Here is a 72,089-nt window from a genome sequence, read left to right on the forward strand (position 1 = left end):
TTAAATGAGATGTAAAAGTTTACCTCTTCTACATAGTTCACTTACCACAAAAGCTCAGATCCACAACAGCATGTTCAGAACTTTCTCATAATGAAAGGGAGATAAAGGATAGAAGTAGACTTTCATTTGACTCATGCCAGTCAGCCAGAATCAACATGCAGTCTCCCAAGTTCTCTTTTTAAGGTCATTTACAAGCATTTTGACTGCCAAAGGTTATCTATCATTCAGCTTCTTAGCTGAATTCAAATCCAGTGAAAGCTGGAACTGGCCCCACCGCTTTGGGAATGAAATCACAAATCTAAGTGAATGTAGCAATATTTGTTTCCACATTTGAACTTGAAAATTTATACACTAAACTGCCAGGGTCTAGTTTTCCATTACATCTCTCTAAAGTAAACTATCAGGAGCTAAACTAGAATGCTTTAAATGGAAAGCTTACAATATAAAATGCTGACAAAACATAGTGAAAGAAACACAAGCCCAAATTGATTATAGGCAGCTCACAGAAAGGGGCAGGAGCTTACAGAGTGGGGCAGGGAATACCACATGCAGGAGACCTGGCTGCATCACCTGGACCGTCTTGTAATGTCAAGGACTCAACACCTTGAAGATATTCTCTGATACAAGCAAGTTGTAACTCCTGCCAACAAACTGGATAATGGAGAAAAACAAAAAGCAAGCCATTTGTTAGCTCTTCCAGCTCCTTACATACATTGCTTTTATTAAACTAACTGCGCTTGATCCTGACTAACATGTCACTCTTCATAAACAGGACTAGTTTGTCTTCATTGCCTGTTTGGATTCATCTCAGGAAGTGTCAGTACTTTGTGGGCATCATTATGGCTTTATTGGTGCATTCAGATCATAAAAAGACAGTTCTAAAAACTATAGAATTCAATGATGCAAATGAGATACAACAGTAATGGTAACTATAAAAGTTGCACTTTTCCTATGTGTGATGAACAGACTAGATCGGAGTGAAACGTCTTCCTTGAAGATTAGGTCTTTTTTTGGAGTACAGATCTCAATCTTACAGCATTTTGCTTGAGATTTGTTGGGTATGAACATAAGAACCATGTCAGAGTGAGTGGCAACATCTGTGGGACGCAGCAGGATTTAATATCACAGCAGAAAAAAACAAAAATGATGACGACAATGGGATTTCTGCTGTAATATTAAGCAATGAGGGAAAGAAGCAGGTTTGTTCATTATCAGTTCACTGTCAGACATCACAAATATATGATCAAAACACTGAGACTGCAGTAAGAGCAAACACACCAACTGGTATTTCAGTTGTCAGTAATGCAAGATGTGAAAAAACTGTTTGAGGCTCAGTTTATGCTGTACCTTCAGTAGCTTCAAAATGGGAGTTCTTTTCTAATGTTTCCTAATTCTTATAAAACGTTCAAGCACAACGGATATGTAAAACAAAACATTTCCACTCAAGAAAATATCATAAAACCCAATCAATATTAAACACCTTTACTGTGACTGTCCTACCTCCTAATAAATATAGTTGCTATTGCAAGCTAGACTTCATCTAGCTACAATTCAACTCTTAACCATCTCTGTCACTGCAGCTATCCAGCTGCAGCATACATCATCACACTGTAGATATGCTTGCATAAACACTCAATGCACAATGTTAAAATTCTGCATCATTTTACGAGATTTTCCCCTTTTAATTACAATCCAGGGAAAATTCCGTTACAGAGAGGATAAGATCTTCGAGGAATGATTTGTGTGAGAAAATAAATAAGCAGCTCTTACCAAAGAACCTTGCTAAAACAGAAGTATTCATTTGAATAAACTCACTACTAGAAAGAAAAGGGTTCCTGTAATACAGCTGAGTCTCAGCGATGTTACAATATTCCTTCCAACTGCCACACCTATATGGACACGGATGCTTCTGGCCCCGCTGCAGGAGGACGCCACATGCTGTAATTCCTCTTGGTGTTGGAATGTAACGTTCTGAAATCCTCAGAGCCAAATTCTTTACGTGTTTTTTTGACTAAGCTAGTTCACTAAGCATATAAAAACAGAAAAAGATTAAATGTGTGCAATGCTAATTAAACTTTTAAATTAACTATATCCGCAGTAAAGAAAATCAAGAATTAATTGAGATGTGTCAAATTTGTATATATTTGTTTTAGTGAGCTAGGCATAGAAAGCCAAAGGATGCAAGCATACTTAATTCCTTCTAGATGTACAGAGTCTCATTTTTCCTGGTACATCTGGTTTCCATACAAAACACAGCTTCCCACAAGTTTTTAAAAAGTTTACTTTATTGGTTACAGTTATATAAAATGTGTCATGATAGTTCCATCTAGTTGGTCATTAAGTGCTTGCTTGCAACACCACAGAGACTCTTTGCCACATCTGCAACTTTTATGATGTGCTGCGTGCTGGAGAAATCTCCCTCTTCGGTTGCTTACCTGCACTTACAGTATCTTCAGCAAGGCTACAATGTTCAAAAGCAATGACGACCCCAATTGTATGTCAAATTGCAATTTTTAATGTTTTCATTAGAATACTCTTTATATCACTCTCCAAAAAAAAAAGAAAAAAAAAGGAAAAAAAATATAACAGCAAACTTTAATACAGGAACATGCTCCGAGATTAACAACCCAAAATGAAAACAAAATGAAATTAATGTAAAATGTAAATCACATATAGTACAATTGAAGTGTCCAAAACAATTTAAATAATTTTAAATATTTTATTTTTTAAACTTGCTACAAATGCTTTATACAATATTTCAACATAAAGTCCCCATAACAGAAATGTAACAAAATGGGAATGATAGTGAAAGTGAAAGTTAAAGTGGCACAAATTCACCAAACAAGTATTAAACTACAAATTTTAAGAGGTAGATTACTTTTTAAGTCAAGAACAAAAAATAAAAGGGGTGGCTGTATAATGAAACTAGTCACTTTCCATCAACTCAGTCATTAATCTTGAAAGCTATATAAACACGAGAAATGGCATTTCCATAAAAAGATGCTTAAGAACAACAGACCAATTTGTTGTTTTAAGTTATTAGATAGAGGTGTAAGACCTTTTAGAGTAATTATATATTTAACTTTCAAAATATACAGGTATGTAGCCCTGGTCTAGCCTTTTTATCAATAAAAAGATACACTGCATTCATTATATATAGTACTTAGAAACTGGTATCGGTATTTCATTGCTATATAAAGTTCCATCTGCAAGTATAAATAGGAATTTGGAAAACTCACAGAACATCCAAATCAGGCTTTTTTCCCATTATATGCTGGTCATTGAAAACACGCATAAAGTGGGGGGAAGGTAGGAAGAAAAGGAAATTCATCATACTAGGTTCCTCTCTACTGTTTAGAAGAAAGGTTTTAGCAGACTTTCTACATGACAGAAGTACTTAGAATGCAGCAACATTTGTTGTCCCTGAATCTCTACTGAATTACTGATAGAACAGGGAATCTCTGCTTTGCCAAGTTTACAAGTGACTGCCATTATGCCATTTGTGAAGGTACAGACAGAACAAGGATCTAAGTGTTCAAGGGATGAAGATTTGGTTTAGTTTAATCCCACTTTTTTTTCTTTTTTTTTTTTTTTTGATTTTTTTTTGGTGTGTGTGTTGTTTTTTATTATTATTATTTTTGGTTTGGTGGTGGTGGTGTTTTGGTTCCATTTTGTTTTTAATAGTACCCTTCTCTTATCTGAATCATCGTGAAGCCCAGCATGAGTGTCAGGCACAAAGTAAGTCTATGCCTGACACAGTATTAGCAAGAAGCCTGCAGGCCATTTATGATTGTGAGTCAGCTTCAGCTGGTTTCGCAAGCTTGGTGGACTTCACATCCATTGTCGTAGTGCTTATCCTAAGTTGAGCATGCAACAGCTCTACCATGTCATTAAGGGATTTTTTTGTTTTGTTTTGCTTTGTTTTACAGGAGATTCCTAGAAAATAAAAAACAAAAACTGAAGATAAATGACAACACAAATTATTTGTGAGTGGAGTATGTTTACACAGAAAAACGGAAAGGTGAAAAACAAATTTTGGAGACAATGAAGCAACAATCCTGAATGAATGCTAAGAACTGAGATTTCCTGGGGGGCAAAAAAAAACAAACAAACATGATGTCTACACAGAGTAGAATCGAAGCTTATGCTGACATTAAATAGTGTATGAAGACAAAAAAACTCTTTGTGCTTTATATAGAAAAAAAACAAAGGTGATGAGACGATCCAGATTTATGAGCATTATTTCAGAAACAAAAGCAAGAATTCTTCTAGCAAAAATATTCATTAAACCATTAAAGACTGCAAGCTGCCAAAGTAAACGAACAGTATTTGGGACAGTCAAGGAAATGTTACCCCTTGGTAAATCATTATTTACCCTGAATGCTATTAACAGTTTCCATATGCAGAGATTTCCAAGCACTTGCTTGTTTTGCTTAAAGGTCAAATGATGAGTTTGGATGGAAAGATGTGTCATTCTGGCTTCAAATTCCACTGATCTGCTCTGGCATCATGTAAGAGACAGCTTCGCGCGTAATGCTAAGGAAGCAGCTGAGTAGAATTAAGTAACATGAAGATGATTATGGCCCAAGAGAACAGGCCTGCTCAATGAACGGTTCTTGTACTTTAAGGGCATATTCAACACCGTTAGTCTCCGAATTCCAGGAGGAATCTTTTTTTCCTTCAACGTGTCCTACCCTGGATATTAACCAAGTCAAATCCCCTTCTTTGCAATAATTCTGTTATGTTGTAGATTGACTCTGTAGGAAGTATTTCCTCAAAATTATCACGTAAGGTCTTCACCATAAGAAACACAAGCTGCAAATAGTGTTTTTGACGCTTCCTGACAAATTCCACTCGTGGACACTTGTGAAAGAGGCTGCCACTTCCACCCCCCTCTCTACTATCAATTGCTTTGGTAAAAAATACTACCTTTAGCCATAAACCTGCTGTTAATCACAGCATAGAGTGCAATTAGCAAAAATAAAAGAACCCTTAATTACCACTGAGTTTTGTGGAAGTTACCCAGCAAATCAGACACCTATTTCAAGAAGAGCAGGGCAGGAGCCTGCTAATAGAAATTTGCAAAATACGCTACTGACTACTTAAAAGACTACATGAAGACTTTAAATGGGACTCAGGCACATAGATTAAGCTTTTATTTTTTTTTTTATTTAAGTATTATCCTTTCTTGTGATTAAAATACTTCTTCTGAAAATGAAATAGAGCTTTAGTAATATTTTTTTTATACTGAAACATAAGAGCATGATACTTTTAACAAAAATTTACACATTCATGTAACTTTTCTTACACATCTATTTCCCTTATATTAAGTATTTAGAGATCTGACTCAATTAGTATGCACATACAATTTTTGAAGTATGTTTTTTTAATATATGATATGCAGAGAATACTTTTTATTAAAAACCAACATTTCAAATTATTTTAGTAAGAGGGTAAAAATGCAGCCATGATTTTTAGCTTAATGAACCACCATAAACCAAATCTAGAACGATTTTGGGCCACCAAATGCTGCAGAGCAAATACGTAGTCATTGCCTCCAATAACTTTAATGAGTTTAGGTTTATTTGCACTCAGGTGGTGAGATTTTTTTTCCCAGCATTTTCAATTCCATTTATAATTGAACATTCTCTATACAAATAATGTATTATTTTATGACAATGAGACAAAATGCACCAAGTGTGTACATCATACCTCAGCATGACTGAGCTGCTAACCATGGTTTAGGAAATGCAATCTTCTTTTGTTTTAAATATGAGAAGGAAAAAAAAAAAGACCAAGAAAATCAGCAAAACAGCAAGCACCATGTTCCTGTTTTGTCTGAACGTCAAATTAAAAGCTTACCTGAAATCTTTTAATTCTTGCTTTGTACTGCTTTCATCTCTTTTGTTTTCTGCTGCCTCTGCATTTGCTGCCTGCTGTAAGCTTCGTGTAATAGGTCCTCCGATCCTCTCTCTAGATTTTACAGAGAATCTGTCTGCCTTTTTCTTACTCGCCACAGCAGACTTACTTGACAAAACAGCTTTATTATTCCTTTGTATTCTGACGTGCAATTTCCGGGTCGCTTTGCTTGAGATTCCAGAGGAACTGTTCTTAGCTACCACTTTAGTTTTTTTCCCGTCAACATGAGTCATTTTGGACACTCTTACAGGACTAGAGTTCCTCAACGATGAAGATGAATTTGGCTTTTTAGATCGCATGGAAGGTACAAATTTCGCATTTTGTTTTGATTTGAAGGATGCAGAGGGCAGCTGGATTTGAGCAGGTCCTGAGGTTCGTGCTCTTGTCTTGCCCAAGTGAGGCTGCATGCCTTGCATTTTGATCTCGGCATCTGCTGTTCGCCTACGCTGGTTGCTGCCTTTTTCGTTGCTTGCAGGTAACGAAGAACTTGCACTTTTTTTTGATGAATTTTTTTTAGAGGATGGGGAGATGGGTTTCTTGGGACAGCTATAGGACGCGTGTTTGTTCAAACTTCCAATATAAGTAAACTCTCGATTACAGTAGGGGCAGATATGGGAGTCTGACTCGGATGGATTATTTTTCAAGTCTGCCTTCTGCTGGGATTTCTTTTTTTGCAAAATAGCTTTCTGGACAAGCTGGTTTTTCTTTTTCAATGCACTTATTTTTAGTTTACTTGAGGACATTTTGCTAATCTCAACATTGAAATTAAGTCTTTTGGGCTGACCCATTCGTCTGAAAGCATTCTTTCCGGGGCCAGCTATAACAACCATGCCATTCTTAGGCTGCACTGTCTGTTTCAGCGGTACTGGATTTTTTTTGGGTGTGTATCTCTTTTTATCACTTGCAGATGCACAAGCCAGTATGTGTTTGTGTAACTCAGGCATGTTATCAACGCTTTTCCCACATTTTGTGCATCGGATGGCAGTAGTAAAAGTCTGTGGAATATTGTGGGTAGTGAAGTTTGTTGCAGTAACTCCAATGCCCATAGGATTACGATGGTGATACTGAAATGGAGGTGGTTTAAAGCTTGGGTAGTGTTGATTGAGGCCCATACGAACATCTGGATCTTTAGATTTTACCCCAGAAGCCATTATTTTTATAGTAGTATAAAGTTCTTCAGAGGAATCATTTAGATCTTCGTCATCTTCCTCTTTGGAAGGTTCTAAAGAGTCTTCTGAGAGGTTCTGCATGTGCTCTATGTTGACCTTACTGGGGTCAGTAAAATTCTGGGGTCTAAGAGTCCCACTTTCAAACTCATGATGCGTGCACTCTTTGTCTGGATGGAGATCCCGCTGATGCTGCTGCAAATTGCACAAAAAAGCAAATTCCTTTTTACAGACCGAGCAAACAAAGATATTTCCCACTCCATGAAGCAGAAAGCGATGTTCTGACAAGTCTGTTTTATCCCTAAAAAGCTGTACACAGAATTCACATTTGAAGGGCCACTCTTCAGCATGAACAGATAAATGTTTAGTTAGGTCTTTAATAGAAAGAAAAGGTGATTCACAGACATTGCACACAAAGCTTTTATTGAATGTTTCCTGCACTACTCCTGATTCACCTGAAGTATGAGGATCTTCTCTTGCTTTCTGTTCATTTTCAGTTTCTTCCTGTTTTATTATTGGAAGAGTATTTTCAAGATTATCAGCAGAGGAAACAACAGAAGAAACTACTGAAAGAGGAGGTGGAGACGGAGATGATGAAGAGGAAGAGGAGGAGAAGGAGGAGGATGATGAGGAGGAAGAAGAGGAAGAGAGAGTAGGAGGACCAGGTGAAGCAGCAGAAATAAGAGGTTCAACAGAAGGAACAGGGGATGGGGAAGGAGAAACAGTAGGTGAAAGAACAGGCAGAGGGGACTGGGTGGTAGTGTTAGAAAGTGGTGACGGACAAGAAGAAGTGTTAGTGGCACTGGCAGAGACATCTGGAATTGATAATGGCATCGTGGGAAGAAGGGGAGGAGGCGATGTAGCAACTGTTAACACAGGTGGGCAGGGTGGTGGGGAAGGAGGATTGGTGGGTGTTAACAAAGGTGGCAACTGGCACATGGAAGGTACAGCAGATGTCTGTGGCACAGGGGAAACAGAGGAACTAAGGGGCTGAGTGTCAACAGAAGACGATGCTGATAGACTAGGGTCCGTGTCAGGTTCTGGTTGAGACTCCAGAGATTTGCTTGGGCTCGGGCTTCTGTTCACACTGGGTGTGCTGTCTGTGGCTGCATCCATTCCGTTATACTCATTCAGCAGAACCTTCTGTAACATGCAAGTAGTTGGTTTCTTCTTTTTAACACCACTACAGGTCGGCTGTATGGAGTTTTCTTTATATTCCCTAATTTCAGCATCACTGCAAGGCTTCTTATGCACGCTTAAATCTAGTACAGATTCCCAAGGAACTTGATTCTTATTTTTGACATCAGACCGTTGCTTTACACCACTGGACAAATCCAGCGGCTGCTGGTTGCACACATTGCCAAAAGTTGGAGCTGCTGTCCAGTCTTTTGATAGTTTATAGTCTTCAAAGCAAAGAGGGCTCATAGTCTCTCTTTCTTCTCTTCCAGTCAAGCTCCACGCAGGTGAGTTGCTGTGGCTTTCTAACTTTGGCATTTTTGAGCTTCGAAGATTATCATTCCACACAGTTTTTCCCTCACCTGACTTGACAAAGTCTCGAAGCACTGGACTATGTTGTGGAGAACTAGGAGGAGAGCTGGTCCTTCTTTTAAATCTACTGGATACTGGAGGCAAAATAGGTGATGACGTAACAGAAGGTCCTAGTTTAGGGATTTCGCTTGACGGAGTTATCTTCTTATTGTCCTGTGTCTGAAGAAGCTGTTTTAATTTTGATGACAAATACACACTTTTTTCTTTATGAAAAGGCAAGCTCTCTGTTGAAATGCTAAGAGGAAGATTTAAAGAACTAGTAGGAGTTATAGGTTCTGGGTCTGTTTCGGTTTTTATTTTTGGTACAAGAGGAGGGCTGGCAGTTCTCCTCTTTTTGGATTCATTGCTGCCACTGCTAGAGGGCTCTTTAGGAGGTTCATTCACATGCGTTTGTGTAACCTTTATATTTGAGGAAATTTCCACCGTGACTGGACTGATTATACAGTTTAGTCCATACAAGTCTGCAGAGTTGGACTCCATCTGAATCACATCACAATTGCTAGTACTGCTGTTGGACTGAATTTTACCATCAATGTAATAATTTAAGTTTTCAGAGATATTGCTGGAAATATCCATAATATAGACGTCATCTACTTCACCTTCCTCTTCTATTTCTGTACTTGCTATATATACACTCTGGACTGCTGGGGTCTGCTCAGTTTGAAGTGGTGGCTCTTCAGAATAGAATCCTTTTCTTCTGACACCTTTGGGAATAAGGTGACGCTCATGAACCCTACGCTGATGCCTCCGCATGTTGGTGTGAGTTCCAAAAACCTTTTTGCAATATTTGCATGGATGCAATTCTTTGGGCTCCTTATTTTCCTCAGCAAAAGTGGAGTTTGACACTTCTTGGGAGGCTTTCTCAGAATCCAAGACTACAGTCTCTTGCACAAGACCGGAAACATTCAAGTCATCTTTAAGACCATCATCCACAATCACCTGGTTATCTGCAACATTATCTAAGTGTTGTGATGATGTTAGGGTTAGGAACGGTTTCCTTTTTGGCCCTGCCTCATGGCGCCGTTCGTGTCTTCGTCTGTTAATCTGAGTACCGAAGGCTTTCCCGCAATACCGACATTTGAAAGCATGGTTAACAGTAGATATATGAATGTGCATGTGGCGTTCAAGTCCTTGCTTTGTTGTAAACTTCCTCTCACAATGCTGACAGGGAAACATGAACGTTTCCTGAACATCACCGTTTGATTCACCTCTTGCTTTTGGAATTTTCACAACGAGTTTCTTTGGAGAGCTTTCTGGAGATTCCTCTGATGTACTCTTTTGCTCTTCCATAGAATCTAATTTTTCTTCGCATATCAAAGGCATTTCAGCATGTTCCTTAAGCATATTGGTTTCTTCTATTTCCTCTTCATCTTCCTCCTCCTCCTCATCCTCTTCCTCCTCATCATCATCTAAATCCTCTGATCCACAGTTTATTGCTTCTCCTTGTTTGTCTTCAGTCACCATTTGTGGTTCACTGGTAGGACTGGGGATCATCAGCTTTGGAAGTACATCTTGATTTACCATTTCCTGAATTACAGCTGTTTGTTCCAGAGACAGTACTGCAGAAACAGAAGGCTTTTCATCTTCTTCTTTATGACCTGATGCACAAAGTAGGAAAAGAAAAGCATAAGCCATTTTTACCAAACATTTTGAAGTACTCTGCACCTTTCTCCTACTTTGTTCTCTAACACAGTACAGTCAACACTTGATGATCCACACAATACCTCTCTATTTCTCACCACTGTGATACAGTCCCAAACGTAAAACTGTATTCAGAAATTTCCTTTCTGAAACTTCAGCCGAATGGAGACAACCGCCTGTACTTAACACAGCGAGAATCTTTGGACTGAACATTGTGGCCAAAGAAAACAAAACAGTAGACTTCAGAACATTTCAGGAAATCTCTAAAAGCTTCAGTGACTTCTCCTACAGCAAAGGAGTGTCAGAAAAGTACAGCAATACATACAGGAAGTATCTAGGACGTCTATCATGCAAATTTTTGACTTGGACATTTCTCCTACATTTTTATTTTGATGAGAAATACAACAACCTGGACTTGTACTGTATGGCAAGGCATACTTTGTATCTGGCATGAGGTTTGGACAGAGATTTTACAGTAGATTAGTTTTTCCTATTATCAATTGCACATTTAATGACATAGTTCTGACATCAAAACTGCTTACTAACAAAATGCTTGGGTAAACAATATAAACACATTCACTTTGCTACTCTAATATAACACCCTAGCTTATTAAATGCAACAGAAAATGTCCTTTGATTTAAAAGGATAGCTAGAAAGAAAAACTAAGATACTTGAGAACTCTCACCCTCTTTAGAATCCCTCATATCTGCAGAAGAATCCAAGTCAGCCTTTTTCTGCTTTGTATCTGTTGCCTTCTTTCCCTTGTTTTTACCTTCCTGAGTCTTTTTCTTTCCTGGGAGGAAAAACAACATTTATTATTTCTGTTCAGCAATTTTTGTTTTTCATATCTGAGCAGAAAAATACGACACCCAGCTTTGGGATATAACATACTTCTGTAGAAACACTTTTCTGAGAAATATAATCGGTAAGAAGGGACAAGTCAGAGAATACATTCACTACCTGCAAGAGGCACTGAAGGCCAAAGTGTAGAACAAAGAATGCAAGAAAATGTAATTTACAAGAAATTACACGAGTATATTTAATTTTGATGTCTGCTCTGTGAATATATATTGCTAAAGCAGTAAGCCTTTAGGGCCTAGAAGAAATTAAAAGTAAAGATAACCATGAGTTTCAAAAAAAACTAAGACTCCGAAATACTTTGCTCACTTACAAAGCAAACAGACTATAACGGAAATTTATTGTCCCCAGAGTTAACCAGCCCACATCATACAATTATTCACTACCTTCAAATCAGTTAAATTACTGTACTTCATACAAGTCTATGGAAACTTCGAAGTTTCTTCAGGTAATACTAATCCCCAGTGTTAATTGGAAGACCTTACAGAAGCTCAAAGAGACTTCTATACTAGCATGACCATTCTGAACAATGCTGTGGAGGAGAGTTAAAATAAATGTAATGAAGTTTAAATACTACGAGAAGACCAAAAGCAGTATGATGTTGACCAACATGGAAAAGCAGCAAAACCAAATTAGACGGAACTGGATAACAGTGAACTATAAAGGTGTATCATCATGTCCACTGACACAAACAAGTTTGCTAATGATTTCTGTTAGCAAAATTAAGCAGCACATAAGAATTGCACAAGATAATGAACACAATGAATATTAGGGCAAAAAGGTATATTAAAAAAAGACCTAATCAGTGATGAAAGATGTGAAGGCATTCAAAACTTCAATAACCAATGCACCAAAGTTATAATGCTACTTTTTTATCCTGGCTCTTAAAGATGCAGTCCTGTAACATTTGGAACTGATGGCAAGGATTGTAATAACAAAAGAAACATTAAGATATTCTAACTCAATTCATTGCAGTGACCTTATTTCTCCACGCAGAACTCATTTTACATATAACCACATGGTTGAAACACCACTCATCTGAAACTTCACACTTCCACACACCCACCTCTTAGGAACGAGAACTCTCCAGAAGCTGCAATCCAAATTTCTTCTTTGCTCCCTCTAACACACTGACCCTTCTTCTCTAGTTAGAAGTGTGAATCATAGCCCTAAATCCATCTCTTACTTAAAAGCACATTCTTCTAACTCATAATCCTGTCAATAAGTTCCTCCTTTTTTTTTTCCTTGAAATATTTTTCACATCATAGGCCAAGAACTTGAAACACCCTTAAAAAAAAAAAAATCACATTGCTCTCTATTCAAACTCAATTTTTTGAAGTATGCACCCTCTCATATAGAACAGATCGAAGATAGGTCAACTTTAAAATGCTTGCTTTTATTTGAACATTCCACACCATCCAAATAATTACCTGTATTTCCTCTCAAGGAGATCAAGTTTCACTTCCCCCCAAATTCCACAGGGTTTTTCAGTTTCGTACGCGTAATTATCCTTCCTTTTCCCTCTCTTTACCCAATTTAAAATTTTTCAGTCTGAGAAACTGATAGTATGGTCACAAAGAAGGCACTTCTGTTATCTTTGCAAAAAACTATATATGCACTCTTCCTAAACTGAACTAGCAATTATCCTGTAATATTCTCAAATATCCTAACAGTCTGTGTTAAATCCACAGGCAACAAGCAAACTCTGGTTTACCCGACAATACAATACAAGACTTCAATACCAAACACTAAGTTGTCAATACTGTTCTAAGGCACAGGGAGTTTAAGCACATCTTCATCTGACAAGTTACTGAAAGTTCAGTTTGACAGAATTCAGTACTACCAGCAACTCTACTGCTTGCAACAACCAGTACCAAGATCTCAGTGAGAAGAATTTCAAATAAGTTCCCAGAAATATCTGCCAAGCCACCCGAAACTGCTCTTGAACTGTACAGTAACACAAATCAATAAATATTCTATCAATAGGTAAAAGATCTATGTATCAAGTTTCAGTACATTCCTAGTTTTGACTCCTATCGCAGCACACCTTAGGAGCCATGCAACAAAACACAGATTTAGTTGTTAGAACCCTTTAAGAACTATTAACATTTTTGCCGACTGCTTATCAGCTGAAGATTAACAATGATTTTGACTTCACTGACAAAATTCTAGATGCATCTCTCACCTTTACAGGTGAGGATGGAAACAAGAAGGAAAAGACTCACCTATGCCAAACTTGGCCACAGTTAGAGACAAAGTTCTACACAGTGGTGCAGCACTGGATGATGCTTTGCAGATGAAGTCACTGGACAATTCTACATTTAATTCCAAAGCAGCATTGAATTTCAGCATAATGACAGGCTACTCTAAGAGCATTCAAACCAAGACCCGATTCTTTCTCACAGCAAGATTAGAAATGAAGGGAGCTCTTTCAAATGTGAGGTAAGATATGTAAAAGCAACAACACAAGTCACTCAAGTACTAAAGCAAGCACAGGTTTTCCAAAGTGTTGTCCATTTACAGAATACAAAATTTATGCACTTCAAATCCAATTATAATCTAGGAAGTTGCTAGCATGATTTGTAACCAAAATTGAGTTATTTAGGTGACACACTCTTCAGGAGAAAAAAAAAATTAAGCAACCTGCTCACTGATACATCGGAAATTTTGTAAGTTATTGCCCTTTAAGCATAAACACACTTGAGAAGTTTTATCTAGCACCTTACTCAGAATAACAAGCAAAACTGCTTGCATACACATGTAATTTTAGATGTGGCGGTTCAGTTTGACACAAAGGGATACCAAGTGATTTTTGATATTCTCCTTTTATCAGCTTTCACTCACATTCATTCATTTTCAGGTTGCAGTTTCCTTTATAAAGGCTAAAAAAAACAGTCCACCCTATTCAAGCATGGCAAAGACTGTCCAAGACACATCCACCTCATGGTCCTAAACCTAACAATATTCCATTGCAGATGTTCAGGAAGGGCATATAAGAACAGAGGAACAGTAAAGTGATGCTTTCTTGGTATACTCTCCCAGCTTTCACCTCTCTAGAGCTCAGGAATTTTTGAAGGCACCAACTAGCTTTTGACAGGCTTTCCTTCATGAGTTCTCAAAGTGCTTTTGAAATTCATGCGTACCTGAAAGATTTGTACCATTCTCTTCCTGCATAGCCCCAATAAAGAAAAACACTACCTGCAACTCTGATACAAAGGGTATCACTGAGGAAGCAACCCAAGGTCTGTCCCACAGTTTTCTTACAGTTTCAGATGTCAGGAACTAAGAGAAGCCTGCAGGAGGGGAAAAACTTTCTCACAGCACAGAACCTGGTGGAAGCCTGAGCATAAGTACACACGTGCACTTACCATCAGGTTCCTGAAGGGTCCTACATGGCTGCTACTGCCAGCTGGATCCTCCACTTGGTCTAAACAAGAAAGATACAGGAATGAAACACAGGGAAAGTGAAATGGAAACAATGACAAAAGAATAAATGAAGGGCAGAACTTAATATATGTGTATGTGCATTACAAGAATTGCAAAAGAAAGATGCAAAGGAAACTGAATGAAAGAAACAGATGGAAAAACAGCTACCTGCCTACAGTGACAAAGACCAGAAGAAGAATGCAGGAATTTCTGTCTTGCCACTTAGTTTTTAAAGACGGGTTCCTCTCCCCTTTCCTTCATTTATGCATGTTGCAGACAGGTCACCAAGAGCATTACCTGCCTTTACACTCTTACAGCACCCATACAACATCTAGTACGAACACTGCAACAGGCACAGATCTCACGCTACTGCCTACATCCAGACAACGGGCCTATTCCAATCACATAGTGCCACTTATCTCAGAGGAGTTCAGAGGATAACAATTTAAAGAGGAGTAGTAATCTCCATTTGCCCATACTTACTTCTATTGATCAGACCAAGACATCTCAAAACAACCCACAGCACCTGCACTTGTATTTGTGCTGTTAACCAAAACACTAACGGGACTGTACAACAACTGAGCAACTGCTGCTGGGACAGAATAAGCACACTCAGATGCCAGGAGGGAAAAAGTTAAACAGTCTTTCCATACACATGGAGCTGCATCCTATCATTAAGTATTGCAAAACTGTACAAGATGCTATTATCTTTAATAAGTTTTAAGTGCAGCACCAAACACGTTCACAGCTAACACCATAAAGCAGGAAGGGGAATCTTGCATCTGATCACCAACAGGGATTTTGATCACTTACAAGAAATACGAAAGGAGACAAATTTGCATGTGTCACACTGACAGCGATTGCCACACGGTTTCATGATACGAATTACAATCTACTAGCATAAACTTGCTAGCTAATCCTTTTGGGACTCGTTCAGATTAGCGATAGCTTGCACCAGCCTCATTCAGTAGTTACTGCTATTCTGTAAACCAACTTCTGATTTTTTCCTCCTATTTAAAGTACCAACTATTTTGGTATTGGAGAATATGAAATAAAGATTGAGCATATATACAAGCTAAACAGTCCTTACAGAAAATTCAGGAGAAACCACAACTGTGTAACCACTTCCGCATTATTCTGATTAATGACTTCCAAAATGCTGATGCAACTTGATTTTTAATTGGGGAAAGTTGCACACCAGAATTCCTCTATTCCTATATTCAGAATGCTGGGAGACATGTCGTGCTTTTCAAAGGGAATTACTTATACTCCCAGGAATGTGTAAAATCTGCCTAGTTGTTCTGGAAGACAGACTAGCAAAAGTGAATGTCTTTTACACACAAAAAAGCCATATTCAAAATGATAGCAGAAAGTGATCATAAAATTCAAATAAATGCACATGCACCATCTCATAACATACAGTAACTAAGCCATTTTAAATGGTGCCCAAAGTTTTACGTAACTTGGTACAGGTGAGGTTATTCCACTAAGTCATTTGAACTCTTGGAGAAAAAGGAAGAGAAAGTGAAAACAGCAGCGATCAGTTACAGAGCAGGGCAGCATTAAGCCAGGAAAAGAAAAGATGCCAACCTTGAAAGAAAGAACCTCAACACTTCTCCTTTATTAAAATCAGCTTACTTACATGTTATGACATTAACTTCCATTCTCTCTCACGTACCATTACTGTTAGCACAACAGACCACAGTTCCTTTTTGAAACTTGACTCAAGCAAGCATAGCTGAAAAGCTCTGAAGGGAACTTCTGACCACGCACCTAACTACCTGCAGAGGGAACATCTTTTGAACTCAAAAGCTTTCAACTTAACATGAAACAAAACAGCAAGCTTTGGGGAAAAAATGCTCTTGTACTGAAAGAGCAATTACTACAGAAGCCAAGAGAATGCAGAGGCTGACAGACACCTCCCACGTCCCAAGGGTCCCATATTCAAATACTGCCATACAGCAGCTTTGGTGGTAGATGCTTTCTATACTGAATTAAGATGAGTCATGACAGAAAAAAAATATTTTCATTTTTAGTGTAAGATATGCTATACCAGGGGCATTTTCCAGTTTGGCTAAAGATGCATCCTGCTGCTTTGGTGCGCACACATAAAATCCATTCCAGCATGCTCTATCAGATTTATACCCTAGGCAGGAAGGTACCCATCTCTTGATTCAAAAACACAGACCAAGTCTCACAATATCAACTGTTTTTTCCATTAACAATACCAACTATTTCTAAAATTGAATATTGAAAAGAAAAGTTAAAGGATGCAAAAGCAGCACATTTTTGTTCATATCCAAGCAATTCTAAGGATGAGACTCAAGACATAAAAATCACAGCTTAATTCCTGAAACAGAAGCATCTAAAGTGGACATCAATTAATTCTGAATGGCTACGTAGTACCATTAAGAGGCCTATTTCAACAGTGCTGTCAAGTATCTAAGAAAACATGCAAAAAAGAGTCACATTTAGACGTCACTATGACCCCATTTTCCTTGATCTATTATTATTAATAATTAGCAGGTGGTTTCTTTTTTTTTTTTTTGCAATACTAGTTTGTATGGACATTATTTTAGGTACTGTTAAACAAATTAAACCCCGTGAAACAGCTGATGTCTATTTTACTGCATAAAATACATCATTGTAAGTTGCAATTTTAAATTGACCCCTGAGAATCAAGAGAATAATAGAGAGCTCTAAGACCTTACTTCTGTGTTCTCAGTCCCAATCTTAACATACCCAATTATTTCAGAAGAGGGATAACACACAGAACTATATATACAGAAAATATCTGGAAAAATCTTGAAGAAGGTCTACACCCACAGCCCCAGGCCTGTACTACAGAAACAGACGCTTAGCCTGGTGCCCAGCACAACCCACTACTGCTTGCAGGACAAAGACTCAGCAGGGCACTGTGCTCCAACTGCTTGCAATCTCCCTGCAATTCAATGCCAGGGGCTGACTACTCACAGCATCACTTGTCTTCGTTCAGCTCTCCACATCTCTTCGGTACAGGCTGGGAGGAGAGGCAAGTGGAGCACACACAGGTCTGTGCAGCAACAGGCTCCTCCAAAGGATACTGAGGGTCTCCAGGAAGCAGCTCAGCTGCCAGGAGGTATAGAAACAAGGGCTCTGAAGAGAAACTGCATGCCTCATTGTTGTAGTCATTTTTGCTCTAATTTGGAACTCAATGACCTGCCTGAAGACCACAAACAGCAGCAATAAATGGATGCTTCCTGAATATGCTTTTATTCCTGATGCAAAGCAAGGGTTCTTCCATGCTCTTTTTCCACCACAACTTGCATCTCATCTTCCTTGAAAACACACATTCAAGTTTACGAGGTAGCAGTGGGAGAGTGTGACAGCATAAGCATGGAAGACAAGACTTACAGTAACTGCTAGAATCAAGCTGCCTCACTGAAACCACCGCCATCATTAAGAAAACAATTTGTCCTATGAAATAAACACATTACTACACATCAACCATCACTTCACATATGCAGAAAGAGGAGCATTTTAATTACTGCATCATCCAACTAGATATTAAGTATTACCCTAACACTCTCACCTTGGGAAGTTAGTTCAATACATCTGAATACAGCTGCTTATGCATGTATTTCTGTAGTAAAATGTTTGTACTCTGCACTAAATATCCACTTTGCAGAAAAGAAATGGAGCAATGCATTCACAAAGACCGCTAGCATATTTGCCTAACAGATAAACTTGTTGCCATGGAAAGCTTAAGAAAATTCTGAGCTGGGGCTATTTAAAACACCAATTTCTGCAAACATTTGGCCAAGTCTTCATGTTAATGAACACATAAGATCATTAAGTTAAGATTAATTAACACTTAAGATCAAGTTACTGTACCTCACCACAAGCTTCTTCAATTATAATCATCAGTACCAGACAAATGTTAGCACAGTAGGGTATACCATGCCAACATAAAAAAAAGACAAAAGAACTTAAAAGAAGCAAAAGGAAATGTTGTCGTTACATTAAGTTCTTCATAATCTCAAAAAACTTAGCTGAAGCTATTCACAACGCTCAGATAAACAGATAAATGCATCTGAAGAGCCCTACGAGGGGAAAGCCCATCTGAAACATATTGTATTATACCACTCCACAGAAACCGAAGTAGGAATTGCCTACAGTCTTCCTCACATGCTTCACATTTTGTGAATTGAATCGTGTACCACTACCCCTGTAATAGAAAGAGGAGCAAGAAGTAATACATACATGTTTGCATAGCATGCCACCTCCATTCACAGCACCTCGCTGAAATCCTTAATGTGTTATGCCTTCTCTGACTAACCTGAGTATAAATCATAGGAAGCATTAAGTTTACAGGCTAAGACTTACTCATTCATAATGACTTAAATGCTACAGAATGTCATCTAACAACTATGAAGCAGGGCAAACAAACATCCACAGGGTTTAATTCTATGCAAGTTTAACCCACACAAGAGCTGCGCTGAAACAATTAAGCGTAAATAATTAAACCTACAGCTTTTATCTTAGTAGACAAAGATGTTATTTCTACCTCGATGCAGACACTTACAAAACTAAACCAGCAGACAGAGAACACAAGTATGCGGTGTCAGACCTGCTCTACAATTTCTCAATCGCTCCTCAGAGTTGTGCACTCCTACCTCCTCCCCTCCCTAATAACACAGCCTCCCACCAGTCCCAGCAAGTTCCTCTACGCAGCCACCACTGAGACGGCCAACCTGTTACCGAAAACACGATGAGCACTCGTCTCTGGTTGTATTCCATTAGCTTTCATTTAGCTAATGTTAAGTATTATAGCTAAAAGAAGTAATAAAAATGACAGCTGACACACAGAACCCTTAAACAGAGTTTCCAAAAGTAACCGGTGTTCTCTATATTTAGCCAGTCTCTTATGAACAACTCAGTTACAAACGGCATCTTTATTTTTATTTAAACATAGAAAACTATTCAAAATGTAAACCTGCACTTTCATGAACACGAGCTTTTCCTTTAATCCAGAGGATGGTACTCCTACACTCACTACAGCTCTCCAGGAAACATTTGTCTGACCCTGCAACAAAGCCACATGCAGATGATTAAGTAGCAGCATGCATTTCGACAGCAGCCTTTGCAAGATAATAGAAATGCAAGAGCTCACACAAGTAGTTGTACCAGAACAGTTAAACAAACACAGTTAATTCAGTCTGTCTTCATCTGTAATAACCAACCCATAGATCTGTCATTGTACTATTTTCTTTGCTAACTTTTGAGGGGGTCAGGTTAACAGTATTTATTTGTTTCTTTTAGGCTAGGTTATCTTTAGAAGTAACTACTTCAGACTTTCTCTGCCATTTTATTCTGCCGTTTGACAAACCAAGTATGTTCAAATGCAGCAGTCATCACACTGGTAAGTCATTTTTTAAAAACCACAGGACTGCTTAGCTTTTTGGGTCTGCCTGTGGGCTAACACCCCTCACACACTGCAAATGAAGGCGGTGATCTGCTGCAAAGAGCGTTTTTGTTCCACCACCCCAAGCAGAACTCTTGAAAGGTCAGAGAAAAGCTGCAATCGCCTTTAAGGCCAAAAATGCACAGGAGTTTGTCCAAACGTTTGTGTCCAAACATGGGCTAAAGCTTCACTTGAACACAGCTGTACGAGGGCTACGATTCCCAGGAAACAGGACGGCCTTTGTGCCCGGCGGGGCACGGGGATTACTGTAACAGGAGTCTCTCCAACGCCGAGGAAAGAAGAGCAAAGCCTCTCACAGATGTAGGGCGCCGACAGTGCTGCTACCACCAGATTAAGTCTCCCATGTATAAAATTAACCCCCTTAGAATTGCTAAAAGGTTTTATTTACAACATTTTTATTTACTTTCACTGAAATCCATCGTGTTACTCTTTTTTACTAAAGCCCTCTGTTCACCATACGTGTCCTTAGTCAGCTGCTTGTCTCCAAAGTAGTAAAGAGTTCAGTAAAGTCAGGCCCCTCTCTTTTACAAAGTACTTCATCCCCCTCTTAGCCATACATTTCCATTTTTCCTTCTTGTACTTTACCATTTTCTTCTTCAACACAACTTGAAGAGGAGGGAAAAAACCACAACACACACAGCAGATGTTTTTGCTTTTTGTTGTTGTTGTTATCAGCAGCAATCCAATAGATTTGCAATAAAGTCCTGTCTTGAATTTCTAAAGAGAAACTTAATCTCAAAGATTTACTCTGTAGTATTTTCCACAGTGCGCACAGTCCCTTATCGCCCTCTCTTACCTCTGAAGCACCAAGCCATCAGCCCTGGCATGCAATGCAAGCTCGCCCTAAACAATAAATATCTTTGGCCTGTAACAGTTTTAGAGGCTACTCTTTACTGGAAGCATAGCACTTAATTGCCCTGAGCTTTTTGCTCAGGCACTGTGTAAGAACATTACCATGTAACTTGGAATGAGAACAACTGATGCCCAACAACATGCCTTCATTTGTATGAGGTAGGAAAAAACATTACTGACAAATTAAGTAGAGATGACAAGAAATGGAATTACCAGCTACCTGTTACAGTAAGTACATAGCTTGTGTCCATTAGCCCTCATTAAAAACATGATAGCATTTTATGATATGGGCTTCAGCCTCAGAAGGAACATCTTTAACTGCTCATGGGCAGCTACTGTCAGGACGCGTTTGCAGGCATGAAAACTGCTTCTTTGCATCTGTTAAATTTGGAAAGTCTCATCTCCTTCCAACTTCAGAGTGACATTCCAAGGTCATATGGCAGATTATCACCACAGGTCCTTTCTAATATGTAAAAGCAGACTAAGGACAAGGATAAACATTATGGAAATTCATTAATATAACGTTGAACTAAGTCTCTGAATTGGTTATATCTGTTGAGAAGTTGTGATGGATTTGCTTAGCTTTTTCTGTGAACCAAGATGCTTCAGTCAGTTCAGCTGCAGCCTTTTTTTTTTTTCCCCTAGAGAAATGCTTTTCAGTCTTCTCTGAAAACAGAGGATATATTGACCTGTATCTCCAGAGCAGCTCTAGCTGCAGTGCGCTCCAGTTGCCCAACCTGTGCTTTTGGAGTTGTAGAGCACGATGCAACGGGACAACAGTTGGCACTCAGGGTAATAGAGCTGACAAGAATTACTAAATGTTACTAAATGTACAGTTTGCCCCAAATCAGATGACAGCAAACTGGATTCTGCCTAATTTATGAAGAAAGGTCGATAGGCTCATAAGGGCACTACAAGGAACGACAACTTCTTCCACTTCTCAAATGATGTGGAAACAAGCCCCAGTCGGAGGACAAGTGTATTTGTCTTCTGCTCAGTTAACTGCTACAGTCAAGATTAACCTCTTTTGATGAAACTAGACATGAAAAATGCAGAAAGTTTCCACACATTTTTTCATAGAATAAAATGAAAACTGAAGTAGAATGCAAAAATAAAACCTCACTGAAAAGTAACTTGGACATTTTCACTCAAGAAACCAGAAAAAAAAGAGAGGAGAGACTCGAGGCTGACACTGAACAGTTAAGGATTTGGTAGCTACAAACGAAGTTCCAGCACAAAGTCCACTTTGCTTTTGCAATCCCTGACAAGGGTCCATAGGATCTGAAAGCTGGGCTCTTTGCTCTTTACTTGTCACTTGAAATAGAACACCGCAGGAAGTCAATTTTTTACTCAGCCAGCTAAAACTTGGTGTGACCTACTCCTCGGTAAAAGCCCAAGACGATTCTAACATTTGGCACCCGTACGGTGCACGTTTCCTTTTAGGAGGCTGACTCGAAGGCAAAGGTGGGTATTTTAAGATTCTGATACAAACTTTGAGCTACAGAGAGCTCAGCTGTCACTGCTGCTGAGCTGCTTTACACCGGAGCTTACTACCCAGTGAAGTGTTTGATTTTACTGGCAACAGTAAGAGGAAGCTTGCACTGTACCTGGCTTTGACCAGTGATAATAGGAGAGAAAATCTACCATAATTTACACGAATCAAGGCACTTACAGAAACACTAGCCCTTTCCCATTTAACAACGGATTTTTCGTACAGACTGCCAAATAAAACCAGGTTCAGATTTGGCTAGATTCTAGCAAGCAAGGAGTCTGGCTATCAACACAGGTTAGAATAGATGTACAGCTGACGACCCATTTCCACATCATTTTGCAGTAATAATAATCAAGAAGATAGATTTTCAGCTATTGTAATAGTCTCACTAGAGTAACTTCATGCCAACCACCACATTAATAATACTGCCTCTTTGAAGTTCTGGGGCATTAATCATAGTCAAAAATGCTCTTGCAGAACTCCAATAGGAAGTGTGACAACAAAATTAACTCTCAACAGCAAGCCTAGTAAGCTCTTAAATCTTTCTGAAGGTTTCATGCTAAGCAACAAACATACACTGGTGATGCAAATAAATAACACACTTGCTTAGTCCAGGGGAAAAAGTAAATATATACTAGTGAATATCTGATGTTCAGGCAATACTCGATTTCTTAGATAGAAGTGCGGAATCATCAGTAAGCTTTATTTCAATAACTGTTAAAACCAAGTAAAAACTTAAAGACAGCTACATTTCACTGAGGTACTTCACACAGTGAGGGGAGGCCAGTGAGAATTCTCCAACACGAAGTCGTTCCTGTCAATCTACGCAAGGCTCTTGGCAAGAATGACAAAATAAATTTGAAGGTTTGACAGACTAAAAAAATTAAGTACGCTCTGGTCTGACAATAACTGTTTCCTTCTTGTACTTTTGAAAAATGCATTAAGTGGAACAGAAGATAATTTTGATATTTTGCACTTTTATAATAGTGACATTAGAATTTTCATAGAGACTTTACAAACAGAAATTGCCTTACAAAGTAAGGAGTTCTCATGCTTAAAGACAGGTCTCAGCCGCACACATGTACAAACGGAGTCACATCTCTTCCCACAAATAAACCAGTTATCAGAACTTTGTATGGACATACTTGGAGTTATGCGAAACGTGCCTGCTTGCCACTTCGTAATAAATTATACAGGGCATCTGTAGACAAGTCCTCAGAGTAAGAGGATCCCATAAACAATTCAAGTAAAACATGCAAAATAACAGTGAATTGTAATAAAAGAACAACCACTAAAGTTTAGTACTATTAATGATACAGAATTAATATTAATAGTATTGTTCAAACAGTTTAAAAAAATGAAGCGTAAAAATTAAGCAGCTAGAGAAAAGCAGTAAAAGTGATTAAGAGATAGGGAAGGTTCCCATTGTAAGGAGAACTTGGAGCCTTTACTACATGAGGACACGATTCATAAAGGACAAACTGAAAGTCAGTCATTGAGGAGCTTGTATCTCTCCTAAAACCTAAAGTTTCCAATTGTAAGGCAACAAGCGAAGTGAAAGAGTAAATGCCTGGTAAAGCCTTGACTTCACATGAGACAACGCAAAGGAAGTCAAGAAAGGCTTGTTCACACGAATCAAGTCGCATCGGTTTAAGTGAGACAACAAACCCAAACACTGCCATGGGCAAGGCAGGAACTCATTGAGGGTAAGAGAATAACCAAAGCCTGCTCCCAGAAGCAGCGGGACAGTTCCAAAACGCACACAATGTAAGGCACTTACGAGAACAAAAAAGAAAACCACTTGTTTCTGGAAAACAGTGCCTATTCTCCTATCCTGCAGGAATTCATCCACTTCCTGTACTTGAACACAGTCTCTAAATCTGTTTAATTCAAAGTTCTTTCCTAAAACAGAACTCACCATTTTTTCTCCACATCTTCTCCCCAGAAGCAGTTCAACAGTTTCTGTGACTCAGAACAGAATATTTTAAGAAAGTGTTGGAAAATCCTAACAATATTTGTGCAAGGGAAGTAATATTTTAATAGAAACTTCATAACATAACTGATTTTCAAGATAATTTAAAACATAGTTTCCTTAAAAACACGGAAAAGCAATGGAATACTAAGCTTTTCTCCCAGGCCACCCCCAGTTCCAAAGCTAATCCTGATCAATAGAAAAAACACATTGATTAATATTGGAAACTTGTCTGATGCCTTACTTTTCTTCCCACTGTAGGTTAACCAAAGAGAGCACTAGCAAATTTGCTCAGAAATGCTGTAACTGGGATCTAGATGTGTTTCATTATTTAATTTTTGGGGAAAAATAACATGTGGAAGAGTGGTTGAACTGAGGAAAAGAAGGAAAATACCGATCAGTTTACAATCTGATTTGAATAAGCAAATCACTCAAAGTTTGTTACGTTAGAGATATGCCCTCATCAGAAATAATTTGGTAGCTAAAAATATACTGACTCGTTACAACCATAAAGGATGTTGTTAAATAAGCTTTTTGTGTGACAAAACCACACAAGGATGAAGTAACACAGGGTGCACGGGATGCTTGCACGACTTGCTGTAATGAAGATCTGGTACTATCAGCACCGAGTGCTTACCCTGCATTCCCAACCACCTTCTGGCCCTTTCCGAAGTTCCTCCTACTACAAGGTATTTTGCTTTCCTAGTGGCACCACCACTCTGATGTGTGAGCAGACATAACTGGATGTCCCCAGCAGCATGAAAATTGGGGTGTCTCATCCAGCTTTCAGCACAAGCACATACCATGATACTCGTAACAGCGACAGCCCCACGCTGACAACACCTGTGGATTTCCATGAGCAGCTGCACATTCTGAAACTTTTAAAGGGAGTGTATACACAATAGCGCGAGGCTTCTGGAGAAGAAACAAACCTTGCACCTTTCCCTAACCTTACAATTACAGCATACAAGTAAACAAGTTGCCCAATGTTCATATAAATATGCTATAATCTGACTAAAAAAAAAAAAAAGATTATTTTTTTTTAAACAACTTAGGAATTAGTATCTGAATATGGTAAGTCTTCATTCTTCCAAAAGCTTCAACTTTGAAATACGGAGTTTTTAATAAATGCATTTTAATGCTGAATTTAATTCTTTTTTATATACACCAATAATTTATTTTTACCTATGATATGAAGTCTTATCTTCTCCTATTCTTAAACCCGTAGGCAGAAGCAAAGCTGGAATGAATCACACCAACCTCACTCTGCTGCTCGGGAAGGCTCAGAGCAACAGCTATCACAGAAACTGGGGGCGTTGCTGGAAAAGTGAAGAAGGAAATTTGAAGTAATACAAGTCTCCTATTCAAAAAGCCCCTTTTAATGGAGGATAAGAGAAAATCTCCACTGGGTAGAAGACCTCGAATGTATTAGAGGTTCACCAGATAGAAGCAGCAAGGAGAGATACAGCTCCCTAGACATGACAAAGGCAACTTTTCAACTGGAGTTATATAATTATTCTTGTTAATCAGTCTAAACTTGGAAAAATCAAAGCAAATTTCATTCTGAAGTTTTGTTCCAGATCTTTCTGACCTTCTCCTTCCTCCCTTGCCTCTTCCCAGCCATTAGCTAGGAAGTAATACTGGAAATAAGGTTTGGTAAGAAGGTCATCTCATCGAAGGATTTCCTTGCTATCAATGTACAACTTTCAGAACTTGACCACCTTCTGTAAGCCACATTCCAGTTCACGTTCAACGATCTTCTCACAAGCTATTTTATTCCATGAACAACTCTAGCTAAGAAATTCATGTAACGAATTAAAAAAAGATCAGCACGGCAACACTGGACCATGGTTTTCATTTGTGATGCCATCCAGATGGCAATCCAAGGCCCGCCTTTTGTGACCAGGACGTGTAGTTATGCAATCCAAGAGCAGGTGATTATTTGGAACTAAGAGAAAATGCCTATGCAAGCATTAACAGAAAAAACTGCAAGAATTTTGACTATGCACAGAATTTAACCTGCTTATTGCATCTTCACGTTTCACGTTTGTGCAGCTGCTATTTGGCACCGTTTCAGCCATAGCCACGCTCACAGATAAAAGTGAATCCACTGTAACTTTTATTATGGCAGCATTGATTTAAAAGCTCTGAAGCAAAAGCCTGAAGTTGCACTTTGCATTCAAGCCTGATAAAAAACACAGCATTACGACAGCAGTACGGACATTTATGGTAGTGAGGTTTTAATAAATTTATTAGCAACAGTTTGAGACTTTAAAACTGTACTACCATAGATATTCACTGGGGCTACCCAAGACCCTGATTCAGGTGATTTGTCCTACTGCAATAGAGTATTTTAAGAGGACACACAACTGGGTTTTCCAAGAGGCCACTTGGTTCTATGACGGGCTCCCATTCAAACTGCCTCACGCAGCATGCTTTCAGTCAAGTGAAATTACAGACTTTTTCCTCCTCTCTTGAGAGCCTGACTTTGCAGGGAGAAGATACTAAAGAGGCACTCACGGCATTCACTCCAGACAATGGCAGAAATTATGCCACTGGGGTTTGTTGCCTAGATGAAGTGCTAGAAGGAACACTGCTAAGACACAAACACGGCTGAGCAGCACAGCACGGAAGCACTACCACTGGGTTATAAATAAGTGCAGAAGTAAAACACTGGCCTCTTCTCCCCTCTGGAAAATAAAGTTTAAGAAGTGTTATACACAAGCACGTAGCAGAGCACCATTTTATCCCGTGTAATGCCAGTATCTTTCCTCCTCCGAGACCACACATTTGATCTGCCACATAATCCATGACTGAAACTATCCAGATTACCTTAGCACTGCCCGATAGCGCTTTGGAGCCTACTCAGCACCTTAGATTAGAGCCTGATAAAACCACTGGACATTTTTATGTATGACCATCCTTTCTTTAACATATTTGGCTAGTGAAAAGTTGCTTTTAGAAGGAAGATTCAGTATGAAGCCAAAGACGCCCAAAACACTGAATAAACAAGTTCTTGCAAGAGAAAAAAAAAAAAAAAATAAAGCAAGAGAAAAGTCAGCTGTAATAGTCTAAGAAGGGAAAATCATGTTTTAGGAACCTTCTGAAGTAAGTATTCATCTTCCATATTATTACTGTTACGACACTGACATATATAAAGGAAGAAATGTGCTGATAAAGGGAAAAAGTTCCCCCTATTCCACTGACATGTAAACAGATTGATGAATTTAACTATAAAGTTAAATTCAGGCTATTCCCCCCACCCCAAACCTCAGAAAGGGAATTAACAAAGAAAACTTGTGCTGATGCATTTGATTTGAACAAACTTTCCTCCACGCTCGATAGGCAGAACAAAAATATATTGACTACAACCTGGGAGAAGTTAGAAAGCTTAACAAATACTTGAAATTTCAGGAAATACAAAAGCAAGAAAGTGTGTTGATCGTTTTTCTGCTAGTTGTTGACCAAGACAATCTTCTTAGGCACTGGCAGCTGCTGGTTCCTAACCACTTAGTATTCATGTCAAAAATAACAAGTGTTAGCTCCAATAAGTCTGATACTATCCAAGTTTTTAGTATTTTCTCCCCAGAGACCCTTTTATCATACTGTATTTCCTTCCAAATCTCAAATACACTCATCACCTTAGCAACAAGATTTTACAAGCAATCATTCAATGCAGAAAACTAAGTTAGTAAGAACTGTCATTTTCCTTAATTTAACAAAAGTGGTCTGCACATTAAAAGAAAAACCAAAGATTTACTGACGTTATGAAAACTTTCAAACTCTCAAACAATAACTATTCACACTAACACCTGGAAGATGGAATACTTCAAAATGCTTTTTGAAGGCAGATGACACAACCAAAACTGGCAAAGAAGTCATGCAACTAAAGAGCAGGGGAGTTTAGAGAAACACAACCGAGGCATAACCAAGGTCCCACCTTCTGCAAACACATTAGAGGAGACCGGGATAGAGGAGAATGCCAGGTGCCATCCTAAACATGCTCCGAAGGAGATTATGGACCAGTGTCAGTAATCACTTGCAAACAGAGGTCAGATCAAGGTCAAGCAGAATGTGATATTTCCATCTGTATCTTGTGTCTGTCCCAGACTGGGTCAGCTGCTGATTCTGAAATGCCATCCCGACTTGACAAATTCGGTAAGGCTTACCTCTTATGGTAAGACGGTCTGAACTGGGATCAGGGAAGGATTTATTCAGAAATCGAGAGAAACCCTACTGCAATGTGAAAAGTTTTACAACGGTGTAAGCATCAGCTCATTGGGCAAAATTTTAGTAGCTGTGAAATTATCACTTTATCAGAGTTCATTAAACAAATTGCAGCAACAAGACCGTTTGTCAAATATTAGCTATCTTAACGTTCAAGGACAAGGCCTAAAAAATGCATTAAAAACTCCAAAGGAGTTTTCTTTTACTGAACAAAGACTAGTTATTAAATAGCTGTGTGTTTTGAAAAACTCAATTATAATGTATTTCTCAAATAAGGTCTTGTCTAGTCATTTGTAAGGTACTAAACTGTCAGCTTCCTTTTCTGGAAAATGTGTTTCTACAGGACACTAATTCACAGTTGTTTAAACTTGGCAGTTCTTATTTAGTTCTATTTTCTCCTCTGAAAGTGTATGAGTACAATCTGTAACAGAGCAAAATTAATTTCATAAAAAAAGGAAGCCATTGATCTAACTAATAAATACAAATCTCACTCTCCTGAGAAGCTACTCTCCAAAAAGTCTGTTAAAATTGGGAATTTGTTTGCATGATTACATTGTACTTCCTCCCAATTTTTTCATATGCAAGAAGTAAAATCACATTTCCCTCCCCCCATTTTTATAGTATAGTTAGTATTATTTCAAAAAATCAAAACCAAACAACAAAAACCTTTCTGATCTTGCTGAATTCATAGCTCATCAACACTTCCTTTAATTTTCCCATAAAACCTCAGCCCTTGAATCTGCAAAAGAATCATTATCAATGGAAACCATTTTGGAATTTTATCTGCAGCTACAGCTATCAATTCAGCAGAATATGTTATATTTTTAAAAGCAAATCAGCGTGAGTTGCAAATATTTGACATTACTGCAAATACTAAAATAACCAAGAAGGGGGGTAAAAAATAATCCACTGGAATCTCCTAAAAATAGAACTATAAAGTTTCAAAATACGTACGTATGTATTATAAGATAAACAAAGCACATATTGTGAATTGACTCATCTTATGCAACATAAATAATGAAGCTTTACTCATAACAATTCAAAACACAATACTAAGAATTTGGTCTTTCTGCTTAATGATACAAGAATAAAATTATAAGAATGATAAAATAATAATTTGTCTGTAGAATGAATCTATTATCTATGATTCTTATTCTATTATCATCTATATTGTTTGGAATTATTACTTTTCTGTGTGTATGTGAGATTTGGGAAGGAGGCTGTATTTATGAAACAGAGAGAAAACGCTTATTTTTCTAAAAGATGACAGTCTGAAATAATTAAAGCCCTTAACAGTTAAAACTCCCCATCTAGAAAACAGTACAACAAAATCCAGGAACTCCCAAATTGATTTACTGGTATTTTTAACCTCTAACTTCATGAATGCAAATAGAAGTTCTGGGCCATGTAAAATTACCTTAGAAATGATTCTGTCTGGCTTTTCTAATTTATAACATAATTAAATTCTTTCAAGTTGTTTTTCTAGCCTTTCAGGTAAATCACATGCACACAAATTCTATTTGCCGAGATAATGCGCACTTAGGAAAAAGCATAATATAACCTCTAATTTACCAAGAGTTACCTACGTATGTATGCCAAATGTATTTCGTTACGGATCGCAAAATAATAGCCAGTACTTGAATCGCAGAGTTTGTGAAAGTTCAGACTATGAGTTAGTGCTCAAAAGAACAACCGATTGTCTCGCAATATTTCATTCTCCCAGGCCCCACGTCACTCTCCAAAATAAACAAGATTTATATAATAACCATTTTCCCAAACGCTGATCTTGTTCCCGACGCAAGTTCCACAACTGCACCCCAAGTCAGACGGGGCCTTGGGTTGTGAGCTGACTTACAGCGATGCCATTTTCTCATCGGCCCTTTCCTTCCTTCGGCTCGTTTGTCACCTGCAGCAAACCCCGAGGCGCTACGGGAGGCTCCGACACCCCCTCCGCAGTGCCGGGACCGGCAGGGAGCGAACAGAAAACCCTAAAAACCGAGCGGGTGCTTTGCTCTGAACCGAAATGCCGGTTATATAAGGCGATGCGCGGCGCCACATGCACTTTAAAAAGAAATAATAATAAAAATAAATATATGGCTGCTGCCTTAACGCTGGAAGAGCCGCGGGAGGCCCGCTCTGACATATTTCCACGCTGACGAAGGCGCTTGAACCCCTCCGGGCCGGCCCCGGGATATGCAGAGGCCGAGCCCTGCCGGGGCCGCCTCACGGCGCGGCGCTGAGGGGGCGGCTCCGGGGTGCGCGGAGCCCCCCGTGTGGCGCCCGCCCCGCTCCCGGGGCCGTTTCCCCGCTCCGCGGCTTCCCCAACTTCCCCGTTCCGCCCCCGAAGGTCACGGCGGCGGCCGGAGGGGCCCGGGCGGGTGGGAGCTGAGGCGGCGGCGCCCTCCCTCCGTCCCTCCGTCCCCCCGCAGCCCCGCGCCGTGCCGCCCCTCACCTCTCCTGGCTTTCGGGGAGTGCCGCCGGCTCCGGGCGCTGGCTCGCTCCTCCTCGATAGCGGCGGCTATCTCCGGGTCGTCCTCCCCATTGTACCACACCAACAGCTCCTCGCCGGGCGCGATTGGCTGCCGGGAGAGAAGAGAGAGGCGCGGGGCCAATCAGAAGAGGGGTTGTTGGGGGAATTAAAAAATAAAAGGGGGGGGGAAAGGGGGAAGGGAGGGGGGGGAGCGGCGGCGCCCTTCCCGCCTCAAGGGGCCGCCCCGCAGCGCCCCCTGACGGGCGGAGGACGCGCGGCGCTCAGCGGGCTCCTCCCGCCGGGCCGGGGGCGCCTCAGCGGCACCGAGCGGCCCCGAACAGCCCCCGCTGACACCGCGCAGCCCCCGGGCATGGCGCTGACGGGCAAAAAAAGGCTCCGCTGCCTGCCCGGTGTCGCCCCAGGACAGCCCAAAGGCGAGCCCCGGCGGAGGTTGGTTGTGCTCAGGGAGCTGCCGGCGAAACGCGCCCGCCTCACGGCAGGCGGTACAAAAAACAAAGTGATCAGCTGGAATTTGGGATAAAACCTAAAGAGCTAGGGGAGAACTGTAGCAGGGGAGGGGACACAGAGCAAGACCTAATTACTAGGTGTTTGAGAGCCACTTAATTACAGTAATTAAAGACTTGTTTGCCATTCCATAGGTGTTATTTCTCTTTTTTTCCCCCCCCCTTTTTTTTTTTTTTGGCTGAATCCTACCCAAAAATCCACAGGAGAGGCCTCGCTAGCCAAGCTGCCATCCCCACTCCCATCCCCACCCCATCACCAGGCTGACCCACGCCAGTGTCCTGTTAGTTCACGTGCTCCTTAAAACATCCTGACTGAAACAGCTAAGTCTTCAATTTTGCAGGTTAAAGATGTATTTCTAACCTTTTTTTTCTTTTAATCGTAATTCTGTTTCCTGAACTATTTTATCCAAAAATCACACAGACACAAAAATGCCTTTCTCTACCTAACTACAATCCCCCTTTTTCCCCAGACGTAATGAACACTGGAGGTAATAAAACAGTATTTTTAGAGTCATGACGTTAGGGCAAATGGTAGCCTAGGACTATTATTTCAAGTCTGAAGCCAAAGGGAAATTTTGTGTTGAGAACAATAGCAGTATCTGTTTCTTTTAAAGAACTTTTTTTTTTTCTTTTTTAATAATAATAAAAAAAGTCTCACAGCACTTGACGGAGGTGATAGTTATCTTTATATCCCCAGACACTGGAACAACAAGAGATGCAAGTGTTCAAGTTATATTGTAACTTATTAAGTATGCATTTAAGTTATAATAATAAGAAGCCAAGCAGAAGGCTTTGCTTAACAGTTCTGGAGGCCTGGTAGGGTAAGCAGCAGTAACCAGATTTGCATGGTCCCATTCTGCAGCTGGTTAGCAGCAAGGAATGCAGAAGAGTTGCCTGATGCAAACTACTTCTCATTTTGGCCATGTACAGCTCTAAGAGTTGGCAAAACTTTGGGGTAATTCAAACACATGATGATAATGAACATGTAATTTGTTAGCTTCATGGGTGGAACTGACATTCGATGTGATGAATTTCGTTTTGGAATAACTACTCTAGAATCTAAATTAAGCCCTCTAACCTTGTACTTCTAAAATGAGATGCAGCAGTTTCAAAAAATAAAATAAAATCAGACCATTAAGAGAGCTCCCTCAGCAGCAATACAAAAAGAAAAGGACTGCAGTGACCAAGTGCCACTTCTAGAGCTCCTTTGACACTTGAGTACACAGCCAGCTTACTGCTGGCACCCTCCAGCAACACCTCTGACAACCTTCCTCCAAGCTGTTATCTCCAGACTGTCTGCTGGGGCATCAGCTTGGGACACTTTGGTTATGAAAGGGCTGGATTTGGGGCAGGCCCAATACAGTAACAGCTTTCACTTGCTTATTGGTACGTTATGTTTCAACTCTGACATTTAACATTCCTTAAGCTGAATATTTTTTGTTCAAAAGATTTAAAGCGATTTTGAAACTTGCCATTTTCAAGAGTAATATCCAAAATTCTAACAGATTATCTAAAATTCACTTAATTGTACATGCAAACACTGCAATGTGTCTTGTACAGGCTGAGATAGACATTTACCTCTTTGATCTTATTAGAATACAAGTTTTTCACTACCAACTGTATTTTTACCACTACACTGTTCTTTTGCACTTGGAAGTGGCCATAGCTCCCCAGCTGTAACCACACCGGACAGTTTGTGGCATTGATGCTTGCGTGCATTTTTCACACAATAATTCTATGTTACCTTGTGTTCCTATGTAACAAGGAGATTCTGTAGTTATCCTAATCCTGTCTGACAAAACATTCTCTCCTAAACAAATTAATTTCACCATAAGCAAGGACAGTCTCATAGCCTAACTTATTTAGAAGACTTTTTGAAACTGAGCTTTCACTGCAATTTACTACTATTTTCCTTCAAGAATTACAAAGTCCTGCACTATGCTCAGAATAACACCACTCAACTAGCTCATTTTATTAGGAGAGGCAGGAAGAACTTCTGAAACCTCATAATGAGTTTAAGCTGTTTCCATGAAATATGACAGCTCTCATGTATGTATATCGGGGAAAGCATATGCAAAGCAACCTACAAATATCCTCAGTCCTTCAGTAAAGAAGAAGAGAGGATAGAAGAAACAATATTTGCTTGTGCTCAGTTAAAAATGCTATCCGAGACCTCATTAGAGGTCCCCAACATGAAATTTTGCTATTTATGTATAGCAGAGAACAGGGAAATTAAAGCTCCATGCAGTTTTGAGGTTTACACCAAGCAAATGCAGACTTTGCTTATCTTAGCAATGCAGCTTGGAAATCAGTCTGTTTAACTTACAAATCAGAAACCCACAGAAAAAAAAAAAAAAAAAAAAAAAAAAGAAGAAATCCCTGTGGGGGAAAATAAATTAATAGCAATGATAACATTTAAAATGCTACCAAGGTAAAGCAGAACAAAATAGCATACAAGCCACTCACTCTCTTTTGGGGGTAAATAACAACTGTGTTGTTTGTCCCCAAATGGAATTCCCCCAAATTTATGCATTATGAAGAAGATTAGAAAGGAAGTTTTGATAAAATGTTCCTAAATGTTGAGAGCGCACTGTTATTAACCATGTTTTCTTTTGTCTCACTGGTCAATAAGGTGTGATGTGAATCTCAGACTGATAGGAAATCATCACAGAAAAGGGGAGACAAAAACCAGACGTTTACATGAAAGATATATATAAACAACCACACTTTGTAAATAGAAAGAAAAAAATGGGTTCTTTTTCTGCTAAGTTACAATTTTTTTTCTGCAGCTTCTAAGTTACAGTATAGTGAAAGCTGATCAAGCAGATAACATTTAAATGCTTTCATGCAGCAACTTGCCCTTAAGACCACAAATTTGAAATCTCCTACGTTATATTTTACCTGTGCTGTCATTCTCTCACAGCTCAATTTCCAGTTTCTTCACACTACTTTTAAGAAACATGGTCACTATAAATGTCACTTTAAATAATGAAAAGTAACTTTAGAGAACACTAGAAAACAAGCTTTCATAATAACATCCTTTGGTTTTTATATCATTGGAACAGCTAAGACATTAAACAGAATATTGGAATAATTATCATTACTATTATTTCTAGTATTAACTACCACTAGGCTACAAGAAGAGTCATTTCAAATTTGTTGAATTTAAAAAAAAAAAAAAAACATAACGTGACTTGCTAAATCTTGATCTGACTGAATACTGAATGTTTAATGGTGGTAAAGACCGTCCGATTTTAACGGGAAAGTTTCACTTCAAAAATCCCAACAAATTAGCAAGACTGAATCTTCCTTACATACCATCAAAAATCATAGAATCATTTAGGTTGCAGAAGACCAACAAAATCATAAAGTCCAACCATCACCTTAGTGTCATCAACGTCACTTAGATATCTCCAGGGATGAGGACTCCACCACTCCCCTGGGCAGCCTGTTCCCGCACCTCATCACCCTTTCTGTGAAGAAATTCTTCCTGATATCCAATCTAAACCTCCTCTAGTGCAACTTGAAGCCCTTTCCTACCTTAGTCTAGAAGGTGGAAGAGGAGAGTAAAATACATTGAAATAGATTGTTCAAAGAGTAATTGAGAATATCAGGGTAAACTGTTAATAAACTTTTGGTATTACAGATTCATAAGTTTCTTTTCCAATATGGAGCAAAGTTAAACTTGATAATATAACCCAGCTGTTGCATAGTGAAGCAACTCTCACATTAGTACAGCTGCATCTTGAACTACCTGCCAAGTTCCTTGTATTTCAGAGGCAGTAGCTATCGTGGGACTGCAGGAGTGACCTGCCACCACTGGACCATGGCTGCAACGCTTCTAGGAGCAACCTGGCCCTGAGAATGGTTTATTTTTGAGCAGCATGAAGCTGGGAGTACTAATACAAGTGCTGAGCAGCTCGGGTCCTGGCACTCTCAGTTTTCTGCAGCACCCGAACCTACTCACAGGTGCTGCTTCTGCACTGGACTCTAAAAGGCACGGCAGCAAGCCTTTGTGCAGAGGCAGCCTGGAGGTAACACATTTTCTGATATATCAGAACACAGTGCAGACACCAAATGTGAATTTCCAGGTGCTAACCTGAACTGGTATTGCTAACACTGATCTGAAGCTGTAACGGTCCCACAGCACACAGGGACAGGCACAGCACACCTCCAAGCGGTTGCTGCAGGGGCAAATAAACCCTCTTAAACTCAAGACTGCTCTTTGAAAATCCCATCGTGTCCCAGACAGGACAAAAAATCTCATCTCGCTGCAAGAAACCCCAGACAGATTTTGAAACCAACGAAACTGAGCCTTATTGGCTGCTCCAGCAGTCTTCAGAAAGCTGCTTGGCAGCATGATTTTGTTGGCAAGGCTTACTGGGATAAAATGCATCAGGTCGCAAGCCGAGAGGACAGTCAAAGCAACAAAGGACATTTCAGATACTGAAGCCAGGTATTTGTTATTCTGTCAGAATTGCTCAGCCTCTCTTAGCACTACAGTTTTCCAAAGTGCTGTGTTGTCCATGAGAAAACAGACTGAACATCATCTTTACCATGACTAATACCTTTGCAACAGGAGAGAAGTTTAAAATGTCCCAGTGACTCCAAAAGCACACTTACCTCCATGGATGAGTGCGACTATGGGCAAAGTCTGGGCAACCCAAGATAAAATGCCTAGAGCAAACTAAACCAGCTCCAGATGCATACCGAGAGCCTGCCCTCAGTGAATAAGCAGTAAAGACAAGTCAACAGCCTGGCTGACAGTAGGGAATTCCTCCTCAAATGCTATCTCAAAGCTATTGGAAAGTTCAGAAAATATTTAAGGGCTTTTTCCAATCTAGTTTGACCTAAAATATAACAGTTCTACATACTTCTTTTTTGTCCTATAAACTTGAAAACCACATGGCACCAATTCATTCTTTTCCTAAGTGAGGAACAGTTACTTAGAAGCGTTGTTGGCCTTACAAGGAAATTTAAGAAACATCCACAGCATAACAGCAAGGCTGTATATAACCAACTATACAAAAGCATTCTAACAAATGCTTTCTAACAAATTCTAACCAAAGTCAACCTACATATACTCACCACTAGCAGGTTCTTGATAAGAGATTCAAATAATACTTTACAGCTACAATATTCTAACACTAGCATACTCTGCCCTTACTGAGCTAAACAAATATTTTCTTCATTCAGGAGACGCAACCTGCCAGTAATCACACCTGCCTACCCTCTTTCCCCCACCACTCCTGCAACAAAACCAGAGGGGTATACAACTAGAAAAATGTGACTCATGATGCTGCTTGTAAAAGTGTCTTGAAAGCCTGTCTTTGTTATATGAAGCAAAGACCATAAAAATATCTCATTTCTAAGAAAAAAATTCAGTACAATTTGTCTCAGTATCTACAGGAATAGAAAAAACATATTTTATGTAATCTGCTTGCTCTTCATCCCCATCTGTATCATCTTTGGTGCTACTGCAAATCGTTAACTAAGAAGAAAGATCTAACGTTCATAAGTATTCTAACAGTAGATTGTAATGTCAGTTATACTGACAGAAGAACTTAGACCAGTGAAATATAGCATTTGCAATATTTTAATTGTATTTCATAAAGTGCTTCAAAATCTGTTTAGTACAAATAGTTTTAAAAAAGGAGTTGAGTAACGGAAAATAAAAGAGATTAAACAGAATAGTAACTGAATCTTCACAGACATTGATACCTTTAAACTTTTGTAGTATATAGTCCTGTTGATCTCCAGAGGAAACAGATTCTGCTCCTTTCCTGAACGTGCCCAGTTTATATACCGCAGCCAGTTCCCTTTCTTTGGATCCGTTGCGTCAACACACATCCACCCCAAGTTTGGGTAATACACCTATGGGAGAAAAATGGCATTTATCCCAAGCAAACACACAACTGTTCACGTTGAAGTGTGCATACACCAAACCACAAAAACATATTTTAAGGCTATACAAAGTAGTTGTTATCATCCAAGTCAGAGGTAAGGCCAAAAAATGAGCAGAGATAAGGGTTGTTTTAGGGGTAAGAGTGTTGCTGCTCTTTTGCGGTGCTTTTAGAGGATCTGGCGTAACTGAAAAAAACTGAAGAACTTCTGGCCTCCAAGACCTTCTCTGTCTGAGGGCTTTGGGCTCAAAAAGTCAAACTCCTTAAACACATTCCATTCTATACATTGTTTTCAGTTTGGCAAGCCTGAAATGATTCGCTAGAGCTTATATTTAGTGTAAGGACTGATGTTACAATATAAATGCAATTGAGCTTTATTTTTACTATCTGAGGAATTGGGAAAAGTAACTATATAGAAGTCAGAAGCATTTGCTTTGTTTGCAAAGAAAAAGGAAAGCATAATGTGTATTTAATCTTGCTTCAGAATATTAAAGAGAATCTTAACCTTTCAGAAGTCTCGTGATCACCTTAAAAAACTGACTATGTCGATAAGCTTCTTTATGTTCCAAGATGCTACATAAATTCTTTGGTTTGCATTCTTGGCTAAACGTTTTGAAAGTATACTCATATTCTACATTTAAAGACCATTTCCATTAAAGCAAAACTACTGACAGCACTTCAGTATTTTCTGCTGACAGGCAACTCTGCTTCTCTTTTAAGACACGTTGTATATCTCCCACATTTCTTCTTATAACCCAAGTTAGATGCCTGTAAGAAAAGCTGTCAGTGGATGCTATATATATACTTTTTTTTTTTTTTTAATATTTTTTTTTTCCAAAATGAAGAACACACCACTATTCAGCAACTGGAGCTATCATTTTTGCATTATTTAACAATATTTTCTTTGTCTCAGGACACAAGCATACTAACAGGTACACAATGTCTCAAAAAGTATTGAGCAGCTTATAGGCTTTCAGAAAAATAAGGAAAAATAATTACAATTCGATTACGCTTTATTTCCTTTTGGGTAAGTCTATAGATACCAGCCTCTGCCAGGAAGAACTCAAAGCCCTGTGTCCCTAGCTCATCACCTCCTGCAACATTTGCTTAGCAACACTGTAGATAAGGAATACACTGAAATTCAGATTTTACCGTAACTTTCCCATTCTGTTACACAACACTGTAGCTTTTGTTTGCTTGTTTTTGATATTTACTTTACAAGTAAATCTAAGTCTTTACCAAATGTTTTACATTTTCAATTTGAACTACACTTCTACAACAGCTCAAAGCCAGAACAATTTACTAAAGTTGATTTATTTTGTGCTGATATCCTATTGCTATAATAAATTAGAATTTTATCAATGGAGGTAAAGTTTCAACAAATACACCAAAATCTTCTTAGCCTCTTCCCAAGTGAAGAGAAAGCCTCTTCCTTACTTAAACTATTTCAGCATGGATTTCATCAGCTGACTTCTGAAAGAATGTTCATCAGCACACCCAGCCCTTGCAACATGAGAAAGTAAACAGCTTCACGGACCAAGACTGGAAAAGCAATCCTTTTCATTAAAATGGAAGAAAACAGCCAAACAATGATGTGGAAGGGCTAGGAGATATGGACTGCATGGCAAAGCATAGTATCTGCTTACTTTTCAGTGAAACCATCCAATTACTGATTTTGTTGTATAAATCTTGTGCAATGGGCGACAGGAAATAGGTTCAATTTCTTTACATAACATTGTGATTTTAAATGATTCCTATAAGCCATGACCAGGACCATTCTTTGCAGTTGGGCCACTCATTCTGAGCCCATTGGCAGGTGGCATTTCCCTCAGTTTTCAGTTACTTGCTACCATTTTCCCATCAGTGGCTTTTCTCTGACAGAAAATGAAAATACCAAGTCTACTGCTCTCTTCAGACAAAGCATATCCTGACACAAAACTCATCTTTTTCAAAATGGTACTGTAGCATGATCATTTCAAATTATTAAAATTGACTGGAGAGGCTACATTTTAGAAACCTGAGTTTTTCTTCAGGTTAACTTCACTAAAAACAAAATGGATTTCTTGTGGAAAAAGGTTGTTCCCTTATCTGAAGGTCCGTATACTGAACTACTCCCACACACCATCATCCTTTTACAAATCATATTTTCTTACAGTTAAGATGCTGGAGTGGTTTCATATATCAGCATATGGGGCCAACTGTTGCTGTCTCATTTTAGCTGCCTTTTTTTTTTTTTAATTCCAAAATCAGTATGGAAGCAACACACGATTATTTTGAAGTCTAGAAAGGGATTTTGTGGTTGCCTGCATTGCAAGCTATGAATCTTCATATCAAATTATTTGCCACTAGCATTTCTCAACACAAATTTCAAACATACTAAGACATACCTAGTAAGAACACTCAAAATCCAACATGAAGAAAAACAGTTGCAAGGTCAATAATTTACTCGATTGATTTCAATCTCACTAAGTGTTCTTGTACCAGATCAAAATTGGAGATATCTTATGCAATGGAGTTTGTAAAATATATTAGCTTAATACAACAAACATTCTACTTGAACACTTTGTTACTTTCCTGCATGTGAATCTGCATTTCTGTGACATGATTCTAGCTCAATTCCTCCGACAGGGCTTAACATCAGGCTTTAAATGTGTTTCATGCAGTTCTGCGTTTGCAGGCCAGGGACAAGAAGGATTACTGCTATCATTCTCTTTACACTAACAATCCATAAACTAGCAAATTCTATTCAGTGCTTGCTATGCCACAGTTCCTCCATCTCTCCTCCCAGACCATTCACTATGCCAAAGCCACTTGCTGTGTGTACCTTCAGAAAGGCTGAAGAAGTCTTTGGGAATAGTTATGAGCTGCCGTATTTAAAGATACTGTAGGCAGGATTCAACTCCAGATTAAGAAACCTACATCCTGAAGTCTACATAATATCTGAGGTCTTATGACTATCAGTGGAGCTTAACAAGCTATTCAACTGTCCAGACAGTACTTGCTTTAAGGCAAACCCAAATACAAGAAGCACAAGAAATACTGCAACAGTTGAGAACTTTTATAAAAGACTCCAAAAGCAAAACCAATTCCCATAACAAAGCTGTTTTTCAAAGAGCTAGATGAGGAGGAGTGTTGTGGCTTCTTTAAGACATTCCATATCCTTCCAATTTCCCTAATTTCATAAGTACTCAGCTGCAGAAGGGATATCACTCACTGTTCAGGCCAACAAAGCAAAGCTTTTTCAGTAGTAGACTCCTAAAAGGAGAAGGGATCCAGAGACAGTATATGAGAAAATTACTACAGCAATTTTATACAATGCCATTAATTTAAAGTTTTGTAGTTCAGAATGGTTGCTCAATGCAAGTATCTATAAATACATATGCAAAGGTAACCACAAACGGCGATTATTTCACATAATGTCTATCCCTAAAATCTCTAGAAAGGTAAATGCAAAATACCAAGCTAGTGACAGATACCCTTTTCATTTGCAAGCTTTTTCTTACCTCCCACATATATACATTGCTCTTAACTTGAGATCTTTTTTTCTTGTCACCAACAAAAGGCCCAAATTTCTTGCCTTTCAAAATTGATTTTGTTGCCCAGACACCTGAAAGGATACATATCAATAATTATAACAAATCTGACTGATCTCAAGAAAGTGTTCTTTTCACAACTCCTATTTCTTAAGATCATTATATGTGTCTGTCTCAGGTTGTGCAGCATTCTACAATATTAAGATCACAGCAAGGAAACTGAAGTTTACTAACAGGAGTTCAAACAAACCTCACCCCCAAACTCCCTTCAGTCACATAAGGTTTAAGTATTTACCTGGTTTCATTCTTTGCTCATGGGCTACTGTAGCTCTGGAGACAAAAAAAATGACAATTTCCTTGTACTTCAGGTGATATCCAAAATACCATAAGACCATTACAAGTTTTATATAACGAAGTCACAAGTTCCAGCTGCTTCGCTGAGTAAACAAGTTAATAAAACAAAAAACTCTTTGCTTTCTCTGAAATAACATCAGACATATAAAGCCCTCACAGAAGTTACGAAACTAAATAATACTATATTTTGAAGGACAAGCATTTAAGATTGGTTACAATATGTGCATAAATTAGTTTACAATATTTAACTGAACTGAAAATGGACAGCTACACTTCACATTTTATAGCAAAGAAGCTACAAACGGATTGACAAATAATTGCTATTGTTTTCTAGATTTCCCTAGCCCACCTCTCTTTCACCAACACGTACAAAAAATTGAATGTAAAGCAGCCATTAAATTTATGAATTACCTGCAGGTATGTAATGAGAGGTCTGTTTTGTTATTGTTTTGTTTGTTTTATATTTCAACGCTGACTTTGTCATGAAAATGAAAAAGTGTCCTAAAGATATCTTTGAAGTTATAGAAACATAAGTAGTTGAAGTTTTCTAGCATTTTTTCTCCTTCTACCTCACTTATGTTCCAACATAACATTCTCATTCAGACCATGCCAGAGCAGGTTCATACTAGAAAATATTAACTTTGCTCCAAGGAGTTTACAACCTGTTACTAACAGTAATGCATCCATAGTCAGGATATTCCTCAAACTATCAGCTTTCAACATCACGTATCCAGTCTGCAAATCTGACCTCCAAAGTTCTCCCAACTTAAATCCTGTTTTAAAAAAAGAATTATTTTGCATACATTACAAAAACAATACTTCATTCCATATAGCAGCTTTCGAGTCTGCACTGATCTTCTTACAAATTTTATATATTGATTGGACAGCGAGACACAGCACTCTAAAGTAAGACAACAATAGGATAGCTGAAAAAAAAAACAACAAACACAAACAACTGATAAAAGTGCTATAAATTAAAGCAAACCAGTGAATTAGTTTACTTGTATTTCATAACCTAATCTTTCTGCATCTTGATCCATTTTTGACTCAAAATGTGATGTTCCATAAACATAATTTTGGTCTGTTTGAGAAACTGCGTCAGAAGCAGACCACTCTAATGGAAATTGATTCAGATAAATGCTCTGGACATTCACCTCTACCCAGCATATGAAGACACCAAACTTTGACAGCATCCATGCTTAATTTATGTGAGCTACTTTAAAGGTCTTCATTTTCTTTTCACAGTTTCGGCACTCACCAAGCCTTGTCTTGTCAACAGCAGATGGGAAGAGCCTCACATCCTCAGGAAGCCCCCTAAGCACATGCTCAGGTACATCAGCCAAGGTCTCCACAACCACAGTAGGTTCAGTTGTGTTCTACAAGTCAAAAAGCAGAAGGGCCACGACCATTAGCAAAAACAAACAAACAAAAAGCACAGCAGATGATCAACCCTTATGACCTAGTCCTGAGAGTTTTTACTCCTAATATTAGTCCTAAGACAAGTTTCCAAATCACCATTTCGACTAGGATCCCCTCCATCAACATCCTAACATGTAAGTATCTTTTGATCAGAACATTCAAGTTTTCACCATTATTCTCATAACCCTTGTTTATGCTTTAATGAAGAGCTCTAAGACCACCAGAAATGTAAAACACTGATAATTATGTCAGTTTCTGTAAGTATTCTTTTGCTTGAGTTATAGGTGTGTTTTGACTACAGTGAGTAAACTTAACTGAAAGGGGTTTTGTATTTCTCATAGACCAATTCGCCATTTCATTCATTTTCCCTGGCTTGTCCTACAAAACATATTCAAAATTCCCCCTTAAGTTATTTGGGAAACATAGAGCTACATGTATTTTATTTCTCTTGTCTGGATATAACTTACCATACAGTTCTAGACTACTACACCTAAAGATGAACGAATGGGAATCACTGTGTTTTTATACCTTGGAAAACATCTATCCATAATATTAAATGTATGTAATGAAGCTCATTTTTTCAAGATATAACCTTCACATGGGTTCAGGGCTAGTGTTAAATCTTTGAAACTGCTCATTAATACGGTAATCTAAAATTCATCCGTGAAACAGAAATACAGATCAAGTTTGAATTGCACTATTTTTTGTGATCAGTTATGCCATGAGAAACTACTGAGTTTATCATAGAGTTGTTCATAGAAACATTGCCTCAATTTTAGCATGTAGTTGTTATCACAAAGAAACTTCCAGTTCCTTAAACATTCTACCGAAGCATTACAATTACTTTGATTACACAAGGTAATTGTAAACAGTATTTTTAAATTCTGCTTTTAAACTAGATGGTTCCCACAGTGTTTTGTTTTGTTTGTTTGTTTTATTAAAAAACAAACAAAAAAAAAGTAGTATAAAAACATATCTTATGTAACCTGTCTGGAAAGTCTTGCCCAATTAAAAAGTCTCTGAAGGAGCTAGATGGATTTTCTCTTTAAAAATACTTTTAAAAATACACAGAGCTACTAACTAAACACAGACCTAATCTTTTCTAGAAATAAGCCTCAAAAAGAGTTTTCATTATTTTATTTGAGCTATATGCTGTGTCTTAAATATAATCTCTTCTGCTAGAAAATGATGCTGATCACTCTGACAGACTAGGACATTTAAGAGCAACACAAGATGCTTTTAGCAAAAACCTTTGTCCGATGTGTACTTTTGGATTCTGAATAGTCTGAAGATGAGAAAAGTTACTAGAAATGTTTCAGGACAGGCACATCGTTTGTCCAGATTATACTGTTGAAGCATATTACTGGCAAAATAGCTAGAGGAAAATAAATTGCTGTGCTAAAATACACTTATTTGATTAAAACAGCATGCAGCAAAACAGCCAGAACAGAAGTAGAGGAGTTTGTTTGTTTGTTTTTCCTACATAAAACTGTAAAAACCCCTAAAACAAGGGAGATAAAGCATTAGCAACTGCATTCCATTACCCTCCCTCAACACCTAGACACTCACCATCTGCAAATTTTGTTCCAAAATGCAGAAGAAATGTGGCTCGAATAAGTCTGCTGGAGCTAGCACAGCAGTTTCTCCATTAGCAGACTTCAGTAAAGGTTAGCAGAATCATGCAGGCTTGACTGGATCTACCTCGGATGTGTGACATGTAGCTTAGCTTGATTATAATTGACAGCATTAATGAAAAGGATGACTGGAAAACATTTATGTTTCAATAACCATCCTTTTCATTTTATATTTAACATAAATTACTGAATATCTGTCCATAAAAAGTACTGGTTACCTGTGACAAATAGCAAGAAAAAACACCTTTAACTACTAAGAGCATGTCTATTAATAGAGAGGTAGCAAGTTAAATCCTATGAGTTGTTAAGTTATAAAAATATTTGTATGGAACACACAATTCAAAGCATTATTTTCTATGCATTTTTAAGATTCCTTCAATACTTTTAAATGAAAGAAGAGACACACTGCAATTTTCCTGTGTACCCTAGTTTCATACTATCTGTGTTCACAGTGAACGCTAACTGGTCTCCCAGTTTAGAGCGTGAGGATGCCTTAAAGTTACAAAAGGGCAATTCCAGATCCAGAGCACTTCTGGTCTGAGGGTCCAGACCTGCTCATGCAGCCATCCATTTTAATTTTTGTCAATCATTTCCTAAACACGTGCATAAAGCTTTTAAACAGAGCAAATGCATAGAGGAAAGAACAATGTAAAGCTTCAGCAGCAAAAATAACTTGCCTAGAAGCACACAAGTGATGATTTCTGTGATACAGGGCAAAGCCAAACATCAGCTACCTGCCACACTAAGGGTAATTTTGCATACATCAGTGATTCATTTCCTCTTTGCCTGGAACCATCACTTGATTTCTCAGCCCAATCAGTCTCAAAAAAAAAAAAAAAAAATCTAAAATAATTTCTGGTATTGCTTTACTTGAACACCTATCTCTTGCAAGAAAGGCCAAACAGAAATTTAAGGAGAAAACCATATTGCAAGTTCTGGAAAATGTATGTAGTTCACAAAAAAAAAAAATGAAAAGTTATTTATTTTACCTATTGAATCTAGAATATTGTAGTAAACAAATTACTCCAATGTACGTACTAAAATGGGAATTTGGGATACAACATCTGCCATAAGCATGAATATGCCCTGCAGGTGGGCAGAGAGAAGCTTTCTTGCACATACTGGAGACCACTAACACCCACGTATACCCCTCTGGTAGAACAGCTGACACACTACAAGGATCAGTAGGCTGCTTATAATAATATTCGTATCATTATTCACATAATTTATAATAGCAAGTGTTACATCTGTCATAGACAACTAGCACTTTATTACCTAATTGTAGTTAACAAAACACCCATTCCTGATTAAAATTACCAGAAGTTCAAAGTTACAAGGATGTACAATATCCCATAAAATCAGTCCCCGTTACTGTGGAATTGTGTCGGTGAGAACAAGGCATATGTTGAACTTCATGCAACAGCCCTAAAAATAAAAAGTATCTGCCCTTCGACATTGAACTTTGATCCTTCTGGTCAGCTACAAATCCTGGTGGTGATGGCAATAGCTCCTCGAATAGGAAGGATGTCGTATTTAAGTTCTGGAGAAACTGCAGGCGGTGTTAAATAACAACACTAAATTGGGCAATACTACAGCTGTCCAAGTAGACCCTGACTTTCTAGAAACGATCTTTGCGTTTACACACAGCCATGAAGCGGAGATATGATAGCAGTCTCCATATACTGAGTAACACTCAGGATTTTCCCCTGACCACTTATGAAATGCTATGCTGAAAGCTTACTGGAAATAGATTTTAAAATGCATCTCTATATCCTACCAAAATTAACATTTTTATCTCTAAAGCAAAACAGATGAAGCTTCCCAACCTCTTCTACTTCGCATCTACTCTTTGCAAGGGTGCTCAGTACGGCAAGTATTCTCCTTTACATTTTTAAGTGTGAGTTGCTGAGTTACAAGAGCAGATCTGCCAGCTTTCTTTAACAACAGCAAGAAAAATGGTAAAACTGGAGTCACAGCAATGTTATTCTATTGCTGCCTTGGTAAGCCCTAACAGCTGCACAGACACATCCTCAAGAGCTATTTGTAGGGGAGAAAGACCCCGAAATTGGAAACTATGGAAAGAACAGAATGCCAGAAATCCCTTCCCATCCACAAGGGTGAGGAGACTGGGGAAAAGAGATCCTTATTCTTTAGTTATAGTAGCTGAAAGTCTATTCAAGGCAGAACAAAGTTTTATTTCATTTTATTTTGCTCTACCTCATTTTATTTTGCTCTTCAAACAGCCATAGAGAAGAAATAGGGATGAAAGAAGTCTGATTCAGACATCTGTTAGCCTTGAACTGATATGCATAAGTCCACATCTCGGCAGACAAAAAAGAAACTCGCTCTTCTCAGCGTATCAAACAAAGAAGCCTAAATATTCTTCCAGTACATTACCCCATGACTTGAGGAGAACAGCGAGCTTATTTTTTTCACGGTGGTTTCTAACAAATTACATGTAGGCATAGATGAGGCAGACTGCAGAGAATGAACAAGACAACTACCAGAACAATGCATTTTAAGCTTCAAGCTAACAAAAATGGATTTTTACAACCATAGCTAGATGAACAGTTAAAAAAACTCAAGCCTACAAAATAATCTGATCAAAAAACTTTAAAAATCAGACTCACCTAATTTAGACATCTATATCCTCTGATCTATCAGACATTTCTTAATAGTGATACCTCCTTTCAGCCACAAATATTCCAAAACTGTTCTACCATTGAAGAAATTTGTTCGCAACTTTATTTAACATCTACCTACCTAAGTCAAATTAGCTGTTATGTTCAGAGAACACAGCACCCCGACCCACTCTGCACCTGTTACATCGATGGATTTCACAAGCACCAGAAAATTGGAAATGGCCTAGTATACAACACCACATTTCACACCTCAAACAAACATTAATAAGTAACCAAATACTATATGGTAAAATAAACAATTTACTTCAGTCAAATCAGTGCAACGTAATTTTATTTGCAATTTATATGTGGTTATTTAAAGCACTTTCCAGATCAAAATTTGTCCCCAAGGAACGTCTGTCTACCAAATGAAGAAATACCAGGATTTCAATTGCTTTTCCAGCAATGCTTAATCACATTTAAATAGTTTTGTCTATTAAAAAGTTCACCTTTCCGTAAGGATAGTGTACTGCAGCATATCCTGCAGCCAGCTTCTGCACTGAACTGCAGTCCTCATAGGGTATTTTTCCCACTCCTGCCAACAATTTTGTTGCAATTTTGAATACATAAGTACTCGGAGCTTGTTTCCCTTTTAAATTTGCTACCCTGAAGTTCATTACACATATTACATTGTTACCATGCAAACTAGCAAGGGTGAAGAGACCTGAGAACAGCACAAAAAAAATCATCTGAGGGCTGAAGGTGCACCTTAACTGAAGCTTTTTTCCTCCATTTGCATCAAATTCAGAGTCCAGTCACTCCAACAGTAACTTTCAGCACTTAAGCAATTTTTATGTCACTTTGAATAGAATTGTACCTATGGCCCCTCCACAGGTTAGGCTGTAGTGTTACAGGCAGTACCTAAGCCAGGCAGAAACAGGATCTGCTACAAGCCATTCACAGATCAGATTGGAGCCAAAAAAATCATGCTGAAGGACGTGACAAATGACAAACATTCAGTTAGTGCCATGTTTTGGTGGAAAGGGGACTGAGATACATGAAAAGATAAATGAAAGGATGCCACTGAAGAAAGACACATGGCAAAAGAGTTAGAAAAGAGTTGTGAAAAGGAAAGGAAGAGCCTAAGGAGGATGATCAGGGAGGTCAGAAGCAGAAAGGTCTCTGCTTGTCCCAAAGTCCTGCCTAAATCCATTGGCAACAGTTTTACTGCACGTACTTGAAGATTAAAGATGTATTAGAAATAGCTGAAATTATCATTTAAGCAATTCCAATGGAGCAGGAGGGAGGGCGTTTTACTACAAGTGCAGATGTCATTTATTTAACAAATGGTGACGGTATGAGGTAACTGCCCATGCAGTACTCCAGGTAACACACGACTTTTTCCATACTGCATCTCAGACTGCATTAACATAGAGTAAGTGCTGCTGACCAATAACCCATGGTTACTTGGTTTTTTGTTTGTTTGTTTGTTCTTTTAAATAAACTATTCAGAGTATTCTGATGCAGTTCACATACTGAATAAAGATGTCTTTTTAAAAACAGAGAATGCATGCCATCGATCCTGAAACACCAAATTTCCAAGGAATGCAAAAAATATTAATTTAAACAACTGCATTTTTAAAAGCTATTTTTCTCCTTACTGCAAGGAGAAGGCAATATCGATTTATGCCAAGGTTTTTCTTCATTATAAGCAAACTAGCAGTGCTTTCACACAAACAAAGTTCACAATAGCCTAGTTAGTTTCAGGGTCACTGAAGTCACACCAAAAGCAAAGATAAGCAGAATGAAAGAAATACGAGAACAGAGCACTTGAGAGATGTTTGGCATCAGGCATCAAAGACATTTCATATACAGACCTGGCACTACAACTTGTCAACAGTGAATGAAATGACAAGGGCACTGCAAGAAAAAAAAGGGTTCATGCTAAATACACACTTAATATGAATGGTAATTGAACAATAAAAAGCCACATGAGCTCTGTACACTTTGGAAACTAAATGTGAAAGGCAGAGATGCCAAGAAGGACTCTAAGCTATTGTAACTATCCCCAGAGGCAGGGTCACCTCCTAATTTAACTGTAAGATGACACACGGCACAGCACTGCAGTAGCAGCCCCAGTAATAAAGAGGAAAACTTTGTTTTCACACAGTGCAGAAGTTTTACTTAATTCTAGAAAGATATCAGTGCTGGTGGAATGGGGGACACAAATGGGAAGGAAACAGCTGCTGATAACAGTTAAAGATTACAATCTAGAGCTTTCAGAGTTTTAGCAGAATCCAAAGCTTATCAGAACAAGTGATAAAGCAGAACTATTACTTGAGGAGAACTGTAAGTTTGCTTTATGCCACTGAGAGCACTCAAAATAAATTTTTCAGGTGAAATAACTTCAAGTCTCAATAGAAATAAATTGTGAAGAGATTGTTATCCTAGCTACCCCAAACTAAACTAATGTCTCAATGTGTTCTAATATGCATTATAGATCACGCAAACAGCACTTCTATTGATGTGTATATATAATACAAATATGCACTCTCTACAATACATATTGGAAGACTAATAGATATATTTTGCTTTTTAGTGTTTTGTTGTTGTTGTGTTTTTTTTTCTTCTTTAAATCAGATGAAAAAAGCAACTGGAAACATCCCACCACCCAACTCCATACTGTAATTAATTTATTTGCTCTTCTATCACTTTAGTGGGAGAGTATACTTCAGCAAAGTGCTAATTGTACTCAATGCTGATGATCAATTAAGGGCTTAAGGGCAATAAAAGCACTCATTAGAAACAGGCAATGAAAAAAGTAGACAAAGCATTTTGCATCACTGTGTACCATGGCTGTTTCTGGCTCGGAAAACAAGAAGCTTCTGTACATAGTCATCTTTTTAGCAAATTAAAAAATAGCGTTCCTTCAGTGTAACATCTTATGTTCACATTCCCATGCCAAAGGGACTTTGTAACATCATCCAAACAGAGAAGTGCTTATGAGAAAAACTGAAGCCAACATTTACTTGTTCTGTAACAAACATTAAAATCCCTACTTAACAGACAGACAAATAAAAAAATAAATAAAATCACATCCATTTGGCACTGATTAAAACAACACCCTCCAGAGCACTCAGGATATTCTTGCATCCATACAGCAGAGAATGCATTGCAAAGGCAATGTGCTTTCTTTCCCGGCCTTCTCACTTGGTTCTAAGTGTGAAATGTCCCGATCAATCAATTTCCATGACAGATTCTGTTCCCTGCATGTTTGAAATAGTAAAGTGGTTTAAACAGGTAAAAAAATGGAATCCTTTAATTTTCAAACCACTTTTATAAGGAGCTGAATTATTATCAAAAGCCTCAGGCTGAAATAGACTTTTTTTTTTTTTTGGAGAGGCGTTCTCGTAAGACGTGCCAGCCATAATAACTTATATGTAGCTAAAGGGGATTCACACAAAAAAAAATAAAATACATTAAATAAGTCTCACAAGCACGCACACTGTGGAAAGGAGGATCATGAGCTTAGATGACACTGAAGATTTTTAAGAACATTTTTTTGGATGATTTAGTTATTAAAAATTAGCTGTTCTAACATCTAAGTAAAGTATTTTGATGAAGTCTTGCAGTTAAACTCACCTGATTCATTTTGAATTCCTGTTGTGTTCTGAAAAGACACACACAACAAAGAAACTCCTTTGATTACATGAGCCCTAAAAAGAAAAACAGACAATTGTAATACACACCTACCTACAAATTTACATTGAATTGAAAGTGCACACAGACCTGTAGTTTCTCTTCCTAAAGGACTGTTCCCAAAGCAGCATATTGCTTTATACAAAATCTGCTCCAAAATAACGTTTTGTTATTTTAGCTTAAAACTTATATGAATAATGCAAAGAGGGATATCTATCATTTATCTAAATTTTAAAGTAAGTTGCAGAAGAAATGTGCTCGAATAGGATCATTTTGTTTGTTTTCAAAATCAACTTAGCTTGTTCAACACGGATTTCTTCAGCATTTAATATTAAAGTAATATGAAAGACCTTAAGTGTTTTTAAGATTAACAGGATGCATGCATTTGAGTCTTGACTCTCCAATATTAGAAGCAGGAAATTCTTCATTCAGATAGGCCTTTTATTAAGATATTTTATTATGCTAACATTTGGCTTTCTTGTTTAACAGAAGCATGAGACTTCAAAAAGATTTTCACCAAAAATTGCTGGTTCAAGGAGGCATTAAATTTGGAAACTCTTAACACAAAATTGATCAGAATAATGTTATAACTGAGAGTTTAGTATATCAACTCACCTTTTATTTTTCCCTTCAATGCATAAACAAAAGCATTATTGCAATTACACTGTAAAACACCATCCTGGTGTCATACAAGACTTTCAATGAATTAACAATACCCTTTTTGGAGGTTAACTGGTGCTTAAGCATTTAGAGCATTTTATTCAAGTACTGCTATTTCTTTCCAATCTTTAGTGTTGTGGGTTTTTTTTTTGTTTGTTTTTTGTTTTTTAAATATATATATATAACAATCATTAAATGATTTTACTAAATACTTTGTATAAGTACTAACATTTAATTTAAAATTTATTCAAGCACTATATCCTCCAAGTAAATTTCATCTAATCCTTCACATCTTTGCACATAAGAGTTGTTAACGCTGTGTAACATCAAGGGAAATACCACCAAGTTTCATACAAAGATTGCATTGCTTAAACAACTCATAAGACAAGGACAGATTTCCTTGAAAAGGGTGTTTCTATTGTGTACAGCTCCTCTGGGATTAGCTACTTTTGTCCTGGTATTTCTGTACTCTACTTGTCTTTAGTCAAACAGCTGAAACATCTGAAGTTCGGGTTCAGCTCTGCAGCTTGTTCTGTGGGCTCTGCCAGCAGAGACCAGGCAGGGACAGGAGCCCCACGCCAACTGCTTTTAGCCACCTGGAGAAAAGCACCACTTGGGGAGCACACCACAGCTACTACCTAACCTATTTCAGCACAACAAACTCAAACCGATTCCCAGGAACGATGCGTCCCCAGCATTTCATTTGCTAAAATACTCCCCAATGCTGATGGAGAACACAGCCAACACCGAGAAGCTACTGAACAAGTAGAGCATGACACGGGTTTCATTACGATTTATGGTGACTCCTGAGATAATTCGACCCTGCCACAATAAGGTCTCTTTGTCTCCAGCCTCTCGCGCCAGAGTGCAGTTGTTCCTCACACATCTTCCACATGCCACTGACTTCCCGCAGCCTTAGCCGACAGCTTAACTCCTCCAGACAACTACAGCTTCTACTTCAGACATTTTTACTCAAATGCTTTGGACAAATGGTTTGTGAAATGCGATCTGCAGGCTGCCTGTCACCTGCCCAAAGCTGCTGTGGCACATGGAAGTGCCGAGGAGATGAAAAGCGACGCTGGAGCCGGTACAAACTTGTGGACATCTCGGTATGGAAAAACGCTGTTCTCTTTTATTCACTGCTCGTTTGGGTGGTACCTGCTTAACGTCAATCTGTAAATGAGGTTATTTTGGATAGCAAGAGAGGCATCAAGCATTTCCTAGAGTGAAAAATGCTTTACTTTAGGTAAAAAAACATCTGCTTTTCTCTACGCTTGGTGAGAAAACTAAAACTGATTAATTGCAGATAGACAACGCAAGAATATTTTATTAACACAATTTCACAGCGCAGCACTACTGAGGCTGTAGCACACGAGGTTACGTGGTCGGTGTCTCCAGCTGCCTACGTCTTCCTTTTCTCCGCCCTTGCGCTGCAGCTTAGCAGAGCGGTGCCCATCCTCTGTCAGAACCATCTACCATGGCTCTGGAAACTGATTTAGAAAACCTACTGGAAGATGTGCCCAGATGTTATGCTGCAGTAACCAGTCACCTTGAAGTATATGAGCGATTTTCAACACTGAATAAACCAGGAGGACTTTTAACTCAGAACTCTAGGTACGTAAAACCAACCAGATTTAAAGCACTGGCTTGCAGAGGCAAACATCCATTAGCATCACTGCTCAGTCACTAAACGTAAAGAATGAGAGGCAACAAGTACGAGGGGGGGGATGTTCCTAGTGTGACTTATTAGAGAAATGCCAAAAAACTTTTTAAAAAGGTAAATTTTATTTCAAAAATGTTGTTTTATTTGAGCAGTAGAAACATACTTTTTTATATACTAATTCAATATTATTTTGCTTAGAATTAAGTTTTCAAAAAGAACCAAAAACAAGCTTTTTTTTTTTTTTGAACCGGCTGGATCCAAACCTCTGACGGATATTTCAAACTTGCAAAGCTTAAAATACTGCTGTATTTGAACGTATACCTAACACAGTTCGGTTTCATAACAGACTGTACTACTCTACACTCTTTCAGCTACAAGTTACCAAAGGAATCAGTTCATCAAAAAAAATACAATCAGATGAGAAATGAAGCTACAGTAGAACAGAAGCTGCAACAACTATTTATAGAAGTACTAATTTAAAGCACACATTTCACCTTTGCATTTTATGCCTGCAGTTCTGACAAGTTACCTGAGCTCTAGAACTCAAAAGCTCTCTGAAAAGGTCTTCTCTTTTTTCCACTTTTTTTTTCCTTTGTTTGTTTTTGTAAACAACGCACACAACTGTTTGGAAAGGTTAATTGCACTGGAAGAAAATAAAATCTACATACAGACTGATCCATAGTCACTATTCCTCCTTGGATAAATAAATAAAAAAAAAAGACATTAGCAAAGAAGACAAACCATTTGCAACACTAAGTTTTGTCTTTAACCTCTCGTTCAACAAAAAGAAGAAAATATGGACCAAATTCTACAACTGCTGCCCAAATACCAGCTCCCTGCATGACCGATGGCTACCAAGCAGGTGGCTGCAAGCAGGAACAGGCTGCCACTGCACACATTAATGGCTCATCAGACACTCGTACAGTCTAGTCCAACACAAGGTTTCCTCGAAAAGCCCCGAAGGAAGCAATGCTGCACTGATTTGTAGTCACAGCAACTGCAGGACGCTGCACCCAGAGGAGCCAGGATGACCACAATGAACCAGTTTTTAAGTTTGCAACAGACTGCAACTGTGTCAGTACTTTGAAGTCACATCACCAGCTATGTCAAGTACAGGTAAAAACTGTTTTGAACCTTTTCTCCAAACTTAACAGCAACGCAGACACGTATCTACCAGTCAAAGCCCAGAATATTATTAAAGCCTATCACAGTAAACCTTGAACATTCACTGAACTACTGCAGAAAAGGTAAATAAAGGTTTGGTTCAATGCCACCCATGAAATGCACTTGCCAGTAATTTGAATTGTTAAAATTTCCAGAAAACATTGACATAAATATTGTAATATTTATATAACTATTGTAATATTTACGTCAAACCACTACGTACTGCTGCATCCCGTGAGTAGAAAATTCCTAGGCACTTTCACACGATATTGAAGCAACTGAGAAACAAACAAAAGAAAGATTTACTACGCTCTATAATCTTAGTCTCAGAAAAGTTTATTTAGAAAGTCTCATCATTAAGCAACAAATTATTTAGATGAGAATATACAAAGCATTCTTATTTGAGGAAACACTGAGCACTCTAAAACAAAACATTTGAAACAAAAAATTTGACCTTGCTTCTGAGTTCTACATTCAAGGAATTTTAAATATTCCCATATGGGAAAAAAAAAAAAAAAAAAAAAAAAAAAAGCTTACTTGGAATAAACGTTGCACTTAAAAGCAAGCAATTTTATAGAAAACCAGCATTACAGATCCCCAATCCCCCAAAAGTCAGGTGGTACTTCTAGCAATCAATAGGTTATACCAACTGGTCTATCTTCTGATTTTCTAAGCCATATTTATCACATCTGTAAGCATATGATTTTATTTTATTTTTTAAACCCAGAATAAAAGACTACTTCAAAAGAGAACATTGCTTCCAATTCAGAGAAAGGAAAAAAAAAAAAAGAAAACAGGCCTAAGAGCATCAATCCAATTTTGGAAGCTGCAAACGGGACATGCATTACATCACTGCCCCGGTAAAAACATGTTCTTTACAAAACAGGCATAAAACTTGAAAGGCTCAACAGCCTGCCTTCTTACTGAGCAGGGGCTTGGGCTGGAATGATGTTGCACAGCGTTGAAAACTCTTTTTCTTTGTCTTGGTTTTCAGTTGCAGCATATGAAAGATTTAAAACAAAAAACCCGCACACAATAAGGCGTTTACATTGTTTTGCAGTTCGATACTGAGTTACTGTTTCACCTAATACATTGAAAAATTGGGTATTAAAGCTTCCAAAAATTTAAGTTTGTTAGCTCTGAAAGATTAAAAACCATGGATTTGATAGAAACAACCAGCACTATCTACAGGCACTTAATTGCCATGACAGTTACAATTACTGTAGACTGTCAGAAGAAAAACAGAGAAAAGTGGGCAAGTAACGATTAAAACATTAAAATCTGTTGCCTCTTGAAAAAAGAAAGAAAGAAAAAAAAGCTTTGCTTACTGCTATGCAAAAACCAAGCTGTTATACCTTAAGAGGGTTTATTTAGATAGCCACATCAAGAAATCATCAGCAGAAAACCAAACCCCAAGTTCTTCACCTTCATGCACATTTTTCTAGAAAATCATTTCTTCCTCATGGCAGAATTAAACAGCAAGGAAGCAGAAGCAGCAACAGAAGGTATCAGACCCTAAGAACTGCAAGTACCCAGAAATATCACTCGATCTTCAGACAGAAGTACACCTTTTCATTCTACTCGCAAAGGCAGTACATTCAAATAACAATTTTCTCAAACCAGCACACTGCGGATTTACCAGTACGTGGAATAGCCTGTTTCAGTTGCGTCTTCTAACGATATAGGATTGTCTCTCACATCTGTCTATAAGCATGTTTACACAGAGGCAAAGCAATATTTTTCAGCTAGGAATATGATCAGAAAACACACATTGGCAGAGGAAACAATTTCATTTGGGTGGGAAGGCGTTAAGGAGCAGGATCACACCTGCCCTTTCACGTACCAAGAAATCCAACGTGAAATACATCGCAGTACTTTTAAAATCTCTCCATACTCGCCAAGACTACGTGTGGTTCAAAGATTCTTCCCAATAGTCTGATTGAAGTTGAAATAAACATACCCAAGGTGAAGAGCAATTAACTAAAATAAAAGGAATATTTTCAAGACTTCTTTTTAACACGTACCATGGCCGTGGAAAACACCGCCAAACTACCGTGTTCCTACTGAAAGATTGCCATGTATTAAGAGCTAGTAAACTAAAAGGATTTTGCAAGGGTAAGACACTAGTATGTATGTTAATAGTACAGCAAATGTAATCATGTACAGGACTAAAAAATTTGGCTGAATTACAGAATGCTAAAAATTATGAAACTATAAATCAAAAGGGGATAGCGTGTAACACAACTCCACCTCGGCAAGAATTAAGCATGGAGGCTCTGCTAACTACAAAGACTGAAGAAAGGCTCACAAGGAAATATAAAGAAAAGGCTTTGCCAACGCAGGTATTCAACATGCATGAGTTTATAAACCCCAGATGTTTATAAATCCCCGACAAAAAAAAAAAAAAAAAGAGCAGTCTCCTGTCTTCACAAGTAAGCAAATGACTCATGATGAAAAGGGTACTGTGCTCTTGCTACCAGCCACAGCCTAGGTTTTCTTTTTTCTTTCTTTCCCCTAGTTGAGACTCTCATTTGAAGGTATGGCAGGCATGCTGCAAGGGAGCTCGTGGCTGCAGACAGCCATACACAAACACATTACCACAACCGTCATCTCTAAATCTCCCTGAACTTCTGTTTTTAACGGATTGGCACCTAGTGCTGGGCAATATTTAAATCTTTTTATGTTCTGCCACCTTTTTCACCCCTAAAGATCAAAGTCTTTGTATAAAACACTGAAACAGGCACAATGCTCAATGCTGCACTGAACAAAGGATGCCAAAAGCCACTTGAGTTTTAAAGGAAAGCTGTCATTGACTTTGATTTTCTGTTGTAATTCCCTTCCATTTTCAAGCAAATACTTGTAGATAAATATAGATGGTTTACACAAATGTACGTAAGTACTTCAACATCCTTCCCCCACCTTCCATGCTACCCTGGAAGGTTTTTAGGATCCCACACCTACAGCAAATAGCACTCAATTCAGGAATCTCCAACACCACACCCATCACTTCTATTGAAAATTATACTATCCAAAGCAATGATTTGCCTTTTTTTCCACAAAGCTAGGGTCTCACTAAAAGTAAAACCTGGCCTCGTTGTTACGGTCAGACAAGCTGCTGTGATGCTTCTGCCCTAGCATGTCCGGGGGGGGGCCAACAGTGAGCTACACGCCTGAAAACCAAGAAGCACCACATGGCTCCTGCAGCACTCTCTGCAAAAAGGATAAATCTTCAGTTTCCTAAAAGTCACACTGCCCGTCTATCAGCGATTATGTTCTTTACCTGAAGGGCTGCCACTGCCCCACTGCCACTGGTGTCAGCAGCTGGAAGAGCTGGAGGCCTCCCAGTCTATGCCAAGGGTGGCACACCTTAGCACACACAGCATTTTTATTAAAACCTAGCAAATGTCAAGGGATAACAACATAATACTTAGACACTACACTGCTGTACTTCTTCCTATCTGCATAATACATGTGGATAAACTGAAAGACTTCGCATCCAAACAACATGCCTGACACAGTTCAGAGCCTAGGCTTGAAGCAGCAAAAGCAGCATCAGAAAGGCAAGCAGTCCTGCTGCCTTCGAGAGCTGTCCGTAATGGATCACTTGAATGCGAAGTAAGAAGAATATTTCTTTTAGCCACCAAGTGCTGAGGCAGCAGGTGCAGCCACATCACCTCCCTCCCTCCTTCAACAGGCGAAAACAGTTTATAAACTTTTCTTCGCTATTTCAAAATAAAACTGCGGCTGCTTCACGTGAATTTAAAGCCAACAGAAACTTTACTGATATCCCAGGGAGGATGCTCTTACTGAGGGAAGCAAAATTAGCGTCTCCGAGCCCCCTCTCCCTCAGCTGGGCTGCAGCAAGCCCTGCCACCCCGTCAGCTGCCACAGCGCTGAAGCCGTCTCCCAACACCAAGCTGGCAGCGCTCACATCGCCAGCTGATGCCTCCGAGGCACCGTTCTCAAAAAAATAAATAAATAAATAAAAACCAAAGGCAGGGGAGGCAGACGGGTGGCTGAGGGTGCTCCCTCCCCTCCCCGGGACCCGCTCCCCGCCAGCCTCACGCCCTCACCCCTCGGGCCGGGTCCCCCCTGAGGCGGCTCCACCTCCCCTCAGGAGGCAGCTCCGCCGGCCGGGCCCCCTCCCGGCCGCGCCCCCGGCCCCGCACCGCTGCTTGTGGCTGCGGCTGTGGCTCTGCCCACCGCCCCCAAGCCCCGGCCCGCCCCTCCTGCGCCGCGGCGCCCGCGGGCAGCGCGCCCGGCCCCGCCACAACCGCCGCCGCCTTCCCCTCACCTGAGGCGCCGCCGCCACCGCCTCCTCCCGCGGCCCCGGCTCTCGGAGCGGCCTCAGCTGCGGCCCCGTCCCGACGCCATTTTGTCTCCAGCCTCGGAAGTGACGTTGGGGGGAGGCCAGCGGGCAGGCCCCCCGCCGCGGGACCCCCTCCGCAGCGGGGACGGCCCCGTCCCCGTCCCCGTCCCCGTCCCCGTCCCCGTCCCCGTCCCCCCCCTCAGCTCCGACCCCCGCCGCCCTCAGCCCCCCGGGAGGCCGCCTCAGCTCAGCCCCACCCGCCCGAGCCTGGACCCGCAGCGCGGCCTCCAGCCACCACCCTCAGCCCCAGACAATGAGCTGTGAGGAGCAGGTTCTCTTTCCCTATTTATTTTTTTAAATTTTAAGTTGATTTTTTTTAATTTTTAGTTTATTTTTTAATTTTTAGTTGATTTTTTTTTCATTTTTAGTTGATTTTTTTTTCATTTTTAGTTGACTTTTTAAATATATTTTTTAAATATCATCTTTTCGCAGTGCAGCTGCCCACTCTGACTGAAAAAAAAAAAAGGAAAAGAAAAAAAAATCACGTCAGTGTCTGTGGGGAAACCCGGAGGTGAGGCACGGCCACAGCCTCGCCCCCCGAGGGCCGGCGGTCTGACAGGGCGCTGCGACCTCCCCTGCCGTGCCGGCCTCTCGGATTAATTTCTGAGAGGAAAAATGCCAAGTTATGCCTTGGAGATGGGCATAACGGCATCTCCCTTTGTCTACGTTACAGTGCAAAATAGTTTTTACCTCTCACTTGAATTTTATATTCATAATAGCATCAAAAAGATGTAATCTTCCTAGGCTGAGGCTATTCACGTTCATTATCTATGTACATCAATTAGTAACACTGGAATCATTAAGCCTGGATATGCAAACTACTCGTAGTAACAGGATAGAGAGGAGCCCTGTTCCACAAAGCAGAAAAGTTCCTTAAGTAGCCAAGGGAATTGCCTGACCATCAATTCTTGTCACACTGAAGCTTTTTGGAAGAATCCACCATGTTTCCAATGAGAGTAGCTGCAAAGATGATCTTTCACATGTAAGGAAAGCATGGACTTCAAAGCCAGAAAGTTTTAATGCCTCTGTTACAATGCATAACTCTACCAAACAACAGCAGACTGAAAATAACAGGACACAGTGATCTTCCCACCTGGAACACCCAGGAGATATTTATATTTTAAAATGCTTCTTAAGTGTACCAAAATCAGTTCTGAACCCTCTAACTGAAGTAATGACAAGTCCTTTGATAAATATGCTTAAACTGCTTTGATTTATTAGACTAAGTTAATTTAATTCCAATTTATCTGTATTAACAGTTTATAAACTAGACTATACAGGTTATCTTTTTTTTTTTTTTTCTCAAGAAAAAAATCAAGGCTTTCCTGTGCTATATTAGGGCTTTATTGTACCTGTAACAGAGAAACCAAATCCCCAGAACAAAATGCATGTTTTACTAGCTGAAGTACAACCTTTTTTATCTTCAAAAATACTGAAGATAAGGTTTCTCAGAATTACCTCAAGTAATCTGAATACAAATCACAACAGTTTTCTGCTTAACATATTTAGAGCCTTAGAAAATGGTCTTAGATATGCTCAGAACAAATCCCTTTCAGAAAACATACATTTACTATCTTACATGTTTTAACTTCTTTTTCTATGTTCCAGAAGCATTGTTGTTGACATCATAAACTAAACAGGGCAGATTCCAACAAGCCAACCCATGTAACTTACAGCATTAGCTACAAAGCACTGGTGTTTTTAAAATTTTGTTAGAACTTATTTATTTTATAGTTCCATTACCAAATTAGCAATGCTAACTCCCTCATTTAAGGCTGAAAGAAGAAAAAGCTTTCCATTGAGAACTACTGCTTCTCTATTCCTTCCTGGTCAAGGCACTTCAGAAGCTTAATATAAAGACTCAACTTGCTGCTGATGGAAGGACATCTATTTAAAAGTCATAGGAGTTCATCACTGGCTTAGTAATATGTTTACTTTGAGGTCTAGGATGTGTGGGATTTGTTTATTTATTTATTTTAAATAAAAATGGAGGCTGTTGGTCTTTCGTTTCTTGCATTTTTTGTTTTCTTGAAGGTTTTATGTGTCTTTCTGCAGTAATATAGTAGGAATGTAGTGTAGCTAAGATGGATTCATTGTTTTGTGCTTCATTTAGTTAGCAATTTTAAAAAACTTTTCCCAATGTACTTTAGTATTTAATGATAATTCCTAAGCAGTCTTCTAATGGATGATGGTCTTTAAACTATAAATTGTCTCTGTTCAACGCTATTGTTGATTTTTTTTCATTTTTTTTATTCTCTAGGAATGTAATGCTGGAACAAGATGGACTTCTTTATAGATCCATAATTCTTTCCAAAGGCTCTTTAGTTCTATGTTTCTCTTAATATATTTCTTGTTTTACTAACTGTTTCTTTGTTCTACCTTATATATTGTAGGTGAAGAAGGAACTCTTAAAAATCTGAAGCTCTAAGTGGAAACAAAGTAGCTTATTCTAATTACTTACATTTTATGCATTTAATTGCAACTGATAAAAGGCCCTAGTTCTATAGTAACAATATCAGTGTTTTTCAAAAAAGCTTTTAATAAAATTGTTTTGTTGTTAGAAGCTTGGTTGTTATAAATCTTAAAAGAAAGAGTTGAAATAGTAAGAGAAAATACTTCAACTCTGTTAATTAAAAAGACTATCACTGTTACAAGAGAGTAGCTAAAACAAAGAATCAGAATGTTGAAGAGGTCTGCTAACCATGCTAAGACACGATAGGCTTTGGAATTGGTTTGCATTAAGTAATTTATGACCTAAGGAACTCTTATTTGCAGATATTTTAAGGATGGATTATTACACTTACTTAGTCAAAAACCTCAGAGTAGAAAGCAGTCCTATTCTCTTACTATCTATATAAAGTATAGTTGTCATGCGCCTATGACGTGCATACCTGTGAAAGGAGGAGAAAAAAAAAACGACAACTTTTCAGGTGCTGTCTGTTCATCAGTAGTTTTGGTGTTTAACACCTGTAATGCCACTAGCAATATAAGCTGAGTGTAGTCCAACTATTTCCAGTCCATTTGCTTAACAGTGTGCTATTTGCTAGTAAATATGTTTTTGAACCTCTATCCAATTTGTTTCTTTTTTTAACTTAAAAATGGATGTGTAGACTTTTCTGGGCTTCATATTTTCTATTGTTAACTTGAATCATCTTTCAAGACTGTTCTAAAAATAAAAGGATGCACAGTACATTAGTGAAATCAGTTCTGACAGAAGAACTTTCTTTTTAAATTTTAGAGAACCATAACTATATAATGTAAAAGGTTCTTGCTTTCTTACACTAATGTAGTATTTCGTGGGGTGTGTCCATGTGGGGGGAATGCTTGTAAAACTTTAAACTGGGTTTGACTCTCTTGAATTTAGAGATGGGGGAAAACTAGATCCAGGATTTGGGCTTAGGTCTCTATTATTAATTTACATTGAACAACGAGGGATTTAAGTAGTGTAGTAGTTTAAAGACTTAAGAGGTAATCTTTGCAGGACGTTATTTTCTCCCCAAATTAAATATTCTCTTGTGAATGTTGATTCCTAAATCATTTGTTTGTCTTGGAGTCAAAGGAGGTATGTTGTACCCAGGCTGGCTGAGCTGAGTTATGTACTAGTCAGCTGAGATGAATACTGAGGATCTGTATTGATATATCAAGGATCCAGCCCCTTCTGAAGGGCCAGTAAAAACCTGTAGAGTCTTGCATGTGGTAAACGCTACTTATGTGGCTATAATAATAGGTTCCTGGGTACTACACTAACAAAGTTAGGACTTCTGCTGTGCAGAATAGAATAAATGAACACACAAGGGATGCAAATAAGCCATACTGCAACTATAATGGTATCTCTTTCAAATGTTTGATGAACCTGTTAAAAAGATATTGTCAACTAATACTATCTTGACTGTGTAATAGCAAATCACTTACAAATACAAACTTTGCTTTTGGAGTTGCTTGTTAGTGTTGGTTATTGAGTAGTAGTACTGCTCTCTTCAGCTGTCACTGGAATGTTTTAACAAGCAAAAAGGGTAGATGAGCCTTTTTTTTTTTTTTGGTAGTTCTTGCATTGTTCAGTCAGTGACTTGTAATGGATCAAACTTTGTGAAAATCTTCACAAATTTGTGCTGCCTTTTAAGATAATAATAGGGAAAAATGTGATCTCCACCAAGCAACTGAGCGCCTCACTTCATCAGTGAAAGTGTACTTGAAGATCTGGAGAAACTTGAGACAATGTATGGTTTGTCAGTTTGGTATTGCATGTATTGAACTACAGGGATTCCAGTTATTTTCCCTTAGGGGCCTCACTGGTAGTTTCTCAGGCTGTGTATTTTTGGTTTATCCTATCACTCTTACTCTAAGCAGCTGTGCTTTGCTCAAGTGTGAATAGCACTTACTGTTATTCAGCTAGCTGTCACTCAACCAGGTTCTATACCTCTAGTTTACATGTAGTATGTTCTGAAAGATTGTAAGGCAGTGACACCCATAATCATGCAGTCACGTACATTGTTCCCTGTGTTCTTGTTGATTATCCAGCTTCCAAATCACTTTTCTGTGCTGCTGTGATACAGTTAATATATAGGTTCTAACCATGAAATATGGACCGGAAAGACATTGATATTTAACACCCTTTCTTTAAAAAAAATGCAAGTTACATGAGTTATATGAGAATCTTCTGTTTAAAAATTTATTTTCTTAGTAACTGCTGCCTTAAGAGGTAGAATGCTAGGCATTATTTCAATACTTTACCTCTAACAAAACACTAGCAAGGGGAGAACTGAGATGACTTGTTCCTGTTTTGCTGTAAGGCCTTACTAACATTCAAAAGGAGACTCCAAGGATCTGTTGTATGGACAGAATGTTTGAAAGTGACATTAGGCTCTAACAGGAGAGAACATTTGTCAAAATTCAAAGCTATGTCTCTTTCTGGAGATAATTAGGGTTTACCTCATACCTGTGTTAACCGAAGTATTGACACATGAACTGTTTATATGGACAAAGATTTGTATTTTAGGAATGACAATGCAGGGGAGCAAAATACCGTTTCATCTTTTGTGACAGATTGACATCACTAGTTGGAAGTCATTACACAGTAGAAAGTCATGTTATCTATAAATATTTTAGCAGTTCACTCCTGTTGTAGCAGTCTTCCATATATGAATCCTGTGGCTCTAAGGCTGCTCATTTAAATTAGAAATGTCTCTACAAAGCTTACTGCGATGTTCTACCTTCTCTGAAGGAGAAATGCTTCAGCAAACTGAAGTAATCAGATCTCATTTTCAGAGGTATGCAAGCCCACTGCGGTTAAGAGATAGGTAGCATTAAAAAGTCAGATAACAGAATTTTTGGATAATTTTGATGGAAGCCTGTAGGAAACATCCCTTTTTACAATAAAAACAGAGCTTGCAGTATCAGCCTTGTCTGAAACACTTTCATTCTGTAACTCAGTCACTTTCTTGTGGTATTTTTCACTCATTGGGGCACATCAGTGACTCTTAATATTTTTTTTATTTTCTTTTTTTCCAGAACTGATCATTCAACCTTACTGAGCAGAAAAAGCTGTCTTGTTTTGGCATAGTCTCTGCTATTTTTGGCTCCTTTCTATTTCTATATATATTAGTATTTATTTCCAGGTAGACTTTGCAGATTGCTTAGCCTGGAAAAAAGGCAAAGCTTTTTGTAGTTTATCTAGCCACTTCTCCTTGAAACCTAGATAGGTCTGGCTGTGTGCATACAAGAGTAATTTTTATTTTCACCTCACTTTGAGAATACATACCATCTGGCAGTGTTCCAGTGGACTTGCACTTCATTTTCTGCTAGTTTTGATGGTCAGAGAAGCCTATGAATCTTTAGCCCATTGACATTCTGAACACTCAATTTCTGTGTTCTTAAAATAGTAATATTGGTATTCTGGTGCTTCTAAATCACAAATTAGCCTGAGTTAGTCTAGCTTGTGTTGCCTGAGTGTGCTTAAACATGCACAGACACATATCAGTACACAGGAGAGAAAAATAATAGAAGGAACTTCTGTAAATCTGGATGTTTGACTGACTGTTCAGGGTGCCTGAAAAGGTGATGCTTATGTAGCTAGAGATAGGGAAGTTCTTGGATGTAGCAGTCTTGGTGACCCATCCAAGAAAAATGAAATTTCTAGAAAAGATTTTTCTCATCAGAGGGTCTGAAGCAGCCTTGAAACTAACTGAACCAAGGTGATACCAATATGGCCAATTCTTCTCTTGTTAATTGGAACAAGGTCTCTATTATCTAATCGTTCTGTGCTATTCAAGTTTGTTCTTGTAAACATAGGAGACAGTACACTGCATGTTATGGCTTAAACTAGAAGTTTCTAAGAGGAAGACTGATACCGTCCAACTGTTTGGGATTTGGGGTACTTTGTAGCTCTAAATTTTAATATATGTTTTTTGTTTGTTTGTTTTTCTAAAATTGTTTGGGAGGCAACAAAGAATTGCCTGAACTACGAAGACATTTAGGTGACTTGTACTTGGAATATCCTGGGTAATAATACTCAAATATTTCTACTTCACTTCCTTCTGGTTTAGGTGGTCCTTTCTAACTTAGTCTTAGGGTTTTTCAAAGGCCTTATTCATTTCTACTTTCTATGGTCTGAATCTTTCTTCTTCACATTAGTAACAAGTTTTATTTAAAATCTAATTATTTTACAACAGCAGTACTGAAGCTTATCAATGGTGTCTGTTAACATTGTTCCTAAATGCCTCATGGTTTGCCTGCCACTCGTCTGAGTTCTGTTATTGCCTGTAATACTTGTACATAAACTCATCTGCCAACCAACAGGTACTCCTTTTCCTATAGTTGTTGCAAGGTTCCTCTTCAGGACTACTTTAAGGAACTGATAATATGGTCATAGCTAGTTAGTCTTAGATGTTGTGCTTCCCTGGCCTTCCTACAAGTCACATATGACTTAAACAAAAAGGTAACGAGGGCATCCAGGGTAGGGCAATTGTCAAAACTCTGAAGTCTTTTCATGACCTCTTGATCACAGGCAGTGGAGCCCAAGACTTTTTTTCTGTTTTACAGAATGGCTAAGAGCCTATATATAATAATCTGAAGCTTTCTTGCTATAAACATGCTTGTTATTTTTCCTGTAAAAATGCTTTCATTAATTCTTACCACTAGCTGGTGCTATGATACAGCTTACTGAGTGTGCTGTCATACTACATCTGTATTAGTAGCCTGCAGTGAGAAGTACCTCTTGGTATTCTGCTTGTGTATTTTTTTAAACATTGCTTCTTGTCAGGTATATCAAGTCTTAAGTCATTCTTGCCCAGTTTTCTGTGTCAAATGCAGAAATACTTTACCTTCTCAGATACTTTTATTGCTTTCCACTCAGTTAATCAAGCATACTTACTGTAGAAGTAAGCTAATTATTAATCATGACAAAATGACGCAGGCAAGTCCACCAGGAAAGCTATTTTCAAGGGTTAACTTCATAATTAGAGTAAAACATTTCTTAAGCCCAGAACTTCTAGTTCTAAATGAACAGAGGGTAGGTTTTGCCTCCCTGGGAATTTTGGTTAGTAGCAATGTATGTTTTTGTAATTTCATTACTTTGTTTGTCTCTCAAAGACTGTTAGCACCAAGGGTAGTCTCCTTGGGTGAAGTCCCACTCTAGATTACAGAGGTAACTTGGTGCAGCAATTTATACTATCTTAATGCTTTCATCATTTGCTAATAAAGCAAAGGCTGCCTGTTAAAAATGCAAGCTATATTTTATTGTATAACTTACCTTTAAGGGCTGGGTCTTGGGTCAAAATCTCTTCTACCACCAAGCTATAAAACTAAAGTTAGTGGCCTTTGCTTAATTCTTTTTCTAATTTTAGTTGTGCAAGCCAAGTGTTACCTGCATCTGTATGAAAGAATAGGTTCCCCTGTGTGATCCTCAGCCTTCTGTCAGTCTCTAATCAACTGAGGTGAAAGAACTGAAACTAGTGTTGTAGATCTAGGCAAACCAAACACTGACTATCGTGGAAGCAAAGTAATGTCACTCGATCATTCACAGCTATAAAATTTGAGCTGTTTCACTTGTATGAAGTATTGCAACGTTTAAAGGGATCATGTCTCTTCAGCAATTGTCTTTATGCCAAAATGTAACAGGAATGTAGTTTGACGTTGAAAGGTTTTGAGTGCTATAAAAAAAAAACAACTTTCAGGACACAATTAACATCTATATGTCAACCTCTTGTCTCTTTCCAGTAGAATATGCAAAAGCTGATGCACACTCCCTAATGCACCTTTTTCCCTTGGTGTTCTGATATTTCGTCGTGAAGGACTAATATAATGTATAGCCTTGGCATAAGTGATAGGGCTCTCTGAATACAATGTCAGGTGCAATGGATGTGTGAGAAATTCTGCTGTGGAAGGAGCCTGTAAGGCGTGCACAGGAGACAAAAGACATTCTTTCAGGATGGAAGGTACTATGTTGTGCTATTGTCAGTTATTACTGCTTATTCATCTCCTGTGTTCCCTTTTTCCAAGACTAGATAGGAAGTGAAGAACAACTGACATGCCCATCTTTTTCCCTTGAGTACACCCATTGAATCTACTAGTCCCTTCTCTGTTTCCTGTATATGATGATTCAGATGTAATGAGGCAAAATATCCACGGGTCTCTAAAGAACTGTGTTATCTGAGGATAACACAGTTGATGTGAGTATGGAATAGAGTTGCTTCCCAGCTCAAATGAGTCACACAGTACTAATTTCCTAAGACCAAAATAATTATTAGTACACTTGAAATTGCTTTCTTGGAGAATGTTTCTTCATTCCATAGGGAAGGGGGAAGTATTTCTGATAAGGACATAGGTCCACTTCTAGTTGATTTAACTCAGTTGCTGATCATATTGCCTTTAAGTTATTACCAGATGACAGTTTTTTTGTAGTGAAAAAATGAGTTAAAGAACTTGCTTGATCAGTAGTTTTCTGTTCTACTTGGGAGAAGAAGGGTTTCTGTGAAGAATCAAACAGGGTTTTTTGTACTATTTTTCCTCTGAAGAACCAGGAGGAGCTTCTAGATTTACCCAGGTTTTAATGGAATTATTGCTGCACTGCATCAGTATCCCTCATCTTTCAAAAGGAAAGTATAATAAGGTTGCAATTTCTGCTTCTGCAGTGATTTCTTAGATTATCCTCTTAGATTATTATCCTATAATTTGAAAAACTAAACCTGGTTTATGCCAGTGTTGCTATACCGTTTCCCTGTTCCTTCAGTTTTCCACCCCTCTGGATGGTACTGCTTGGTTTTGTTTCTCAACTCTCAGAATCAATCACCCTTGCCAAATGCCTTCGGGAAACAGAATACACCCTTGAAAATGCATGGAATGTGCAGCACTCCTTGCTGGCTGAGATGCTTGCTAATATAGCATTTGCTAGAGACTAACTCTAGCCTAGAAGAGCCCAACAAGCTGCGTGATTGAATGGGGATCTTTGTGGCGTTGTCCAACTGTTTGTTGGAGAGCAGGGGGCTATGGTTTTGGTCTGATGCCTGAATCCACAAGGCCTGGACAAAGACGCATGGGATACTCGGCTTACCTATACATAAATGCCTCCAGCTGTGAGAAATGTATGTTATGGCACCTAATATCCAGTTACGTATCCACTGTTACCTTCTGTGCCCATCAGCAGCCATCCAGCAAAACTAGGTGTGAGAAATTTGGTATGATTGATATCTCATGTTAAAAAGTTGTCTGGGAAAGGATGGGTATGATCAGCTTATACTTAATCTAGTTAAGTAGATGCATATAAATAGTTATGATGATGTCTTCAGGCATGGTGTAGACAATTATGACTTAAAGCTTTAAATTGCAGTGGTTCAGTAGTATCTACACTGCAGAACTTCATATGTGCAGGAGAGACTGTTTTGGATGGAGTGGTTTCTCATCAGAAACATTAATTGTGAGAGTATTTCTACCAGGAAGCCTCAGCTCAGGTTGTAGTTGCTTTTTTCTTGTACCTGTTGTTACTGTTTTATATTAAAGAATATAAAGGATTGTGTTATCAAAAAGTAATATAACATCTCTTCATCTGAACTAACAGAGAGCTGTGACAGGACTAATATTTAAAGATTCATGTGTTGGCTTTTCCCTTACCCACAGATATAACCCTTGGCAAGTCACTTAATCTGTGTGTCATTCTCTCCTGACCTGGAGGTAGCGCTTACCATCCTTTTGTGGATGAGACATCAGAGCTTTTGAGTTTGAGAACTTTGTGTTAGTATGCAGGTTGTACTTTTTAATGCAAGTCTGAAATAGAATGCAGCTAAGACGCTTGCAATATCATAATGTAACCTCTTAAAATACTGAATAATGAATTTAAAATAATTGCTGCATGTTTTAATTAGTGTTCTAACTGTTGATGAATACTTTTTAAATTAATGGGAGGATTCTGAGATTTCCATAACATTCTTCTGGTGAATACTTAGTTATTGCTAGTTACTGAATTAATTCTTCAGACGTTTTCTGTTCTTACAGTAAAAACAAGCCTTATGATGAATCATTGTCCTGACACCTAGAATTATAAATATTCATGCATCACATCATTACTTTCACAGTATACTACCCCTGTACATCTTTCTCACAGACACGAATATAAGGGGACAACTATGTTTATGATACTTTTTGGTGACATCTGGCATTTTCAGAGGAAGCCTGGTGCCTGCTTGTCTGTTAGGGAGAGCCACATTCATGACTCAAAGCCAAGCTGTGAAAGGGAACATTACTGTTACTAACAATAAAGGAATGAACATGATCAGGAATCAGGATTTTAAGTTAACAACAAGTGTTGATATATTGAATGTCATTCCTGGTGAATAAAAAATCTAACCTGGCCAGCTGGTCAAAGTATAGAGCTGATGTTTCCTGATGTGCTCACATTCATAGGAAGTCTCCTGACCTTGCGCCCTGATTCTGCAAGCACGTATACTGATCGTTCATTTCAGCTTATGGAGGTATTTGCCCTAGGACAATGTGCTGTTTGACTTCTTCCAAAGCAGAAAAGATCCCATCTTCCACATATATTCCACCAAAACAAACAAACAAAAAAATAACCACCAAACAGGTAGCTCGTGTTAAACCTACTGTTGAATTTCTAAACTAGTAATGGAAAGCTAAATAATCCAGGTCAGTGAAAGCTCAGCCCCAGCACACTGCTGTACTTTACATAGGAATGTAGACCTCTGCAATGATTTTTTTATTTTATTTTTTTTAGTTTATATTTCTAGAATACTTGTATCATGAAATTACAAAAGGGAATTAAATTACGAATTCTTCAATAGCATATAAATACGTAACAAAGCTTTTCACAAAGTCATTGTTTCTTGAAGCCTGATTGAGGCGGGATAGAATGTTCTACACTGGAGATTTCGCAGCAGCAAGGCAGTGTGAATCATCATAGGATTAAATGTATCAGTGCAGCAGCAGTTGTTGTTTCCTCTTGTTGGCAGAATAAGGGAAATTTAGGTCTTCTGATTCTTCAGAGCCCCTGCTTTCTCTAGTCATATACTGAGTGTTCTGTACTCCAGCTGATAATCAGAAGGGAATTTGTGTCTTTATGTTTTTACTGCTTCAGATCTATTACAGCACAATATATTTAATACTAAGCCTCCAGCACTGGAAGCCCCCCAGATTATATTTCAGTGGAGCATGGGCCGTCTGTTTAGGGATTGGTGTCACCTAAGATTAATAAGACTTTACCTTGAATGAAAGGGCAGTAATCATAGTACTGTGGACAGATTCTGGATGCATATGGTTTGGTATCTGAGGTTTCACTGCATAGGATTAGTACGTAAATGCAAAGACATGACAGATTCCTTAATGTACATGTAAGTTGCATCCTTGTGTGGGTACATATGTATTCAACACATGATAATCTCCACCATGTTTCATCAGAGCAGTCTTTCAAAGCAAGTTAAGGTGTACTTCCATTTCATTATAAATTGCCTGTCTGGATAGTGCTTGAGACATGATGGGAATAATTTATTCAAGGGGCAAGTCATTCCTGTGGAGAACTTTACATCAGAATCTTCCTTGATAAGGAAGAGAATGACTGTTTCAGGTGAGTTACTATCAGGAGTAAGGTGAGCACTTTGAAGATGATTGTATTTACTGACAGCAAGCTACAAACCAAAATCTTGTATACAAATATGCTTGATTTCTGAGACTAAAGGAAAGTCTAAACTCAGACTACAGGGAAAAAAAAAAAAGGCGTTTTTTTTTTAATAGATAGGACAGAAAAGCAGCCATATCTGGTAATCTAAGACTTTATATCTAGAGTGGAGTTCTTAGTATAGACCGGTCTGAAGATAAAGGTTACTAAAGCTTAACCTAACAAGATCCAAATGAAGGCTTTTCAGATGTATTCAAAGCTTATATTACTCAATAGAGATATTTACTAGTCTCTCGTCTTACTTTCTTCCTGCTTCTTTTACGGTTTATAAACTCATCATCCCCACCACATGAGCTTAAGAACAGTGCTAAAAGACTCTAAATTATTTTTTCTCATGTTTAGCTTTGATACAGATTAAATGTTTCAGTTGTTATCAAAATGTCAAATTTGTCAGAATTGACAAGACAAATAGCAAAGCTATTGAGGAAATTAAAAAGATAAAGAACAACTACTCTAAAACATGACATAATTTGCATTGTATTTTCTTCCAAAGATCAGATTGATATGAAAGTTCATGGCACAAGGAAGAAACAGAGAAACACATCTAGATAAATTGTTTAATACATATTGACCATATGGACTTTAATGATTTTTACACCAAACATTTAATGCCTTAGTTTAGAAAACACGATGCATTGCAGCCATTTGGCATGCAAAGCTTTTACTCTGAACTCTGCGTGTTCAGGTACTGCTGCACTTAATATGCCTTAGTGGAAAGCTGTAGAGTCCAAAAATGCTTTATACCTCACTAACATGCTCGGATCTAGTATCGGGCACATGTGATCAAGCAGGCTACCCTGCTGGAAAACGAGACAGTTATAAAGAAAACACATATACATTAATTCAAAAGCTTTTACACATCAGCTCTAAAGCGTGCTGAGTAACTGGTTAAAGTTGACCCATCAAAACTGGGTATTTTCCAAGCACCCTTTAATTCAGGATGTGTATTTCAATCCCTGTGTCTCTGCAACAAGAGGAGGCAGGAAATTCTTGTCGCAGCAGTCAGATGCACAAGCTTTCAGTTGGTAGGTCAGTTCCAGCTGGACCTATCACACTTTGCCACACAATAACATAAGTATCAACAGCAAAAAATCGGTATCAATAGTGGAAAGATTTTAGCTTCCAGTACCTAATGTTTTCTGGATTTGTATATAATTGTTTCTCTCTGAAGCAATTCCTTTTTTTTGGTAAGAAATTTCAAATCTTGCCAAACTATACGTTCACTAGATGAACATGCCATAAGCACTTAACCAGCCAAAACACTTGACAGAAAAGATTCTGGATGTATTTTTTAAAGAAATGCATAAAATGTGATGTGAAATAGTCTTTGCC

General features: G+C 38.5%; 1 protein-coding gene across 6 annotated transcripts; it reads right to left on the minus strand.

Moving 5' to 3' along the window:
• Positions 1-2,364: 2,364 nt before the first annotated feature.
• PRDM2 (PR/SET domain 2) lies at positions 2,365-58,588 on the minus strand. 6 transcript variants are annotated; one of them, XM_084300035.1, is made up of 10 exons: positions 58,505-58,588; positions 50,667-50,740; positions 48,902-48,944; positions 42,609-42,726; positions 40,967-41,070; positions 37,282-37,434; positions 31,019-31,145; positions 10,961-11,068; positions 5,863-10,231; positions 2,365-5,758 (listed from the first exon to the last, which is right to left on the minus strand). In XM_084300035.1, exons 5-10 carry the CDS (start codon positions 40,973-40,975, stop codon positions 5,731-5,733), a joined length of 4,794 nt encoding a protein of 1,597 aa, XP_084156161.1. In that variant the 5' UTR covers positions 40,976-41,070; positions 42,609-42,726; positions 48,902-48,944; positions 50,667-50,740; positions 58,505-58,588; the 3' UTR covers positions 2,365-5,730. The 6 variants fall into 6 exon arrangements, with proteins under 6 accessions (XP_084156161.1, XP_084156159.1, XP_084156158.1 ...); XM_084300033.1 differs by lacking the exon at positions 48,902-48,944 and having other exon boundaries at positions 2,365-3,936; XM_084300032.1 differs by lacking the exon at positions 48,902-48,944.
• Between the last annotated feature and the right edge of the window lie 13,501 nt (positions 58,589-72,089).

This window comes from Netta rufina (genome assembly GCF_964035555.1).
Source record: "Netta rufina genome assembly, chromosome: 22".
NCBI lineage: Eukaryota > Metazoa > Chordata > Aves > Anseriformes > Anatidae > Netta > Netta rufina.

Excerpts from the sequence above, each read along its gene's own strand:
- PRDM2 (XM_084300032.1), bottom strand. Across the intron at positions 41,071-42,608 it reads TGTTGACAAGACAAGGCTTG|GTGTCTGGGCAACAAAATCA; the intron begins GTGAGTGCCGAA and ends GTATCCTTTCAG. Across the intron at positions 31,146-37,281 it reads TATACTACAAAAGTTTAAAG|CCAATCGCGCCCGGCGAGGA; the intron begins GTATCAATGTCT and ends CTCTCCCGGCAG.